Here is a 60,107-nt window from a genome sequence, read left to right on the forward strand (position 1 = left end):
GCTGCCGCCACCATGAAAAAAAGGTTGTCATAGTCATCGTAATGGTGGTGGTGATGGCTGTCAGTCGCTCCGACTATGAATGGAGGCGGGTGAAATGGAAAACACCCAAAAATACTGACTGACGGACCGACAAAACGGTTCGACTTCGAAAGCATTTAACTGAAAGCGATAACAAGGTAAAATCTAACCAGTCAGCCATACATAGAGGTGGTGCTGGGTACATACATACCAAAACAATGGGCTGATAAAGAACCTAACCTAAAAACAAATGGAAATTGCACTCCCAGACCCAAAATAGCAACAGCAAAACCAACAGCGACGAGGTAAAAAAAGAGCAACAACAACAAAAAAACCAGGCCCAGAAATTAGAAGACAAAAACAGTGACAATAAAAAACACTTTATGGTGGCTCTTTCCGAACAACAACAAAAGCAACAACAATTGAAATGAAAGGCATAAAACAAGACAGAAAGTCAACCTGTAAACAAGTGTAAATATAAGGACCAAAACAACAATTAAAACAACAATTTAGCTATCAAATAAAAGAGAGGGGATTTTTGGAGAAGATATTATGAAGGACTTGGCGAGGATTTTTAAAGGATATTTTGAGGAGGAATATCAAACACTAAGGCGTGGATTTTTAAAGGACATTTCGAGGAGGAATATCAAACAATAAGGCGTGGATTTTTAAAGGATATTTTGAGAAGGAATACGAAACACTAAGGCGTGGATTTTTAAAGGATATTTTCAGAAGGAATATCAAACACTAAGGCGTGGATTTTTAAAGGATATTTTGAGGAGGAACATCAAACACTAAGGCGTGGATTTTTAAAGGATATTTTCAGAAGGAATATCAAACACTAAGGCGTGGATATTTAAAGGATATTTTCAGAAGGAATATCAAAGGATATTTTGAGGAGGAATATCAAAGTCTAAGTCGTGGATTTTTAAAGGATATTTTCAGAAGGAATATCAAACACTAAGGCGTGGATATTTAAAGGATATTTTGAGAAGGCATATCAAAGGATATTTTGAGGAGGAATATCAAAGTCTAAGTCGTGGATTTTTAAAGGATATTTTCAGAAGGAATATCAAACACTAAGGCGTGGATATTTAAAGGATATTTTGAGAAGGCATATCAAAGGATATTTTGAGGAGGAATATCAAAGTCTAAGTCGTGGATTTTTAAAGGATATTTTGAGGAGGAATATCAAAGTCTAAGTCGTGGATTTTTAAAGGATATATTCAGAAGGAATATCAAAGTATAAGGCGTGGATTTTTAAAGGATATTTTGAGAAGGAATATCAAACACTAAGGCGTGGATTTTTAAAGGATATTTTGAGGAGGAATATCAAAGTCTAAGTCGTGGATTTTTAAAGGATATATTCAGAAGGAATATCAAAGTATAAGGCGTGGATTTTTAAAGGATATTTTGAGAAGGAATATCAAACACTAAGGCGTGGATTTTTAAAGAATATTTTAAGAAGGAATATCAAACACTAACGCGTGGATTTTAAAGGATATTTTGAGAAGGAAAATCAAAGTCCAAGGCGTGGATTTTTAAAGGATATTTTGAGAAGGAAAATCAAAGTCCAAGGCGAGGATTTTTAAAGGATATTTTGAGAAGGAAAATCAAAGTCCAAGGCGAGGATTTTTAAAGGATATTTTGAGAAGGAATATCAAACACTAAGGCGTGGATTTTTAAAGGATATTTTGAGAAGGAAAATCAAAGTCCAAGGCGAGGATTTTTAAAGGATATTTTGAGAAGGAATATCAAACACTAAGGCGTGGATTTTTAAAGGATATTTTGAGAAGGAATATCAAACACTAAGGCGTGGATTTTTAAAGGATGTTTTCAGAAGGAATATCAAACACTTTTAAAAATACACGCCTTGTTAGTAGCAGGAATTTTTTTTTAAATCCACGCCTTGTTGGAAAAAATGTCTTTTTTTAATCCACGTCTTGTTGCTAGGTGGAAAAAATTTCTTTTAAAAAGCCAGCTACTAACAAAAAGCTACTAACAAGTAGCTCGAAATTTTGTTTTTAGATCCACGCCTTGATGGTAGCTGGAAAAAAATTTTCTTTTAAAAATCCACGCCTTGTTGGTAGCTGGAAAAAAAATTTCTTTTAAAAATCCATGCCTTGTTGGTAGCTGGAAAAAAATTTTCTTTTAAAAATCCACGCCTTGTTGGTAGCTGGAAAAAAAATTTCTTTTAAAAATCCATGCCTTGTTGGTAGCTGGAAAAAAATTTTCTTTTAAAAATCCACGCCTTGTTGGTAGCTGGAAAAATTTTTCTTTTAAAAATCCACGCCTTGTTGGTAGTTGGAAAAAAAAATTCTTTTAAAAATTTAGGCCTTTTTGGTAGCTGGAAAAAATTCTTTTAAAAATCCACGCCTTGTTGGCAGCTGGAAAAAAATTCTTTTAGAATCCACGCCTTGTTGGCATCTGGAAAAAAAATTCTTTTAAAAATTCACGCCTTGTTGTTGGCTTGAAAATATATTTCTTTTAAAAATCCACGCCTTGTTGGTGGCTTGAAAAAATATTTCTTTTAAAAATCCACGCCTTTTTGGTAGTGGTTGGTTGTTGAAAAATAATTTTAAAAAATCGGCGCTTCTCCTGGATGTTGAAAAATAATTATTAAAAATATTTAAAAAAAAAAACCAAGCCTTGTTGGTTGCGGTTTATAACTATATTTCGAAGCCCCGGCAAATTCCATTGGAATGTGACATGCCCACCTCATTACACACCTGTTCCACTCTATGATTTTATTGTTAAAAGGAAACGTCTGTTGCAGAATTTCGAATTATTTACACGTAGTATAAGCCGACTTCAAATGACATTGAAGCAACACCAATAAGCTGTGCTGTTTTTTTCGATTCGCATCCCGGCTGAAAATAAAAACGGAAGTAAACTTTGCTAACATTTTTTCCGAACACACCTGAAAACGTTGAATGTCACGTCCATTTGGATTTTTTATTGGCTGCCAGGTAGGCATCCGCATAGATAGGCATTCAATATTTAATTTTAACTACTTTATCCAGTGATGCATCACAAAAAAAATAGGTGGAGATCTGCTGCCTTAGCTAAATTTTGCGCCCTTAACCAAACACAAAGCTACTAGGTTCCTACTCATCCATTTTCGCCCATTCATCAACATGGAACACCACACAGGCCCGGGTACCACCACCGGAGTTATTATCGTATATGGAATGTCATTCATTATCAATGTCAAAGCCTGTTTGTTTTTTCCTGCTCCTCTTCATCTTAGTTTTTTTGTCGTTCTCTATTTTTATTTGATAAATAATCATGGCCAAGGGTGCTGAAGGCGGGAGGGAGAACAGCGAAGTCGGCAGCTAGGGAAAATGCAAACAAGACTCTGCATATTGAATGCAAGGCAGCGAGGAAAAAGTAAAAGCTTCATTCATTTATCGTGTCGGAACGAGGGAAATGAATGGGTGAGGAATTGAATGACTGACGGCATGAATGAATATTCTAGTGTCGTCTAAATGGGAATGCCATAGATGTTAGCCGACGTGATTAATTCCAGAGGCATAATAAGTAGATTAACTATTCAAATATTTATTTATTTTATTGTTGGGTTTTATAAAAAAAATATTGAAGGTCTTGTAATTATCAAAGGGTAAGTTTCAAGGGCGTGGAATTTTTAAAAAATATTTTTGGAAGGATTGCTAAGGCGTGGAATTTTTTAAAAAAATATTTTTGGAAGGATTGCTAAAGCGTGGATTTTTTAAAAAAAAAATATTTTTTGGAAGGATTGCTAAAGCGTGGAATTTTTTAAAAAAATATTTTTGGAAGGATTGCTAAAGCGTGGATTTAAAAAAAAAATATATTTTTTCGAGCTACCAACAAGGCGTGGATTTTTTAAAGAAATATTTTTTCGAGCTACCAACAAGGCGTGGATTTTTTAAAGAAATATTTTTTCGAGCTACCAACAAGGCGTGGATTTTTTAAAGAAATATTTTTTTGAGCTACCAACAAGGCGTGGATTTTTTAAAGAAATATTTTTTCGAGCTACCAACAAGGCGTGGATTTTTTAAAGAAATATTTTTTCGAGCTACCAACAAGGCGTGGATTTTTTAAAGAAATATTTTTTCGAGCTACCAACAAGGCGTGGATTTTTTAAAGAAATATTTTTTCGAGCTACCAACAAGGCGTGGATTTTTTAAAGAAATATTTTTTCGAGCTACCAACAAGGCGTGGATTTTTTAAAGAAATATTTTTTCGAGCTACCAACAAGGCGTGGATTTTTTAAAGAAATATTTTTTCGAGCTACCAACAAGGCGTGGATTTTTTAAAGAAATATTTTTTCGAGCTACCAACAAGGCGTGGATTTTTTAAAGAAATATTTTTTCGAGCTACCAACAAGGCGTGGATTTTTTAAAGAAATATTTTTTCGAGCTACCAACAAGGCGTGGATTTTTTAAAGAAATATTTTTTCGAGCTACCAACAAGGCGTGGATTTTTTAAAGAAATATTTTTTCGAGCTACCAACAAGGCGTGGATTTTTTAAAGAAATATTTTTTCGAGCTACCAACAAGGCGTGGATTTTTTAAAGAAATATTTTTTCGAGCTACCAACAAGGCATGGATTTTTTAAAGAAATATGTTTTAAAGATGCCGATAAAAATTCTTGTTTCGGAATAATTTCATTCCCGAATCCACTTAGATAATATCCAGTCATTTGTTATTCTTATTTTTGTAGAATTTCGTTTGCGCACAAAAAAATAAACTAAAAATATATATTTAATGTCTTTTTTGCTGTTGCTGTTTCTTGAAACAACAAACAAAATAAAAATTGCTACTGGGGAAAATGTAAACACAAAAAGTTGCAAGTTTTACATTTTTTTCGGGGGGCCATAGCCAGCCATTGCAGGCGGACTGGCAGGCAGGCACAAGTCAATGTGGCGCTACAGAAAAAAAAAAAAACAAAACTTTAGCTGATACCCGGAATGTTGTTGGATGCAGCATGGGAGCGCAGGGGTAGTGCTGATGCCGATACTGGCTGTGTGGCGAATTAAATGGAGTCTTAACGATCCGAGGCAAACTGATTTATCAACAACAGACATACATTAGAAGAAGTCGTCGTCGAAGAAAACAAAAATGAAATTGCAACGCAATAATATCAACAAAACAGAAAAACTACGACGACGATGACGGGAACGAAAAATAATATTGGCTTCTGTAATTTATGCGTTGAAAAAAATGTGAAAAAATAAGAAAAACAAACTGCGCCAAAGTGGATGATGACTCTGATACTGTTTAAAGATGTAGACGATAATTATAAAGTCAAACATAAAATTATATGCAGAATCGGAAATGAAGCGGGAGAGTGAGACAGACAGACGCAGTAAAAAGAAAGGCAAATATTTACAAAAGCATAATTGCTGCAAGGTCATTAGAAATTATTGGCAGAACATTAAATTTTTGCAAACATTTATTTAATGTTAAAATACAACAAATTTTAAAAATCCACGCCATGTTAACTACTTGAAAAAATATTTTTAAAAAATCCACGCCTTGAAAAAATATTTTTAAAAAATCCACGCCTTGAAAAAATATTTTTAAAAAATCCACGCCTTGAAAAAATATTTTTAAAAAATCCACGCCTTGAAAAAATATTTTTAAAAAATCCACGCCTTGAAAAAATATTTTTAAAAAATCCACGCCTTGAAAAAATATTTTTAAAAAATCCACGCCTTGAAAAAATATTTTTAAAAAATCCACGCCTTGAAAAAATATTTTTAAAAAATCCACGCCTTGAAAAAATATTTTTAAAAAATCCACGCCTTGAAAAAATATTTTTAAAAAATCCACGCCTTGAAAAAATATTTTTAAAAAATCCACGCCTTGAAAAAATATTTTTAAAAAATCCACGCCTTGAAAAAATATTTTTAAAAAATCCACGCCATGTTAACCACTTAAAAAAATATTTTTAAAAAATCCACGCCATGTTAACCACTTAAAAAAATATTTTTAAAAAATCCACGCCTTAAAAAAATATTTTTAAAAAATCCACGCCTTAAAAAAATATTTTTAAAAAATCCACGCCTTAAAAAAATATTTTTAAAAAATCCACGCCTTAAAAAAATATTTTTAAAAAATCCACGCCTTAAAAAAATATTTTTAAAAAATCCACGCCTTAAAAAAATATTTTTAAAAAATCCACGCCTTAAAAAAATATTTTTAAAAAATCCACGCCTTAAAAAAATATTTTTAAAAAATCCACGCCTTAAAAAAATATTTTTAAAAAATCCACGCCTTAAAAAAATATTTTTAAAAAATCCACGCCTTAAAAAAATATTTTTAAAAAATCCACGCCTTAAAAAAATATTTTTAAAAAATCCACGCCTTAAAAAAATATTTTAAAAAAAAATCCACGCCTTGAAAAAATATTTTTAAAAAATCCACGCCATGTTAACTACTTAAAAAAATATTTTTAAAAAATCCACGCTTTAAAAAAATATTTTTAAAAAATCCACGCTTTAAAAAAATATTTTTAAAAAATCCACGCTTTAAAAAAATATTTTTAAAAAATCCACGCCTTAAAAAAATATTTTTAAAAAATCCACGCCTTAAAAATATTTTTAAAAAATCCACGCCTTGAAAAAATATTTAAAAAAAAATCCACGCCTTGAAAACATATTTTTAAAAACTCCACGCCTTGAACAAATATTTTTAAAAAATCCACGCCTTGAAAAATATTTTTTAAAAAATCCACGCCTCTGAACCGATTTTCACGAAACTTAGCACACATCATTGTAGGCTTAATTCAGTACGCTGTGCCAAATTTCGTGAAAATCGAAAGATATTTAGGGACTTTGGTGGACCATTTACCTTAAATCGGACGATAATATATATGGGAGTTATATCTAAATCTGAACCGATTTTCAGGAAACTTAGCACACATTATTCTAGGCTTAATTCAGTACGCTGTGCCAAATTTCGTGCAAATCGAAAGACCTTATTTTTACCTCAAAATAAGTGTATACTCCCCCCAAAAATATTTTCTCTAGTAACATGATATCATCCTCCTCTGCTCAACCATTAACAAAAAACGGGGGTAACACCCTCGCCCTCGCCAATAAGGAATTCCAAAATTGTCATTTGATAGCCCACACCGACTATCAATAACACAGATTAGAGAGAAATTGTGAGCAAAAAAAATTATAGAAACCACATTCAGGTGTTATGCCACCATAATTATGGCAGTAACACAAAAAATGACGACAACAACAAAAAACGAAAGCAACATACAAAAAAAAAAACAATTACAAAAACATTTATTGTTAAGCTACTTAGTTTACTTACCTTCAATGCAAACAACATGATCCCTTATTTGTTGAGCGATCTGGGCATCCGTTATGGGTAGCAAATCGATTAAGTCGTAGATGGCATAGATCGATGGATGAACACTTTCGAAACGTTGAATTTCTTGACGTATTGCCAAAGAGTTACTAATTAAAGGTTGTGGTGGTGGTGCTGGAACTGGCACGGATGGTGGCTGATGATGGTGCGACTGCTGCGGTTGGTGGTGATGATGCTGTGGTGTTAGATGAGTTGTTGCCACGGATGATGATGCCACTGCTGGAGGAGGATGATGCACCACTGCAGCATTAACAGGTGTGGTAAAATGATGATGCTGCTGGTGCTGTTGCACCACCACCATTGATGATGATGACGGGCCCGAACCCGATGACGCTGAGAAATGATGATTGTTGTGGTGATGTTGCTGCTGCTGTTGATTTCTCAACACCGCTGGTGGTGTTTGATTTTGATAATTATTCATGTTTGGGAAATTTTATGTGATTTGAAAAATTTTTCTCTTACAAAAAAAGACAACAAAAACGACACTTCTTCTTCTTCTTGCACAAACAAAAAGCCAACAATGCACATTCAAAAATCGGTAAAACGAAACTTTTTTCCTATAGACACTTTTTTATTGGCTTTTTTGTAACTCTTTAAAAATTAATTTAAAATTTTATTTTTTTAAGACACACACACACAAATTATTTTTTCTTAGATCTTTGGTTGGCTTTTTTTTTTTAAATATTTATTTCACATAACGACGAATCACACACAGAAACATTAATGATTGATAATTTTGGAACACCATTTCTTTGGATTTGGATTTGACACAGAAATTTTATAACGCCTACAGCAGCTTAGATTTTTTGGGTTTAAACCTGAAATGACAAAAAATAGTTATTAGAAAATATATGAAAATGAAAGGGAGACATAAAATACAAAGCAATACATGGATACTGATATAAAATTAGAAACAAATATTTTAAATTAAAAATAATTTTTGGAAAGTTTTTTTTTTTTTATAGATATTTCCTTTTAAATGTTCACAATTCAGAATAGCTCTAGTTAAATATATTTCCATCATGAACTCAAACGGATTTTTTAAATACATTTTTGGAGGCACTTCCCAAGGAACAGTCCAAAAATTAACTAGTAAGAAAAGTTCAAAATTTGGACGGGGCCGACTATATGACATACAAGAGATACTCATATGCAAATAAAACATACATAGCATATTTGGAGAACCAGTGAAATGTAATCGGACGAAATTAAATTTGTGATCTACATTGATATTTGAATCATTCTGATATCTATGAAAAATTGCATGTCAATCAGGCAGATGTGATTCTTTAGTGTATCATTTGTATGAAATCGGACGAAAATATATATGGGAAACTTCACAGACATCAAACTGGACCTAACTGAGTACTCTGTGCAAAATTTTGTCTCAATCGGACAATAGTTGAGAGTTTGGTGTTCCACTTAGATAAAATCGGACGAAGCTATATATGTAAACTATATATATATTTGATCCGATTTCAATGAAACTTAACACACTCTATCCTAGTCTCAATTCAATACGTTATGCCAAATTTCGTCTCAATCCAACAAACATTGGGATTCTAGCGCACCATTAACATAAAATCGGACGAAAATATATATGGGAGCTATATCTATATTTTAGCCGATTTCAATGAAACTTAACACACTCTATCCTAGTCTGAATACAATACGTTATGCCATGTTTCGTCTCAATCGGACAACAATTAGAAGTTTAGTGCATCCTTTACATAAAATCGGACGAAAATATATATGGGAGCTATAGCTGTTGGGTGCGAAATGTCTCCAGCAAAATTATAGGTCTATTTTTTCTGGTAGCCCCCATATAAGTGTACCTCCAATTTTCGATATTTTGGTGTTTCTGAGTTCGTTTTTTAACCGAATTCAATGTGCTTTTATTGGATACCAATTTTCTCCACTAAAAATGATAAATATCGGTCCACAATTTTCTGGAAGCCTCCATATAAGGGTACTCCCTAATTTTCAGTATTTTGAATGTTTTGAGCGCGTTTTCAACCGAATTTTGCTGAAATGTGGTACAATGTGTTCTTATTAGATATCAAATCTCTCCACTAAAAATTTTAAATATCGGTCCACACTTTCTGGAAGACCCCATAAAAAGGTAACGCCGATTTTCGGCATTTTGGGTTTCGTAATCACGTTTTTAAAGGAAATTACTGAATCTTGGTACCTTCGGTTCTTATTAGGTACCAAATGTCTCCAGTAAAAATTTTAAATATAGGTCCACTTTTCAGTATTTTGAGTTCATTTTTCAACCGAATTCGCTGTAATTTTGTAGTCGTATTTGGTAATAAAATCACTCTCAAAAAATGATATTTATATTCGCTCCCTTTGGGATTAGTCCACATATTACCCCATTTTTTTAATTAAAATAATTAACTGATTCGTTCCGCGTTTTGGGGTGTGTCAGTTTACACCATACAAATTATGGAATTCTAAGACTAACTATATTCGGAGGAACGAACTAGAACTTCTGGTTCGAGGATGAACTTGATCGGTCCGCATTTGGTATCGGTATTTTTAATAGTTAGCGTGAAGGAAGGTATTGTGATGTCAGAATTCAAAATTGAGCTACGAGTATAGCGGTCCTCAATTAGACATAGCACCTCATATAAAGATGACTCCAAGTGTTCGGTAATTCCTATGTAATAAATATTAGTCCGGCTTTAGGTATAGCCTCCAGGGACGTACCCTTACAAACAATTTTTTCTTCAATGAAATTTTTCATATTGAGCCCCACACACGGAAATAAAATCCTGTGGATGTTGATGATGGCCACATATAACTTTACCCTCATAACTACAATATTTTGAGGATTTTATAGACATGATCCGCCATACCAGCGTTTTCAATATCGTTCTACGTTTTGGGGGTTTTAAGCTTCTAGAAAAAATCTCAATTTAAAATTGTTGAAATTGGTATTTGGTATGCCATATGGCTTACAATAATCGTGTGCTAAAATTATAACGGCTTTTTTACTTTTTTGTATTAAATTAAAAAAAAAATGTTGGAAAAATGTTGGGCCAAATTCGAGTGTCGAAAACAAATATCCTTCAAAGCACCATATTATGTATAGGCATAGATGACCCAGGATCGTGGAGAAATATCCTTCTATTAACCATGTATTTTTATAAAATACCCAACAATACTCAATTCTTTTCATTCTTGAAGGAGGCTATGTTCTGGGGACTATTCTGTGATAAATAGCTTCAATTCAATTTTTTACTAGTGTTTGCACTAAGGACTCACGCGTCTCAGGTATATTTTTATGGCTTTCAAAAGTCTTCCAAAAAATAAATAAAAATTAAAACAGATCACAAATTTTTCAAAATGACAACATCATGCGTTCTGTGATCCCCCTCTGCATAACCACTTGTCATCAATTATTCCAATTAGACCAATTAATTGATCATGAAAAAAACAACAACAAACAAGTCTGCTACTATTCCCCACATAAATCAATCAAACTAATTTTGTACTTTAAAATTATTAAAAATGTCAGAAGACCACTGTGACACATCGTGCTACTTGTTGTTTTAATCTAATGGAATTTAATTACAAGTCAATTAAAAAAGAATTATGAACAAAAATATTTGCATAATAAAAGCGCATATTTTACAACAAAATACACATATTTGCACAAACTAGAAGGAAAATACTTCGTAGAGAGATGCACAATAAAAATTCATAAATAATTAGATTTTGCCCATTTGTTTGCCACAATTTTTGTTATTTCCTTTTAAACAACAAGAATTTTTTTTGATTGATAACACCGTGGGGTAACCAACGCACACGCACAAACAGACACACATATCACACAAAATATAACAACAAAAAATTTGGCACTTGTAAACACATTCAAATGAACACTACACTACTCTTTCTACCGTTCTCCCTCTCACTCGTTCACACTTGCATTACACAATGTCTCCCTCTCTCTCTGCACACAACAAACAAGAACTAACAGTTGAACTTTATTTATTTTTTTGGTGGGGGGACTTTGCTGCTTCTTCTTCGTATTTTTTGTTTATGTTTTCTCTACGTTTTGTTTATGTTTTGTAATTCTTAATTTTCTTTTCTTTTTTTATTTCGCTGGATGTTTGTTCAACATTTCATGATTTTGTTTGCTCATGACCGGCTTTTTTTTCTTGACTTGAGAGAATAATTATTTTTTTCATTGACAATGTTATGTCAAATGTAGTATTGATTTATTTTTGTTGTTGTTGTTTTTGGTTTGTTGAACTAATTTATAACATGCTTTTTTGCTTACTTTTTGTTGTTGTTGCTGCCTGCTGCTGTTGCTTATTGGTTTGGTTTTTCTCGTTTTGTTATTGTTGCCCAACTTTTTTTTTGGTTACACCAAAAACAAAATAAACACAACTACATGCATGCACGCACACTACACGAAAACACGACGAGGATGATGGAGAAGAACATTCAACGATTAAATTCGCACATTTTATTCACAATTAATTAATTATAGCACACACAAACTTGCTTGCTTATAGACTTTAAATAAAAATTTTGATTATTTTTTGTTTAATTTAATATTGTGTCTTATTTGTTGACACTGCCGCCTGCTTTGCTTGTTTGCCTTCGAACGATTACAAACAGAAAACACACAATAACGAAAAAAAATCACATATATTCCACCGTTTAACCGTTTGCTACGTTTGATGTCAAAATCGCGACTGACAGATGTGTGCTCTCTCTCGCTCGCATTGATGGTGTTTTATGTGGGTAATCGATGTTGGGTGAGCCAAGTACACAATACACTCGGTTACTTGAGCATGCTGTGTGTTGTTGTTGTTCACGGCATAAAGGTGCTTTAAACGATGTGTCATTCTAATAAGAAATTCTTTAAAATGAAAATAAATGTAATTAAATTTGGGGAAAATTAACAAAATTAAATAAATAAAGTATATATTGTATTAAATAAATAAAAAATAAATAATATTTAATAGAGGGAACAATAATATTTATATGTTTAATACAATATTTAATATTATATTATAATTAAAAAAATTATATATTATAATTATAAAAAATTAAACTTTAACAAAAATCCACGCCTTGTTTGGTCCCTAAAAAATGAATATTTAATAAATCCACGCCTTGTTTGGTCCCTAAAAAATGAATATTTAATAAATCCACGCCTTGTTTGGTCCCTAAAAAATGAATATTTAATAAATCCACGCCTTGTTTGGTCCCTAAAAAATGAATATTTAATAAATCCACGCCTTGTTTGGTCCCTAAAAAATGAATATTTAATAAATCCACGCCTTGTTTGGTCCCTAAAAAATGAATATTTAATAAATCCACGCCTTGTTTGGTCCCTAAAAAATGAATATTTAATAAATCCACGCCTTGTTTGGTCCCTAAAAAATGAATATTTAATAAATCCACGCCTTGTTTGGTCCCTAAAAAATGAATATTTAATAAATCCACGCCTTGTTTGGTCCCTAAAAAATGAATATTTAATAAATCCACGCCTTGTTTGGTCCCTCAAAAATTAATATTTAATAAATCCACGCCTTGTTTGGTCCCTAAAAAATGAATATTTAATAAATCCACGTCTTGTTTGGTCCCTAAAAAATTAATATTTAATAAATCCACGCCTTGTTTGGTCCCTAAAAAATGAATATTTAATAAATCCACGTCTTGTTTGGTCCCTAAAAAATGAATATTTAATAAATCCACGTCTTGTTTGGTCCCTAAAAAATTAATCTTTAATAAATTCACGCCTTATTTGGTCCCTAAAAAATTAAAACTTTAATAAATCCACGCCTTGTTTGGTCCCTAAAAAATTAAACTTTAATAAATCCACGCCTTGTTTGGTCCCTAAAAAATGAATATTTAATAAATCCACGCCTTGTTTGGTCCCTAAAAAATGAATATTTAATAAATCCACGCCTTGTTTGGTCCCTAAAAAATGAATATTTAATAAATCCACGCCTTGTTTGGTCCCTCAAAAATTAATATTTAATAAATCCACGCCTTGTTTGGTCCCTAAAAAATGAATATTTAATAAATCCACGTCTTGTTTGGTCCCTAAAAAATGAATATTTAATAAATCCACGTCTTGTTTGGTCCCTAAAAAATTAATCTTTAATAAATTCACGCCTTATTTGGTCCCTAAAAAATTAAAACTTTAATAAATCCACGCCTTGTTTGGTCCCTAAAAAATTAAACTTTAATAAATCCACGCCTTGTTTGGTCCCTAAAAAATTAAACTTTACTAAATCCACGCCTTGTTTGGTCCCTAAAAAATTAATCTTCAATAAATCCACGCCTTGTCTGGTCCCTAAAAAATGAATCTTTAATAAATCCACGCCTTGTCTGGTCCCTAAAAAATGAATCTTTAATAAATTCACGCCTTGTTTGGTCCCTAAAAATGGATATTTAATGAATCCACGCCTTGTTTGGTCCCTAAAAATGGATCTTTAATAAATCCACGCCTTGTTTGGCTTTAAAAAATGAATCTTTTTTAAATCCACGCCTTGTTTGGTCGGTAAAAATTCAATCTTTAATAAATCCACGCCTTGTTTGGTCGGTAAAAAATCAATCTTTAATAAATCCACGCCTTGTTTGGTCGGTAAAAAATCAATCTTTAATAAATCCACGCCTTGTTTGGTCGGTAAAAAATCAATCTTTAATAAATCCACGCCTTGTTTGGTCGGTAAAAAATCAATCTTTAATAAATCCACGCCTTGTTTGGTCGGTAAAAAATCAATCTTTAATAAATCCACGCCTTGTTTGGTCGGTAAAAAATCAATCTTTAATAAATCCACGCCTTGTTTGGTCGGTAAAAAATCAATCTTTAATAAATCCACGCCTTGTTTGGTCGGTAAAAAATCAATCTTTAATAAATCCACGCCTTGTTTGGTCGGTAAAAAATCAATCTTTAATAAATCCACGCCTTGTTTGGTCGGTAAAAAATCAATCTTTAATAAATCCACGCCTTGTTTGGTCGGTAAAAAATCAATCTTTAATAAATCCACGCCTTGTTTGGTCGGTAAAAAATCAATCTTTAATAAATCCACGCCTTGTTTGGTCGGTAAAAAAATCAATCTTTAATAAATCCACGCCTTGTTTGGTCGGTAAAAAATCAATCTTTAATAAATCCACGCCTTGTTTGGTCGGTAAAAAATCAATCTTTAATAAATCCACGCCTTGTTTGGTCGGTAAAAAATCAATCTTTAATAAATCCACGCCTTGTTTGGTCGGTAAAAAATCAATCTTTAATAAATCCACGCCTTGTTTGGTCGGTAAAAAATCAATCTTTAATAAATCCACGCCTTGTTTGGTCGGTAAAAAATCAATCTTTAATAAATCCACGCCTTGTTTGGTCGGTAAAAAATCAATCTTTAATAAATCCACGCCTTGTTTGGTCGGTAAAAAATCAATCTTTAATAAATCCACGCCTTGTTTGGTCGGTAAAAAATCAATCTTTAATAAATCCACGCCTTGTTTGGTCGGTAAAAAATCAATCTTTAATAAATCCACGCCTTGTTTGGTCGGTAAAAAATCAATCTTTAATAAATCCACGCCTTGTTTGGTCGGTAAAAAATCAATCTTTAATAAATCCACGCCTTGTTTGTTCCCTAAAAAAATAATCTTTAATAAATCCACGCCTTGTTTGGTCCCTAAAAAAATAATCTTTAATAAATCCACGCCTTGTTTGGTCCCTAAAAAAATAATCTTTAATAAATCCACGCCTTGTTTAGTCCCTAAAAAAATAATCTTTAATAAATCCACGCCTTGTTTAGTCCCTAAAAAATAATCTTTAATAAATCCACGCCTTGTTTGGTCCACGCTTTTGGCCCTTTGGGCTAGATTCTCGTTTATGAAATAAATTGAAATTGAAAATATAATCTTTAATAAATCCACCCCTTGTTTGGTCCCTAAAAAATGAATTTAAAAAATATCCAATTAAGTTTTGTTTTTATTATTTTCACATTTATCTTCTGGACAATTTTTAAATATTAAAAAATATCATCTAGTATTCGCAATTATGTTGGTTGATTTGTTGTGGCTGGTGGTGGCATGGTTGTATTACTACTACTATTACTGGCTACAACCGGAGGTGTTGGTCTCTTATAATTAGGCGGTAAATTTCCTGAATACTTTTTACGTTGCGCCTCCTCCCATTCAACAGGATGGGCTTTCTTACGATGCTGATGCATATTGCCATTCGAATTGAATTCCTTGGGACACCAGGGGCAACGATGTAAAGGCTTGCCCGTGTGTATGGCCATGTGGGACTGAAATGAGAAACCAAGAATTATTATTTAATAAAAATGTTTCCATTTATTATATACCTTAAAATTATCCGCTCGCTTGAATTCCTTTTCACAGATGGTACATTTAAAACGATAACCCATTTCATGAGTTTCGTGTATATGTTTCTTGAGTGCACGCATATTTGGTGAAACCTTCGAACAGATATGACAATTATATTCACGCCTCTCCGGTGGATGTTTCAGTTCTTTGTGTAATTTCAGCGTGTGATGACTGGTTAGTATTAGACCGCAGATATCACACTTGGCTGTTTTGACCGGTACAATGCCCTCATGTTTTTCCATATGCCGCTTAAAATTATGCGAATCGGGTAGAGTTTCACCACATATCTCACAGACTTTTGCATAGATATTCAAGTGTACCGCCTTCTGATGTTGATTAAGTATATATTCATTGGCGTAGCTGGAAAGAGGGAGGGGGAAATAGTTAATTTTTTTAGAAAAAATTAAATTTAAAAATAAATTTTAGGAATAATGCTCGTTATGAATGATAGGGATTATCACAGCCAGGGTGTATTTTGTAAGGAATATTTCTCAGGGATTATCACAGCCAGATTGAAGAACTATCACAGCTAGAGGCGTGGATTTTTAAAGGGTATTTCTTGAAGAACTATCACAGCTACAGACGTGGATTTTTAAAGGGTATCTATTGAAGAACTATCACAGCTACAGACGTGGATTTTTAAAGGGTATCTATTGAAGAACTATCGCAGGTAGAGGAGTGGATTTTTAAAGGATATTTATTGAAAAACTATCACAGCTAGAGGCCGGGGTTTTTAAAGGGTATCTTTTGAAGAACTATCACAGCTAGAGGCGTGGATTTTTAAAGGGTACTTATTGAAGAACCATCACAGCTAGGAACGTGGATTTTTAAACGGTATTTTTTGAAGAACTATTACAGCTAAGGGCGTGGATTTTTAAAGGGTAATTTTTTTGAAAAACTATCACAGCTAGAGGCGTGGATTTTTAGAGGAAATTTATTGAAGATATATTTTTGCAAAACTACCACACCTGAAGCGATTTAAAATCCCTCATTCAAAACTATATAATAATAAAAACAAAAAACCTCAACACATACAATTTACCACAATCATTGCACGGAAATTTCTTCTCCGATTCCGGTAGATGTGTCAGCTTATGTTTATCCAATTTATGTTTCAGTACAAATTTCTTATCGCATTTATCACAAGCGAATTTCTTCTCCTCATGCATTTTCATATGACCGATAAGGCAAATACGTTTCGTCAGAACTTTGCCACAAAGATTGCACTTAAAATACTCCGGATCAAGATGGAAATTTATATGATCGACGAGAAGACGACGATTAAAGAATTTCGTTGCACAACACATAACATAGCCTTGTTCATTGTGTTCCTGGCTGAAATGTTGACACAATTGGCGAAAACGTTCAAATGTTTTCGAACATTTATCACACGACATTTTGAAATGTTCCTGCAGAAATTTATCATACTCGACACGATTGATTTTCGGCAGATTTGACGTTTGGCGATTTGTTTCGCGTTTCTTGGTGGAAGAGGGTTTTCTATTTTTCTCTGAAGATTTTGTGGATTTCGTTCTTCTTTTCTTTTTTGGAATTTCTGTTGTATCATCTTCCGATTCGTCTTTATTTGTTTCTTTTGTTGCTTTATTGGCTTTTCGTGTTGATTTTTTGTTCATTTGGTGTTTCACTTTGTGTATTAATGGCAAATCATCGTCATCACTATCTGTATGAACATCATCTGGAGCATCATAATCATCATCATTGCTGTAATTGGAATCACTGCTATTATCATCATCACACTCATTGTCATTATATGCCATTGGATCCTGTTCATTTTCGAATATATCAAGTGAATTTTCGGAATTGTTGTGGTTTTTCTTGTCCACACCACCCTCATCATCCGCCTCAGCGTCAATGTTGTTGTCGCCCTTTATTACAACAGCAATGGGTTCTTCATTTTCTTGTTTAATCTCTATTGGTTCATCCAAATGTTGGCCAATAACAATCTCGGGTTCCAGTAGACTTTTCAAAAAAACATCCTTCGGTTTGGCATCTTCCTGCTGCAGAGGATCTGATTCGGCTTTTAAGATAAGTCGATGATCACTGTGTATTTGTTCCAACCGCATAGATTTATTAAAGAATAATTTTCTAAAGACCAAACAAGGCGTGGATTTATTAAAGATTAAATTTTCAAAGACCAAACAAGGCGTGGATTTATTAAAGAATAATTTTCTAAAGACCAAACAAGGCGTGGATTTATTAAAGATTATTTTTCAAGGGCCAACTGAGGCGTGGATTTATTAAAGATTATTTTTAAAGGGCCAACTGAGGCGTGGATTTATTAAAGATTAAATTTTCAAAGACCCAAAAAGGCGTGGATTTATTAAAGATTAAATTTTCAAAGATCAAAAAAGGCGTGGATTTATTAAAGATTAAATTTTCAAAGACCAAAAAAGGCGTGGATTTATTAAAGATTAAATTTTCAAAGACCAAAAAAGGCGTGGATTTATTAAAGATTAAATTTTCAAAGACCAAAAAAGGCGTGGATTTATTAAAGATTAAATTTTCAAAGACCGTGGATTTATTAAAGAAAAAAGGCGTGGATTTATTAAAGATTAAATTTTCAAAGACCAAAAAAGGCGTGGATTTATTAAAGATTAAATTTTCAAAGACCAAAAAAGGCGTGGATTTATTAAAGATTAAATTTTCAAAGACCAAAAAAGGCGTGGATTTATTAAAGATTAAATTTTCAAAGACCAAAAAAGGCGTGGATTTATTAAAGATTAAATTTTCAAAGACCAAAAAAGGCGTGGATTTATTAAAGATTAAATTTTCAAAGACCAAAAAAGGCGTGGATTTATTAAAGATTAAATTTTCAAAGACCAAAAAAGGCGTGGATTTATTAAAGATTAAATTTTCAAAGACCAAAAAAGGCGTGGATTTATTAAAGATTAAATTTTCAAAGACCAAAAAAGGCGTGGATTTATTAAAGATTAAATTTTCAAAGACCAAAAAAGACGTGGATTTATTAAAGATTAAAAAGGCGTGGATTTATTAAAGATTAAATTTTCAAAGACCAAAAAAGGCGTGGATTTATTAAAGATTAAATTTTCAAAGACCAAAAAAGGCGTGGATTTATTAAAGATTAAATTTTCAAAGACCAAAAAAGGCGTGGATTTATTAAAGATTAAATTTTCAAAGACCAAAAAAGGCGTGGATTTATTAAAGATTAAATTTTCAAAGACCAAAAAAGGCGTGGATTTATTAAAGATTAAATTTTCAAAGACCAAAAAAGGCGTGGATTTATTAAAGATTAAATTTTCAAAGACCAAAAAAGGCGTGGATTTATTAAAGATTAAATTTTCAAAGACCAAAAAAGGCGTGGATTTATTAAAGATTAAATTTTCAAAGACCAAAAAAGGCGTGGATTTATTAAAGATTTTCAAAGATTAAAGATTAAATTTTCAAAGACCAAAAAAGGCGTGGATTTATTAAAGATTAAATTTTCAAAGACCAAAAAAGGCGTGGATTTATTAAAGATTAAATTTTCAAAGACCAAAAAAGGCGTGGATTTATTAAAGATTAAATTTTCAAAGACCAAAAAAGGCGTGGATTTATTAAAGATTAAATTTTCAAAGACCAAAAAAGGCGTGGATTTATTAAAGATTAAATTTTCAAAGACCAAAAAAGGCGTGGATTTATTAAAGATTAAATTTTCAAAGACCAAAAAAGGCGTGGATTTATTAAAGATTAAATTTTCAAAGACCAAAAAAGGCGTGGATTTATTAAAAATTAAATTTTCAAAGACCAAAAAAGGCGTGGATTTATTAAAGATTAAATTTTCAAAGACCAAAAAAGGCGTGGATTTATTAAAGATTAAATTTTCAAAGACCAAAAAAGGCGTGGATTTATTAAAGATTAAATTTTCAAAGACCAAAAAAGGCGTGGATTTATTAAAGATTAAATTTTCAAAGACCAAAAAAGGCGTGGATTTATTAAAGATTAAATTTTCAAAGACCAAAAAAGGCGTGGATTTATTAAAGATTAAATTTTCAAAGACCAAAAAAGGCGTGGATTTATTAAAGATTAAATTTTCAAAGACCAAAAAAGGCGTGGATTTATTAAAGATTAAATTTTCAAAGACCAAAAAAGGCGTGGATTTATTAAAGATTAAATTTTCAAAGACCAAAAAAGGCGTGGATTTATTAAAGATTAAATTTTCAAAGACCAAAAAAGGCGTGGATTTATTAAAGATTAAATTTTCAAAGACCAAAAAAGGCGTGGATTTATTAAAGATTAAATTTTCAAAGACCAAAAAAGGCGTGGATTTATTAAAGATTAAATTTTCAAAGACCAAAAAAGGCGTGGATTTATTAAAGATTAAATTTTCAAAGACCAAAAAAGGCGTGGATTTATTAAAGATTAAATTTTCAAAGACCAAAAAAGGCGTGGATTTATTAAAGATTATTTCCCTCTGCGTGCTCCTTTTCTCACCTAGTGTACCCTTTTTTCAACCAGAGCTCATAATACACTTGCCTTCAACCGCACAAAAGTCCCGAAATCACAACAGAAGAAATGTTTTAATTGTGTATGGACAATCTGAACCAGTCCATGATTTTTTTATTAGCTTTCCATCTAATAGTACATTTAAATTGTACGGGAATTAGTAAACCCATCTGTGTTTAAAGAGATTTTTCCCACCATCCTCCACTATGGAATGTTTACTGTGCATGGAAACAAAACCGGGTGATGAGCCAACTTGTATAAAGGTGGATTCAATTGCATGGCAGGAATTGAATATAAAAACTTTAATTGATAAACATCTGTGGCCCATAGTATGTACGAAGATTTTGGTGGGGGTACGAAGAGTACGATAATTTAAAATGTCTCCTTTCTAGGAATACCCTCCAGCAACCTGCTGTGTTTGTAATGACTGCTGGTCAGAACTATATGACTTCCATAAATTCTATATGCGATTGGATCAGATACACAGTGACCATCGACTTAGTATAGTAAAAACCGAACCGGATCCTTTACAAAAGGATGATGTCAAACCTAAAGATGAGATTACGGAATGTTTACTGGAGCCAGAAATTATTCTTGATCAGCATTTGAATGAACCGCCCATAGAAATTAAACAAGAAAATGAAGAAGATGCTGAAAATGAACAAGATCCCATGGCATATAATGACGATGATGATAGTAGTAGTAGTGATTCGAATTATAGTAATGATACTGATAATGATGATGCTCCTGCTGCTAATGATGATCATTTAGATGGCAATGATTTGCTAAAAATGGACAAAGCGGATACCCAAAACAACAAAAAATCAACGCGTAAACCTAATAGAAGAAAAGAAACAAACAACGAAGAACCCGCAAATGATACAAAAGAAATTCCCAACAAGAGGAGAAGACTAAACAATTGCACAAAATCTTCACAGAATAAGGGCAATACCTCTGCCACCAAGAAGCGGATAAAAACTCGCAAAACTACAAACCTGCCAAAAGTTGATACTATCGAATATGATAAGTTTCTTCAGGAACATTTCAAAATCACTTGTGATAAATGCCTACAAACATTTGAACGTTTTCGCCAGTTGTGTCAACACTTTAGTCAGGAACACAATGAACAGGGCTATGTTGTGTGTTGTGAAACAAAATTCTTTAAACGTGCTGTTCTCGTCGATCATATAAATTTACATCTTGATCCGGAATATTTTAATTGCAAGATATGTGGTAAAGCGATGACAACACGCATTTGCCTTATTAGTCATATGAAAATGCATGATGAGAAAAAGTTTGCCTGCGATCAATGTCCAAAGAAATTTGTAGAGAAATATAAACTCACGGTACATAAGTTAACGCATCTACCGGAATCGGAGAAAAAATTTCCCTGCAATGAATGTGGTAAATTGTATGTATTGGATTTTCATGTTGATCATTTTGAAATAAATTTTCTTTAAAATTTCACGTCCCCAGCTGTGATAGTTCTTTAATAAATACCCTTTAAAAACTGTATTTTTTTTACATATAAAAATAATAAAAATATTTTTTCTTCCACATTTCCAGTTACGCCAATGAGTATTCACTTATCCAACACCAGAGAGTGGTACATCTTAATGCCTATGCCAAGGTCTGCGAGATATGTGGTGAAACCCTATCCGATTCGTTTAACTTTAAACGGCATATGGAAAAACATGACGGTATTCTACAGGTTAAAACAGCCAATTGTGATATATGTGGTCAAATACTCAGTTGTCAGCGGTCATTGAAAACACACATGGAAATGAAACATCCACCGGAGCGGCGTGAATATAATTGTCATATCTGTTCGAAGGTTTCACCAAATATGCGTTCACTCAAGAAGCACATACACGAAACCCATGAAATGGGTTATCGTTTTAAGTGTACCATCTGTGAAAAGGAGTTCAAGCGAGCGGATAATTTTAAGGTATATAAATGCATATTTTTCTTATAAGGAATCACTAATTGTGTTTTTTATTTTGCCATTTTAGTCCCACATGGCCATACATACCGGCACACCATTATACCGTTGTCCCTGGTGTCCGAAGGAATTCAATTCCAGTGGCAATATGTATCACCATCGTCAGAAAGCACATCCTATTGAATGGGAAGAAGCGCAACGTAAAAAGTATTCAGGGAATTTACCGCCTAATTATGAAAGACCAACATCTTCGGCGGTTACAGCCAGTGGTGATAATTCAACCATGTCGGCCACAACAAATATATTAAATTCCATGTTATTTTACTAATAAATTAAATATATTTTATTATATAGTTATAGTCATAATAAATATCTTATACTTATACCATGGTATAAGCTAATTTATTTTCTTTATAAGAAATTTGTTTTAACCTTTAAAAAAATTATTCTTTAATAAATCCACGCCTTGCTTGGTCTCTAAAAAATGATTTTTTTATAGAAAAAGTTCCTCAGGTCCCACTGAGGTGTCTTTTTCTATAGAAAAAGTTCCTCAGGTCCCTTTGAGGTGTCTTTTCTATAGAAAAAGTTCCTCAGGTCCCGATGAGTGTCTTTTTCTATAGAAAAAGTTCTTTAGGTACCTTTGAGGTGTCGCCTCAGTCAAGAAAGTATACTGACTCATCTGTGGGCTGACTCACCCTTGACGGGCGAGGAAGACACTAAAGATACCAAAGTGATTAACACAACGGCTATCCAAGTGTCTTATCTAAATCAAGGTGAGTCATAAAAGGCCATGGTGAGACATCGAAGGCCAAGACAACTTTGACGAGTATGGAAGTCCCATTTCCATGGCAGGCGGTAGGTGGAAATGTAAAAATTTCCGAGGCAAATGGTGGATGAAGTGAATACTTGTGTTAATAACCTTCTCACCAAAGCGATGGATAAATCATCAACACAAGCCACCACCAAACGAGACAATGCCAATGAAATCTCCTACAAAAAGATCTACTGGAGTGCGGTTAATTTCTGCAACCGGGCCATTGAACGGAATAGAGACTCGATCACCGATAAGATTTTAATTCAGGTTAACAGAAACCTTAAATGTTATCATGGAACTATCCGCATGATATTGAGGAACTTTTTAAATGACATAATTCGGACGTCGCGTGGGAAGGTGGTCCTCCAAGGGAGGAGAAAACTGCGAGCAGCCTCAACACAGTCAGAAAAGGTATGCCAGGAATATCTAAACAATCAGGACTTTCGATGGGATGTCCCATTTTCCACTGTGAAATAAATTGAGGTAATGTAGATGTCAGTTAGAAGCAGAGTTCGTAGAAAGGCGGCCAAGAAAAATGTGAAGATGATTGCAGTTAATGGAGAAGAAAACTGCGAGTAGACTGAGTGCAGCCAAGAAAATGACGCCAGGTAAATATATACAATCAGGACCTTAGAGACGGTACCTGAATGTTGAGAAGTCCTTTACACCATATTCCACTACGAATGAGGGTGAGGTAGTGTAGATGTCGACTAAAAGGAGATCCCATAGAAAGGCCTCTAGTAAGGAGGACAAGATATAACCACCTTCTGAGAAATAACCGAAAACTCCGAATCCGACTGATGTTGTATTATCAAAACCCATAGCAGTGTCATGACAATATATCAAATTCGAGTTGTTGCTGGATAAACCCAAAGTGGGGGACACGAAGCAGAGTTCGTAGAAAGGCGGCCAAGAAAAATGTGAAGATGATTGCAGTTAATGGAGAAGAAAACTGCGAGTAGACTGAGTGCAGCCAAGAAAATGACGCCAGGTAAATATATACAATCAGGACCTTAGAGACGGTACCTGAATGTTGAGAAGTCCTTTACACCATATTCCACTACGAATGAGGGTGAGGTAGTGTAGATGTCGACTAAAAGGAGATCCCATAGAAAGGCCTCTAGTAAGGAGGACAAGATATAACCACCTTCTGAGAAATAACCGATCAAATTCGAGTTGTTGCTGGATAAACCCAAAGTGGGGGACACGAAGCAGATAGTGCTCCTGATAGCTGCGGTAGCGGCAACTCTGGGGACCAAACCTCTTACACAATGCTTGGGAACGATTATTAGGCAAATTTCGGAAAATTTGTATACCCACAACCTCGAAATATTCACCGGAGACGCCTAAATGTATACTTGATAAGAATAAACCAGTAAGGAAAGTAGTAAAGTCGGACGGGCCGACTATATGATACCCTTCACCACTTTGGGTATATTCAACAGATGAATTCTAACAGACGTTGTATTTTTAAAGGACCAATAAAATAAAATTGGATCAATAAACATGTCATTCTGCAACCGATACTAAATTTTTCATTTGGTTAGATATAGAAGCTATATCTAAATCTGAACCGATTTCAGGAAATTTAACACACATCATTCTAGACCTAATTCATTACGCTGTGCCAAATTTCGTGCAAATCGAAAGATATATAAAGACATTGGTGCCAAATACATTAAATCGGACGAAAGTATATATGGGAGCTATATATAAATCTGAACCGATTTTCAGGAAACTTAACACACATCATTCTAGACCTTATTCATTACGCTGTGCCAAATTTCGTGCATATCGAAAGATATATATGGATTTTGGTGCACCATTTACATTGAATAGGACGAAAATATCTATAGGAGCTATATCTAAAACTGAACCGATTTTTAGGAAACTTAACACACATCTTTCTATACCTATTTCATTACGCTGTGCCAAATTTCGTGTAAATCGATAGATATATAGGGACTTTGGCGCACCAAATACATTAAATCGGACTAAAATATATATGGGAGCTATATATAAATCTGAACCGATTTTTCCCAATTTAAATAGGGTTCGTCCTTGGACCAAATAAGTGACCAGTGCCAAATTTCATCCAAATCGGATCATAAATGCGACCTGTATTTTGTTCACATAAATACAAGGACGGACGGACAGACGGCATGCGTAAATCGACTCAGAAAGTGATTCTATGCATATTCTCAAAAGGAGCTATGTGTCTATCTCGTTTCCTTTTGACTGTTACAAACATATGCACAAAGACATAATACCCTGTACCACAGTGTGGTGAAGGGTATAAAAATCTATCCCAATATAGCCATGCCCGTGTGTTGAAATCACGATATAACTCGCGATATTAAAAATGGACCCACGTTTTGTTTCAACCCCCATATAACGAAACCCCCTAAAAATTGTAGCAATTTGTGTATACAGTCCAAATTATTTAAACCGCTTACATATACCTTTAAAAAAGTCTTCAAATTCAACTTCAACACATCGTAATGTAATTTTATTATTCGTTTGTTTTCAAAGTTTTATAAACTTGTTAATTTTATAACTCCATACGAGTGAGCAATTAATTTTTTGTTTTCATATATTAAATGAGAGTTAGTCTTATGGATTCGAAAAAAATTCCTTTAATTATTTTTTCGTTATTAAAAGTGTGTTACGTCGACATTCAGAGAATACGTGATTGTGTGTGTTTGTGTTCAAAAATTTAACTGCGATTATGACGATTGCCATCACCACGTCTAACCACGTCCCGATATTCATCCATACGACGCATACGTGCCAAATTTTCTGGATCATCATTTTCGATTTTCTCCTCCATGGCGGCCTTTTCTTCCTCCTCTTTTTCTTCGGGATCTTGGGCGGCGGCCAATGCCTTTTCTGCATTTATACGAGCCATTTTTTCTTCATCGGGAAAAACACCCTCATCAACACGTTGCTGATAGAATTCATCAACGGACATAACCGGCAAACTGGGATAACCCATACCAAACACGGCCTTTTGTGCAGCATCTTTTGTAATAATAAATGGTTGCATGGGTTTTGGTTTAGGAGCTGCACCATGATGATGATGGTGACTGTGTCCATGACCGTGGTTATGTGAATGACCACTGGGTCCCATGCCAGCTGATACACCAGGACCTATTACACTGCCGGGTGGTAAAATATCATCCATACGTGTTGTGCCAAATTCAGCCATACGTTGTTTGCGCATTTCCACAACACCCTTTTCCAATTTTATATCCTGCAACTCTTCATTAGTTTCGATAATACTTTTTTGTATGAAGTTTAGAAAGAAATTCCGCTTAATTTCATCATCGACATTTTCACAGCGAACGGCAACACGCATTTTCTTGATTTGTTCTTCTAATTCCTTTTTTCTCCTGAACTGGGCAATTTTGTTGTTGCGTGCCACAGCGGATGCTACCAATTGTTGGGTTGTATCTATACAACCGCTTTGTTGAGAATTCTCCTCGTCATTTGACATTTTCGGACCATCACATAATTCATAATTTTGACAACGTTGTAGGAAGTCTCTGTAGGATAAAAATTAAAAGAAGAAGAAAAGAAGGTTAATATAAGGAGGATGCAAATTAAAAAAAGTAAAAAATACCGAATGAGGATTCAAAATCCGAAGTTATAGCCAATTCGTTTAAAACGTGCCCAAACTTCCAAAAATACCAAATAATGGAGGATATTGTTATATGGGGACTATCCTCAAAAGGGCTCGATATCGATAATTTTTGTTAAGGAGATTTGCTACTCAATGACAACTCAAAGTACCAAATTATAGCCAATTTGAGTAAAAAACTTGCCCAAGCACCCCAAAATACCGAATAATGTTGGGTACCGTTGTATGGGGACTATCCTCAAGTGTCCCGATATCGATAATTTTTGGTAAAGCGATTTGCGATCCAATGGAAACTCAAAGTACCAACATAAACAAATTGCCTAAACTCCTCAAAATACCGAATATTTTGGGATATCGTTATGGGGGATATCATCAAAAGTGGTCCGATTTCGAAATTTTTAGATTTGATTTAAGATAATAAATTATAGCCTTTTGGATTGATAAACGTGACAAAAATCCCTAATATGCAAAATAATAGTATGCCGTTATATGGAGCATATCCTCAAAAAGTGGTCCGATTTCGAAACTCAACTCCCCGAAATACAAAATATATGTTTGTATTGGAGGCCCATGCCTCTGGAAGAATGAGACTACATGTAGTAAAGATTTCAAAACTATCGATGGCCTGGTTCTAAACTTGACTTGTTTCTTTCTCTAATCGTGGAAGTTTGGATCCGATGATTTGCCTTAAAAATCACTCTTGTTCGGAAGTTCGTTATAGAAAATTTCATACATATCGATGTAAAATGTCATTTCCCTTGCATCATACATTTAATCCTAATTGATGACACTATCTTAAAGAGATAAGATTGATATCTAAATCTCCTTACATTTATCATGTATTTCTTTATTATCACACAACTTACTTGAAATATACCTCAGCCTTTCCCAAAACTTCACCGCGTTCCTCTTTGTAACATTTCAATGTTAACTTGCCGAGGAAAAATGGTAACAGCAAATATTGCAGTGATTCTGTTGGTACCTCATCGATAAATTCATTGGTACTAAACATATTAATTTGGCTAACAATTTTCGTAGCCAATTCGAAATTTTTAATGCCATCCTTTACTTTATTCTGCAAGTAAAACAACAACAACAACAATGAAAAATAAATATAACAATGCAAACGAAAAGAAAATTCCGGCAAAATCCCTTCTTACTTGATATTCGGCACTATTCGTATCGATGGTTGTTTCATCCAAAAACTCATATTGATTCCATGCCTCCAAGAAGATATCTTGTAATTTGCGATTTTCATCAGTCGATGTATTGTTTTCGTCACCCATTTTTTATACTATATAATTTAGTTTTATTTATTTAGTTATGTTCTTTCAATTTTGTGTATTATTGTTGTTCTATACGTTCAAACAAAAACTGACAGCTGATAAACAGTCACAGTCAGCATTATAGAGTTCAGCAGTTTGCAAATACGGTGGCGTTCAATTGTGTGATTCACAATAATGAACCAGTGCGAATTAGTTCGGAAAAGTTCGTTTGAATGAAACATGAAATCAATCCTACGACAGTGGGTTCTATCGAAAACGTTACCCACATCGTTCTTTAACCTTGGACAATGGACAGGTTAGTGCCGCTACTGAATCAAGTATTGCCAGCAATGGCGAATCTTACAGTCCGATCCCATTTTAATGGATGTAATTGTTGTCTTGAGGCATTACACCTTTCTCAGCATTAGGGAAATTATCAAGTTGGGAATCATCAGAATGGGTTCCGTAAGCACAACGGCACAACAATATGTCTACATATATAAGTCGAGGACTAAATCAGAACCGGCCATGCCAAAGGCAGTGTTGGTATCGTCTTCGATACCGTCAGTCATGCCAAGTTCTTTGAGGAAATTCCTCGGGACAAGTTCGAAACGTTGGATAATAAATTATAATTGTGGACGACATTCGTACTTAGAGTACCGGAATAAGATGTCCAAGCCACGTTGAGTGAAGTAGAAAGTTACCCACGGTGGGAAGATATCTTCTGAACTGTTTAACCTTTACGTTTCTGAAATTCAGGACCCAACTGATGGAATAAATAGCGTTACTTACACGGTTGCTCGTACGATCATAGGCCAAATATAGCAAAGTTATTTCGGGCGAGGAATGTGGAAATATCAACGGCTTCTCAATGTGCAGGTTGATGGGTCCACAATTCCGACCACTAATTACACCATGGTTATAGGGATCAGTTTCTATGACCCCTATAAGACATTAGCCATAATATTAGGAGCAGGAATAAAGTTCTCAAGACACGAGCCGGCAGAATTTTGAAATATTCTCCACAAACCAACGACCACACTATTTACCATATGAACCTCTGAATTTGCAGGTCAATGAATCCGCAATTCCGACCACTAAAGATACTTCCTATGCGTAAACATAAGATTTTGTGTATCCAATATCTTGTGGGTATCTAGATCAAGTGCGCAAATTTGAATCTAATTCACCCTGGGACAGTTGGTAGCTACTCGAGAATGCAGGGTGAATACCATGAAGAACCTGCTACTAGTTGGTCTCTTACCGACAACAGTAAATCGTTTAGATAAGGAGACGAAGATTCAATACAACAATATGGTGTCGATGTAATATATCCTAGGGTGTTAGAAAAGTACCATGATCTGGATGGAGAGAGGACTGTAACTGTGGTCCTCAAGCCTATCAAGCAGGATTGAATCGTATTCCCACTGATCCAGTTGAGAAAGTAATTCGACAATACTGGATGAATACCTGCCACCGATAGGCAGCTACAAATCCCTTCAGTCTTTTAAAGAATCCCTTCTATGGTGCAATACCATATTCCCTACACTCTCTCCATAAAAACACTCTGTCTTTAGCTCGTGTATGAAAGATTCCGTGGCTTGTGTTCGTATATCTGTCCCCTTCTCATCTGAAAAATTAAACATAACAAAGAATTATTTATAATTAGGAATACAACCGGGCCCATGATGCCTGTTCCAGAACAAGAATGTACAAGTTTTTATTATGATAACAATTTGTCCTTTATGATATCGAAAAATATAATAAAAATAAGTAGGAAACAGACAAATAATTTATCCCAAAAAAAACTATAAAAACATCTCAAAATCGTTGCCTCTCACAACACATTTTACGTACAACGCCAAACGTCGTAAATGTGCTTTATCTTGTCTGACGTCAATGATGGAATTTTCTCGATGGGTGCAAATAAAAACAAATCCCTTATTGTGAATGATCATTATTTTTGTTTAGCAGTTTACCAAGCAAAATACGTGAATAGTTTTGTTTAAAACACTAATAAAAAGTTTTTAGATTTCGATCTAAATATAGCTAACAAAAAATGGGTGACTATGACTCCGATGAAGAACAATCCCAATTGGATAAATTGAGATACGCCAAGGTGCCAAAGGGTATGCATGTCAGTGGCTGGGATGACGATGCCGATGAATTGATTGAGGAAGATAAAAATCCAGAGGGTAGGTAGTGAATGGCAATTTGAGATATGATTTCAGTCTGGAGAGGTTCAAGGATCGTTATGGAGTTTTTAAGAACTATATGGAAATGTATATTTTAGGACCTCTATAAATTGAAGTTTATGGTCTGCTGAAAGTTGACCTAAGGGCTTATTACAACGAAAGAGCGTTTGTGGAAACTCATACTTCCGGAGTTATAGAACTCCAAAGTTCCGTGGACACAATGGTATCAATTCTTCATTCCACAATATATGAAGAACAACCTACTTGGCCTCTAAAGGGCAGTAAATTCAAAGTAATGAAAGTTGGTTCTTTGACGTAGCGGGCACCTGTAGAAGGACCGGTATTCAAAAAATGTAGTATTTAAAAATTCAATAGGCGGTGCTGGTATCGAAAAATCTGAAAACTTCTATTTAAAAGAAGATTCTGTCAGCTTATATCTCGGAAGTATGGACTTCTGCAAAATACACCTTGAATCGGTGTAATCAGGTCCCCTACGACTACATAAAAATAATCCCTAAACATAACTTCACGACATTCAGAGCTTGCATGATAATTTCTAACGATTCCACAGAATCTCTTTAGTCTGCACATGCTCCAAAAGCCTTGTAACAAATACAACTAATTATTCTTTTTATTTGCCCTTTAGCCACCTTGGAACGTATGATTTTATGGGCTGTTAATGAAAAGAAACACGACGAAATACGTGAGATTTTAAGACTGGACCCGGAAACTGTTTCCGCCGTTGACGACGACGGTTATACCCCACTGCATCGGGCGGCATATAATAATTTTACAGATATAGCAAAACTATTACTGCAGTATAATGCCAATCCGAATGCCAAAACAAAATTAGGATGGACCCCTCTACATTCGGCCTGTAAATGGAGTCATGCAGAAAGTGTTGCCCTGCTACTGCAACATGGTGCTGATGTTAATGCTCAATCAGATGGTCAACAGACCCCGTTGCATGTGGCAGCCACTGTATCAAATTGTCGTAATACAGCAACGGCGTTGTTAATGGATCCTAATATCAATGCGAGATCTTTGAATAATTCCGAAGAAACAGCAGAAGAGATTGCAAGGCGAACTGGTTTGTCGGCACCCCTATTTGAAATGGGTCATTCAGCATATGATGTGGAGACAGGAATAATAGATTAATTTTGAGTTTAGTTTAAGTTGGATGGAGGAGGAGAGTTTGTGTATTTTTAATACAAATAAATTATTTAATACAAAGAAAGAAATAAAAAAAATAAATACAATTATTTAGTTTTGAGTGGAAATGTATGTGTGGGTTTATCCTGTTAACATGCAACGGGAGTTCGCACAAAATGTTCATAGAATGATTTGGTATAGTCTATCATTTGATCTTGCATGGCGGTGGGTACAAAATTCGGATTGCCTTGACCACCCTCAATGGTGCCTTTGGCAGTGAAACGCATATAACTGCCCACAGTGGTTTCGGGTGGTAGCACCGCACCATCCTCAATAATACAGCAGTCTTTGAGAACACAACGGCGGCCCTAGAGTAAAAAAGAATGGGTTTTAAATATGAACAATTAAGCTATGGGCCTACTCACAATTATGGCATTCTTTCCAATATAGACAAATGACCCTATCACGGCCGCAGATACCACCGCATCCTCCCCTATAAACACATGATCACCAATATGCATGGGAAAGAAGGCAATTCCCTTACTAAACTGTTTACATGGTGGTCGTATGACGGCATTTTTGCTTATAACACAATAACGTCCCGTCCGCACATTGGCCAAATCGCCACGTATAATGGAACCACTTTGTACGATTACCTTGCCATTGAGGACGATATTTTGGGAGCCACATAGCACTGTTTGACGGCTAACTTTGTTGCCCGATGCCTGGAAGGAAAGAATGTTTAAATAGCGGTATTTGATGAGGTCATCGGAACTACATGAAGTTGTGATGCTGCTCACTCCCTACTTACCGTCTCCACATATTCATCCTTGCTGTAATAGGTATTGGCGATTTCCATATTTTCTATTTTACCTTTCCAAGTATATTATTCCTGCTGTGTGTTGCTATTTTCCACAGTTTTTTTGCTGGAGTTTTGTATCCCCTCCCTTAGAAATGATTTTTTGTTTATAACAGCTGTTTTGGCATTAGGGATCAAAAGATCGACTTTTGGCTCTGATGATTAAGCTGCGTCATTCACAATAGCACACAGAATGTGAATGAGAACTGTAGTTTATAACTAGACACCAGGAGATGGCGCTATAAATTGATGTTGCCTCAAAAGTATCCGAGAATATTCTGAAAGGAATATTATTTGAAGAATTAAAGGCATTGATTTTTAAAATGAATATTATTTCAAGGGCCACAATGCGTGGCTTTTTTAAATGAATATAATTATTTGAAACACTATAAGGCGTGCATTTTTAAAACGAATAGTATTTGGAGGGCCACAAGGCGTGGATTTTTAAAACGAATATTATTTGGAGGGCCACAAGGCGTGGATTTTTAAAATGAATATTATTTGGAGGGCCACAAGGCGTGGATTTTTAAAACGAATATTATTTGGAGGGCCACAAGGCGCGGGTTTATAAAACGAATATTATTTGAATTAGGAAATATAAATATTGAATATTATTTCAATATTAATATTTCCTAATATTTGAAATTACATCACCTGCCAATTTACCTTTCAATTATAAAAACAGAACTTTGGTTTACCTACCAACACCATTCCAAAGAACCATCGAATTCCTCTCTAATGACCTCTAACAAATCGAATCAATAGTTCTATTCTATAAATATACATTCTAATATATATTTGTAATTTTTCGTTGGTGTTGTAATCTTCAAAATTGATCTTGTTCTAAATACTTTATATCCGATTGATTAATATTTCAAAGTTAAATAGCCAATTAAAATCAAAATAAACATTGATTACCCAGGCTACACTGCATACACGGACGGGGTTTCCGTATTGTTCCGCACATTTGGCCAACAACAACACATTTGGAATACATCAAATGTGAGTAAATACAAAACAAATAAATAAATTATTTGAGCTAAGGTTGTCGGATAAATTTAAAAATGAAACGAAGTTCGGTCATGGTAGAATTTGGAATGAGCTTCGTTGAGGGGATACATAAATGACGGAATGAGGATACAATTCGCAACTCGTGGAATTATAATATCCTCTTTGTTGGACAAAAATTCAAAAATTTGATTTGATATCGAATTTTAGTTTTCAAATTTTCTTGTGGCTCCCTATCGAAACCATACTCTTCACACTTCAAACATGTTACACCCGATACGACAAACATAGTATATGACCTAGGCATATATTCTAACATGGCTAATTGAAAATTTGTTCAACCATGAACGACAAGTACAACAACAGAACAAAAAAATACATACATATAAACATTATTACATGTGAAAATTCGCTAGACATTTGGGTCCTTGATTTTCATATTATTTTACTTGAAAACAATGCGAACAGAAAACAACAACTACAACAACAAGTGTTGAAAACTTATTACTTTGTAAATTAATATTTGAAAACAAATTTGACCTACACACAACAACTTCATGAAAGGCAGACAGCAAACAGAAGGAAAAACCTTATGGTGTAGATATGTATCAACGTGTGTGTGTTTGTTTTGAAATTGGAGAATCAAACGGTTTTCCAAAAGACTTAAATAAGTCACTAGAATTTTTTAAGGTGTGGATTTTATTAAAGATAATATTTTCAAGGACCAAAATAGGCGTGGATTTTTTAAAGATTAATTTTCAAGAACCAAAATAGGCGTGAATTTTTTAAAGATTAATTTTTCAAGGACCAAAATAGGCGTGGATTTTTTAAAGATTATTTTTTCAAGGACCAAAATAGGCATGGATTTTTTAAAGATTATTTTTTCAAGGACCAAAATAGGCGTGGATTTTTTAAAGATTAATTTTTCAAGGACCAAAATAGGCGTGGATTTTTTAAAGATTAATTTTTCAAGGACCAAAATAGGCGTGGAATTTTTAAAGATTAATTTTTCAAGGACCAAAATAGGCGTGGATTTTTTAAAGATTAATTTTTCAAGGACTTTTAAGGCTTGGATTTTTTAAAGATTAATTTTTCAAGGACCAAAATAGGCGTGGATTTTTTAAAGATTAATTTTTCAAGGACCAAAATAGGCGTGGATTTTTTAAAGATTAATTTTTCAAGGACCAAAATAGGCGTGGATTTTTTAAAGATTAATTTTTCAAGGACCAAAATAGGCGTGGATTTTTTAAAGATTAATTTTTCAAGGACCAAAATAGGCGTGGATTTTTTAAAGATTAATTTTTCAAGGACCAAAATAGGCGTGGATTTTTTAAAGATTAATTTTTCAAGGACCAAAATAGGCGTGGATTTTTTAAAGATTAATTTTTCAAGGACCAAAATAGGCGTGGATTTTTTAAAGATTAATTTTTCAAGGACCAAAATAGGCGTGGATTTTTTAAAGATTAATTTTTCAAGGACCAAAATAGGCGTGGATTTTTTAAAGATTAATTTTTCAAGGACCAAAATAGGCGTGGATTTTTTAAAGATTAATTTTTCAAGGACCAAAATAGGCGTGGATTTTTTAAAGATTAATTTTTCAAGGACCAAAATAGGCGTGGATTTTTTAAAGATTAATTTTTCAAGGACCAAAATAGGCGTGGATTTTTTAAAGATTAATTTTTCAAGGACCAAAATAGGCGTGGATTTTTTAAAGATTAATTTTTCAAGGACCAAAATAGGCGTGGATTTTTTAAAGATTAATTTTTCAAGGACCAAAATAGGCGTGGATTTTTTAAAGATTAATTTTTCAAGGACCAAAATAGGCGTGGATTTTTTAAAGATTAATTTTTCAAGGACCAAAATAGGCGTGGATTTTTTTAAAGATTAATTTTTCAAGGACCAAAATAGGCGTGGATTTTTTAAAGATTAATTTTTCAAGGACCAAAATAGGCGTGGATTTTTTAAAGATTAATTTTTCAAGGACCAAAATAGGCGTGGATTTTTTAAAGATTAATTTTTCAAGGACCAAAATAGGCGTGGATTTTTTAAAGATTAATTTTTCAAGGACCAAAATAGGCGTGGATTTTTTAAAGATTAATTTTTCAAGGACCAAAATAGGCGTGGATTTTTTAAAGATTAATTTTTCAAGGACCAAAATAGGCGTGGATTTTTTAAAGATTAATTTTTCAAGGACCAAAATAGGCGTGGATTTTTTAAAGATTAATTTTTCAAGGACCAAAATAGGCGTGGATTTTTTAAAGATTAATTTTTCAAGGACCAAAATAGGCGTGGATTTTTTAAAGATTAATTTTTCAAGGACCAAAATAGGCGTGGATTTTTTAAAGATTAATTTTTCAAGGACCAAAATAGGCGTGGATTTTTTAAAGATTAATTTTTCAAGGACCAAAATAGGCGTGGATTTTTTAAAGATTAATTTTTCAAGGACCAAAATAGGCGTGGATTTTTTAAAGATTAATTTTTCAAGGACCAAAATAGGCGTGGATTTTTTAAAGATTAATTTTTCAAGGACCAAAATAGGCGTGGATTTTTTAAAGATTAATTTTTCAAGGACCAAAATAGGCGTGGATTTTTTAAAGATTAATTTTTCAAGGACCAAAATAGGCGTGGATTTTTTAAAGATTAATTTTTCAAGGACCAAAATAGGCGTGGATTTTTTAAAGATTAATTTTTCAAGGACCAAAATAGGCGTGGATTTTTTAAAGATTAATTTTTCAAGGACCAAAATAGGCGTGGATTTTTTAAAGATTAATTTTTCAAGGACCAAAATAGGCGTGGATTTTTTAAAGATTAATTTTTCAAGGACCAAAATAGGCGTGGATTTTTTAAAGATTAATTTTTCAAGGACCAAAATAGGCGTGGATTTTTTAAAGATTAATTTTTCAAGGACCAAAATAGGCGTGGATTTTTTAAAGATTAATTTTTCAAGGACCAAAATAGGCGTGGATTTTTTAAAGATTAATTTTTCAAGGACCAAAATAGGCGTGGATTTTTTAAAGATTAATTTTTCAAGGACCAAAATAGGCGTGGATTTTTTAAAGATTAATTTTTCAAGGACCAAAATAGGCGTGGATTTTTTAAAGATTAATTTTTCAAGGACCAAAATAGGCGTGGATTTTTTAAAGATTAATTTTTCAAGGACCAAAATAGGCGTGGATTTTTTAAAGATTAATTTTTCAAGGACCAAAATAGGCGTGGATTTTTTAAAGATTAATTTTTCAAGGACCAAAATAGGCGTGGATTTTTTAAAGATTAATTTTTCAAGGACCAAAATAGGCGTGGATTTTTTAAAGATTATATTATTATTTAATAAAATGGTTTCAAAAATATTAACATAAATTATTAAACTCTAATTTTGTACATTTGCTATGTGCATTTCATTCACTTTTATTAAAATACTACGAGGTTAAATTTTTTAGCCACCAAGTCTTCGGTTTTAATAAAATTAAATTGGCATACGAAAACAATTACTTTGATTTGGTAAAGGCTTCAATGTTGTTGTTATTTTTGTTCACTGTATGCGAATTTGGCATAAAATAGAAGTGAATAGGTGAACGTCTTTTTTCAATATTAAAACAATTTAGCATAAGACGCGAACAAAATTTATGTTTTTTTCTTTGCTTTTAATTATAAGTAGTTTTAAGCAAACATTGTTAGCACTTTAACCGGTAGTGGTAAGAGATTGTTTTTTTGTGGTTTCTACGAAAAACCAATTATTTTTTGTTTGTCAAATCAACACCCAGATAAGTGGCTCTGAATTACGCACCTACAACTATGACAAACAAAATTGTTTTTTGACAGCAATTCATCATCAGCAGAATCATTATGATTCACCTAAAGAGGTGCAAAACATTCAAATGTGGAAATTTGCAATTTAAGTTTTTTATAGTGATAAGATTTTTAATTATTTTTTTCTGAGACTGAAAACAGAAAAATTCAACTTGAAAAATTAATCTTTATCCACGTCTTTGTTCGAACTTGAAAAATTAATCTTTAAAAAATTCACGCCTTTGTTCGAACTTGAAAAATTAATCTTTAAAAAATCCACACCTATGGAAGCTTTGAAAAATTAATCTTTGTTCGAACTTGAAAAATTTTTTTAGAAAAATCCACGCCTTTGGTCGAACCTGAAAAAGAATTTTTAGAAAACTCCACGCCTTTGGTCGAACCTGAAAAAATATTTTTAGAAAAATCCACGCCTATGGAAGCTTTGAAAAATTAATCTTGAAAAAATCCAGGCTTTATAAAACATTTAAAAACCAATAAGGAAAGTAGTAAAGTCGGACGGGTCCGACTATATGATACCCTTCACCACTTTGAGTGTATTCAACAGATGAGTCCTAACAGACGTCGCCTTTTTAAAGGACCAGTAAAATGAAATTGGAACCATAAACACTTGTTCATTTGGTCAGATGAAGAAGCTACATCTAAATCTGAACCGATTTCAGGAAACTTAACACACATCTAGACCTAATTCATTACGTTGTGCCAAATTTCGTGCAAATGGAAAGATATATAGGGACTTTGGTGCACCATTTACATGAAATCGGACGAAACTATATATGGGAGCTATATCTAAATCTGGACCGATTTTCACGAAACTTGGCAGACTTCATTCTGGACCTACTTCAGTACTCTTTGCCAAATTTCATGCAAATCGAAAGATATGGAGGGACTTTGCTGCCCCATTTACCTTAAATCGGACGAAACTATATATGGGAGCTATATCTAAATCTGGACCGATTTTCACGAAACTTGGCAGTCTTCATTCTGGACCTACTTCAGTACTATTTGCCAAATTTCATGCAAATCGAAAGATATAGAGGGACTTTGGTGCCCCATTTACCTTAAATCGGACGAAACTATATATAGGAGCTATATCTAAATCTGAACCGATTTTTTCGAAACTTGGCACAACATCATTCTGGACCTAATTTAGTACTCTGTGCCAAATTTCATGCAAATCGAAAGATATAGAGGGAATTTGGTGCCCCATTTACCTTAAATCGGACGAAAATATATATGGAAGCTATATCTAAATCTGAACCGATTTTCTCGAAACTTGGCACACATCATTCTGGACCTACTCCAGTACTCTTTGCCAAATTTCGTGCAAATGGAAAGATATATAGGGACTTTGGTGCCCCATTTACCTTAAATCGGACGAAAATATATATGGAAGCTATATCTAAATCTGAATCGATTTTCACGAAACATGGCAGACATCATTCTAGACTTAATTCAGTACGTTATGCCAAACTTTGTAAAAATCGAATGATATATAGGGACTTTGGTGCACCATTTACATGAAATCGGACGAAACTATATATGGGAGCTATATCTAAATCTGGACCGATTTTCACGAACCTTGGCAGACTTCATTCTGGACCTACTTCAGTACTCTTTGCCAAATTTCATGCAAATCGAAAGATATGGAGGGACTTTGGTGCCCCATTTACCTTAAATCGGATGAAACTATATATGGGAGCTATATCTAAATCTGAACCGATTTTCTCGAAACTTGGCACAACATCATTCTGGACTTAATTTAGTACTCTGTGCCAAATTTCATGCAAATCGAAAGATATAGAGGGACTTTGGTGCCCCATTTACCTTAAATCGGACGAAAATATATATGGGAGCTATATCTAAATCGGAACCGATTTTTCCCAATTTCAATAGGGTTCGTCCTTGGGCCAAATAAGTGACTTGTGCCAAATTTTATCCAAATCGAATTATAAATGCGACCTGTATTTTGTTTACAATTTAACATCTACAGACGGACGGACGGACATGCATACATCGACTCAGAAAGTGATTCTATGCATACTCTCAAAAGGAACCATGTGTCTATCTCGTTTCCTTTTGCCTGTTACAAACATATGCACAAAGACATAATACCCTGTACCACAGTGTGGTGAAGGCTATAAACAAATCTAAGCCTTTGATAGACTATGAAGAATACTTTTTACATAATCCACGCCTTTGGTAGACCTTGAAAATATTTTTTTTTAAAAAAATTTTGAACCACTGAAAATATTTTTTAAAATATCCACGCCTGTAGTAGCTTTGAAAAATTAGTCTTTTAAAAATCTACGCCTATGGTAGCTTTGAAAAAATATTTTAAAAAGTCTAGGCCTTTGGTACTCATATATTTTTGAACGAAATATATGAAAGAAATCCAGACCATTGGTAGGTAGACCTTAAAAAAATAGGGTAACTTTGAAAAAATATTAAAAAATCCACGCCTATGATAGCTTTGAAAAAATATTTAAAATATCTAGGTCTAATAAAAAACTGAAAAAATATTCTCTAAAAAATTTGCTCTTATTTTGTGGGTTGTCGTGTTCGTTTCTTAAGTCTTTTGTTTTATTGGATCCATTTGCAAGTTTGTGTCTTAAATCTTTAGTATTAATATTCTATCCAAATATCCCTTCTAAATCTAATTTCAATATTTTTTTCAATAATTTCCCCTTTTAATATTCCAATCCGTTTCCACTTCAATAACCTTAGAATAAAATTTCGTGCCAATAAATGTCACACCTAACCTTCGCACCTGTCCGTAGCTGTCCAAACAAATTCCTTGTTCGACACATTATTGGTGGTCAAGTTCATCGAACATTCATTCGTATTGACATTGTTTTGACTTGCATTACAACAAGAAACCTGGCTTCGACGACGGCGGCTTAGGCCTCCTTTACATTACAAACTTCATATTTTCTGCTCAAATGACAACAGCAGCAACAACAACAACAATATCGACAACATATACGCACATAAAAACCAACCTGAAACACTTAACAAATTCCAATAATTGTTTATTTACAAATTTCACTTATTCAACATTAAACATTAGTATTCACCTTGACAATGAAATCGGTGTAGAGCAGATGTGTTGTGGTGGTATGATACAGTTGTTGCTACCGACGGGTTGGTTGCGTTTCAGGTGCGTTGGGCACATTGGGGGATTCTTGGAAACCTCTAAAGGATTTCAGGGTCTAACGAACACGTGCATCTTTTAAAGAAATATATTTTTTTCAGGGTATACAAAGGCGTGGATATTTAAAAAAATATTTTTTCAGAGCTCCCCTGAAAATTCCCTCCAATATCCCCCACTGTTGTTGGTGGCATTAATGACTGTTATGGTTCTAAATGTTATGAATAACGATGCATGGCATGACAACAACAACAACAAAATAGAAACTCACATAACAGAATGTCAAGCACGCACTAATAACGTTGCCATACGAATCAATTGAACACACTTCGAACAAAATAAAAAAAATACGGATTTCAAGGTCAAGTTTAAAACTAAAAGTAACGAGTTTTGTCAAGTGAACTCGAAGTGACACTTGTCTAATGATTTATTTTTTATTTTTGTTACATTAATGACATATTTTCAATTGAATTTCCGCACAAATTAATATTGAGAATTATTCGAAATAAAAACAGAAAATAAGAAAGAATGTGTTATAGCTCTAGGACAGGGTTAGCTGATATGTGACGTGTTCGTATTAAGTGTTCGCACTGAAGTGTGTATTCGGAAGGCAAGCCATTGTAATAGAAGTGGTAATTTGGGTGATAATATTTAAATAGAAGGTCTATAGATGGTCTGTAGAAGGCATTTCCTTCAATAGAAGACCTGAGGAAGGTATTATATTTCTAGAAGGCTTGTAGAATTTGTTTTATATCTGGAAAATATGTATAACGTTTTCTATCAATAGATAACCTATTGAAGATTTTCTATTTCCAGAAAATCTATAGAAGGTCTTCCATTAAGAAAATCTGTTTAATGTTTTAAACATCAGGAAATCCTGTGTAAGGTCCAATATACATAATGAACCTGTAGAAGGTCTTCTATACATAAATGCCCTGTAGAAGGCCCTCTATTCATAGAGCATTTGTATAGAAAAACCTCTCTCAATACCCTATAAAAGGCCCTCTCTATTTTCAAATAACTCATTTATTTTTCACTAGCATATACCCGCTACTTCGTCAGCGAATGTGGGAAGTATTTAAAACTCAATACCAACCAATATTAACACTTTTAAAACCGTTTAGTACCAATGTTCTCTTATAGTACTCAACCCTACACACAAATTCTGACCGCAAAATAAATCAAGCACTATACAAAATTTGGTGTCATTTAGTTAAATTTCCAAATTTCAAATATAGCTTCACCCAAATCCAAATTAAGTACCAGTTAGTAAACATAAATATATAAATTGTCATAACTTCCTACATTAACATACGAATTTCCAACACTTCCCACATACCCCAATCTTAATTTCAAATTTCAGGATTCCATCGGTTCACCTAAATCCAATTTGTTTCAAATTTAGTGCCATTTAATACACATAGGTTCAAATTTGCATTGCTACCTACATCATGCAATCCAATGAAAATCTTATTACTCAATTTCAAGATTTCAGCTCTATCGGTTAACTTTTAATTCAAACTGTGCCAAATCTAATGCCATTTAGTAGACATTTCCAAAACTTCCTACATACCCCATTCGAACCCCCCAACAGTGATCCTAACCACCATTTGGTACCATTTAGTAAACATTATTACGAATGTCCAAAACTTTCTACATAGCCCAATACTACACCCCGACAGTGATCCTAACTTCAAATTTCAAGATTCTAGCTCTATCGATTTACTCAAATCCACATTTGGTACTATTTTGAAACTGTAACCCAAACTGTAATACTAACTCTAAATTTCAGTATTCCAGCTGTATTGGTGCACCAAAAATTTAAATTGTACAAAATTTAGTACACATTTGTACGAATTTGTAAAACTTCCTACATACCCCAATCCTACACCCCCACAGTGCTCTAAACTCTAAATTTCAGGATTCCAATTCCATCGGTTCACCCACAATTCAAATTGTACCAAATTTAGTACCATTTAGTACGAATTTCAAAAACTTCCTACTTAACTCAAACCAACACCCCCACAGTGATCCTAAATCCAAGTTTCAGGATTCCAATTCCATCGGTTCACCCACAATTAAAATTGTACCAAATTTAGTACACATTAGTAAAAATTTTTAAAACTCCCTACATATCTCAATCTTACACCTCAACAATGATGCTGTCTCCAAATTTCATGATTCTAGCTCAATTTGTTCACCTAAAATTCAAATTGTACCAAATTTAGTACCATTTAGTACCCATAAGTAATAATGTCTTAAACTGAGTCCTGACCCCAATCCTACACCCCAACAGTGATCCTGACTCCCAAATCCAAATTGGGTGAAATCCCAATCCTATACTCCGACAGTAATGTTAATATCAATTTTCGGGATTCCAGCTCGATTTGTACCTCTAAATTAAATTTGTACTAAATATAGTACCATATAGTACTTTTCGTACACATGAGTACATGGTTTCAAAACCATCTCCTTATATCGACCCTACTTCCCAACTCTAATTCGCATTTCAAATTCCAAGTTTTTAGCTCTATCCGTTCACATGCTACATAATTGTACCAAATTTAGTACATTTACGTACTTTTCGGATAGTTATAGTTCGAATTTCCAAAAACCCTTTGGTACATCTATTCTACACTCCATCATCGACCACCAAACCAAATTTCAGAGTTCTAGCTCCACCGGTTCGCCAAATACAAATGGCATCACATTTAGCACGTTTTAGTACTTTTCGTGCCGTTCTAGTTCGAATTTCCAAAAACCCAGCCTTATCTGTCACATTTGGACCAAGAGTGACCCTCATCCAAAATTTCAAGATTCTAGCTTCAGCCGTTTCGTCTCGGCGTTGAAGAATCGTTAAATCAGCCAGTCAGTCAGTCAATCACTTTACTCTTTTATTAGTATAGATAATTAGAAAAAATATTTTCATAATTTTTTTTTCATCCAAAAGTTCAACAAGCAAGGCCTGGCCTGTAACTAAGTGAAGTATGCAGTGAAGCGTAATATTATTTATGCGCTACTAGGGTCTGTCGGACCAAATGCAACCAAAAACATCGACAACAACAGCAACAGAAACTATGTCAGTGAGTCAGTTTGTTAGTAGCTGCGATTAGCTAAATCACTGAATGCAACAACAGCTGACAGTGCCGCTCACTACAAGGTGTTCGTTTAAACATACGCTGTTATATATTTGTGGTATTTCGCTGAAATTGGAAACCTTTAAAACTACAACAACAAAAATTAGAAGAAAACCAGAAAGGAAAGTTCAAAAGTCGGACTGGGCCGACTATATGATACCCTTGACCACTTTGGGTACATACAAGAGGTGTTAATATCTACAATATCCTGTAGAGAGTACAGACATATACTATTTGGAGGACCATTGAGATTGAATCGGGCGAAATTAAATGTACTATCTAAATAGATATTTGAACCAATTGAAAACCAGTAAGGAAAGTAGTAAAGTCGGACGGGGCCGACTATATGATACCCTTCACCACTTTGGGTATATTCAACAGATGAATCATAACTGACGTCGAATTTTTGAAGGACCACATGAAAATGGATCCATAAACATGGCATTCTGCAACCTACACTAAATTTTTCATTTGATCAGATATAGGGTTGCCTCTTACGAGGGGACAAAATTATATAAAGCAATGTAAAGGATATATATATATATATACTTAAAATCTGACGAAACGATATATAGGAGCTATATCTAAACCGATTTCAACTAAACTTGCCACAAGTTATGTTATAGTAACTTAAGTACGTAGTGTACTTATACTAACAGTACGTTGTGCAAAATTTGTGTCAATTATGTGTAAAATCGGACGAAAATATACTTGTAGAAGCTATATCAAAATCTGAACCGATTTCAAAAAAACTTGTCAGAGATTAACTTATATTAAATACAGTTTATTGTACAAAATCGTGTGACAATCAGACAAACTTTGGGTCTTTAGTGCACAATTTACATACACTCGGAAGAAAAGTATATATATAGGAGCTATATCTAAATCTGAACCGATTTTCACGAAACTTAACACACATCATTCTAGACCTAATTCATTACGCTATACCAAATTCCGTGCAAATCGAAAGATATATGGGAACTTTGGTGCAACATTTACATTAAATCGGACGAAATTATATATGGGAGCTATATCTAAATCTGGACCGATTTTCGCGAAACTTGTCAGATATCACTTTAGACTCAGTTCAGTACGTTATGCCAAATTTCGTGCAAATCGAAAGATATATAGGGACTTTGGTGCACCAATAACATTAAATCGGACGAAACCAAATCTGGACCGATTTCCATGAAATTTGGCAGACATCACTCTAGGCTCAATTCAGTACGTTATGCCAAACTTTGTGAAAATCGAACGATATATAGGGACTTTGGTGCACCATTTACATGAAATCGGTCGAAACTATATATAGGAGCTATATCTAAATCTGAACCGATTTTCACGAAACTTGGCAGACATCACTCTAGGCTCAATTTAGTACCTTATACAAAATTTCGTTCAAATCAAAGTATATATAGGGACTTTGGTGCACCATTTACATGAAATCGGACGAAAATATATATGGGAGCTATATCTAAATCTGAACCGATTTTTCCCAATTTCAATAGGGGTCGTCCTTGGGCCAAACAAATGAGCTGTGCCAAATTTCATCCAAATCGGATTATAAATGCGACCTGTACTTTTTTTACAATTTAACACCAACAGACGGACGGACATGCATAAATCGACTCAGAAAGTGATTCTATGCATATTCTCAAAAGGAACTATGGGTCTATCTCATTTCTTTTTGCCTGTTACAAACATATGCAAAAAGTCATAATACCCTGTACCACAGGGTGGTGAAGGGTATAAAAAACCCATACACATACCATTCTGAAATCAATGAAAAATTGCATGTCAAACGGGAAGCCTTGGATTCTAAATCTGAACCGATTTTAGCAAAACTTCAGAGACATCAGTCTGGACCTAATTCAGTACTTTGTACAAAATTTTGTCCCAATCGGACAAATATAGGGAGTTTGGTGTGTCATTCACACAAAATCGGACGAAACTATATATGGGAGCTATATCTAAATCTGAACCGATTTTAACAAAACTTCGCAGACATCAATCTGGACCTAATTCAGTACTCTGTGCAGAATTTTGTCCCAATCAAACAAATATTCGGAGTTTGGTGTATTATTCACACAAAATCGGACGAAACTATATATGGGAGCTATATCTAAATCTGAACCGAGTTTTGGTGGACCATTCACAAAAAAATCGGACGAAACTTTATATGGGAGTTATATCTAAATCTGAACCGATTTTAGCAGAACAACACAGACATCAGTCTGGACCTAATTCAGTACTCTGTGTAAAATTTTGTCCCAATCGGACAAATATTGGGAGTTTGGTGAATCATTCACAAAAAATCATACAAATCTATATATGGGAGCTATATCTAAATCTGAACCAATTTTAACAAAGCTTCGCATACATAAGTATGGACCTGTTTCAGTGCGCTGTGCAAAATTTTGCCCCAATCGGAAAAATATTGGAAGTTTTGTGGACCATCCACAAAAAAAAAAAAAAAAAAAAACGGACGAAACTATATATGGGAGTTATATCTAAATCTGAACCGATTTTAGCAGAACTACACTGACATCAATCTGGACCCACTTCAGAACCCTGTGCAAAATTGTATCTCAATCGGACAAATATTTGGAGATTGGTGGATCATTCACAAAAAATCGGACGAAACTATATATGGGAGCTATATCTAAATCTGAACCGATACATAATTATGGACCTGATTCAGTGTGATGTGCAAAATATTGGCCCAATCGGACAAATATTGGAAGTTTGGTGGATCATTTACATAAAATCGGACGAAACTATATATGGGAGCTATATCTAAATCTGATCCGATTTTCTCCAATTAGGGTTATCCTTGGGCCATATAAGTGAACTGTGCCAAATTTCATCCAAATCGGATCATAAATGCGACCTGTACATTATTCACAAAAATACATGGACGGACGGACATGCGTAAATCGACTCCGAAAGTCATTCTATGCATATTCTCAATAGGAACCATGGATCTATCTCGTTTCCTTTGCCTGTTACAAACATATGCACACATAATACCCTGTACCACAGTGTGGTGAAATATATTGAAAAAATATTCTTTAAAAAATCCACGCCTATTGGACCATTGAAAAAATATTCTGTGATAAAACTACTCCTTTTTTATCATTGGAAAATTCCTTCTACATATCTTCTTATTAGAGATCGTCCTCCCCAGATTATTAACAAATTATTAATTAAATTTAAATATTTCCAATATATAAATATATTTTTTATTTTTATTAAAAATAATAAAACAATTTTTTTGTTCGCTCACAAATAATGTTTGACATATTTTTGTGGCCAGGTTCTGCAATATCACTTTGATCCGAGTGGTATCTGTAGGATCAGCTGTTCTTCTTTTACTCCTTCTCCTTCATACGTTCTTTGCCCTTACAGTGTAAGCAGCCTCATTGCTTTTTCCAAAAGCTTATTTTCCGATTTCGAAGAAGAGGGTTTTGTTTTCGATTTCTTCGTCTTCTTGTTGGCCTTTTGGGGAACATCACTGGCCACCGAAAGTTCTCCAATTGCGGTAGATGATAAAATATCTCGCGATGGTAGGGCGGCCTTGGCATCATGTCTACGTTTGATCAAAGACATTAGACGCATTTTTAGCGACTTACTTTTGGAGTAGGAGACCATTTTGGATTTTGGCTGCAGGGGTGGAATGTTTTCATAGAGATGACTCTCGTTACTGGTGCTGATACTGCGATTGATAACGAAAACACCTGAATCTTCGGAGTCGGAATTTATGCTACTATCCACAGCGGAATTACTGTACAGGGCGGTACTTTGTTTTTGGCCATGTAGAGCAGCAAAATATTTATCATCATATAGATCCGCACCCTCATCATCATCGTCGTGGGAGGAAAATTCCTCATCACTGCTGCTTAGCAGATCCTCTTCGTGAATACTGCTACAGGTTGAAGAATCCAAACAGGTTACTTGTCTCTTCCTTTGAGATCTCTTCTGTTTACGTCTGAGTTTTCGATTATGCTTCGAACGTTCCAGTCGGGCAATCGTTTCCAGACTATCCACAAAGGTTTGCAGATCATTGGGTGAAAATTGCGAAGTATTTATTTCCGTTTCCGATTGTAGAGTATCATCTTCGAAGTTGATGGTACTGGCTGTTTCGTTGGTGTTGATATAGGTTTCATGCTCCTTGCGGCAATGGTGGTGACTATTGGAGCAGGCCATTGAATGGGCATAAACATAATCGTATATATCACTCATCGTGTTCTTGTTCCGGAATTTCTATTGTTATTTCGTTTGATCGTTTAATGTCGTTCTTATCCTTAGAGGAGTTCAAACAAGACTGATATTGATTTCAATATTTTGCCTACATTAAATACTCGAATTGTGTAAAGGTCCAACCTACTTTCACCAATTTTATTGGGCAGACGCCAAGAGCATTTGATTGCCGTCATATAAGAATTAATAAACAGCTTAAACCTTTACCTAGCATCACCTGAGATGACAGTTATCGAGCTACCTACCTGCCTACCCGACGGTCGGCCAGCCGTCCGGCTAGCCTTATTGCCCAGTATTTGCGACAGTTAGAATATTTGTTCGAATCGGCCGCCTGGGCCGGACCGTTAGCAGGTACTCGACCACATTTTATAACGACGTTATTTCCCACCTGTGGTTTGCAACAGACTAGCTGAACAACTTCCAGGAAATTTTGTCAGCTCTCTGCTTCTCTAAGGACCGAAAACAAAACTGTGAAGGATAATCATATTAGACTTGGCTAAGGCGACAAATATGCGGTGATTGTGCAAACGATGCGGCAGCATAAAGGAAGAATAAAAACAACAAACACGACAGGCCAAAAACAAACAGGCAGACAGACACCTATACACACACACTCACTCACACGCATACACTGACATTGCATTATAAAAATTGGAATTTTTCCCATCCCATCTACACGACACGTGTCACTTTAGGTGTGATTTCGTACATAGAGGCAGACAGACATACAGGGCCGACGTGACTCAAAGACAATTTTCAAATGTTTTTCCAACGCCAAGTATCCTAGTCAAATGGATGACTGGCTGGTTGTTTGGCTGCAGGTTAAATAAACCATAGTCGGTGTCTCTCTTTTTCACTTGACTTGGCAGGTTTGTTCGGCTCGGTCGGTATGTCTGTCACATCTGTTCCAAATTTTATCATAAATTTTACAATTGTCGCACTGTCCACATCTATGATTTTCCAATTTGTCTGTCCATTAGTCTACCCAGCCGGTAGATGATAGTGTAATACACATGCGCCGCCGCCGTCGCTGCCAGCATAATTCCCCTAAATATGTGCGACACATGAGTGTATATAAGGTGGAATTTTTCCTAGACGTGACTATCCGTGATTTATTTCAAATTGTCCCGTTTTTCCTTTTGGCTGTACAACATATGTAATTGATTAACGCTATGGAAAATGATCACCTTATCCTTAGGGATAATCCGAAATGGAGGAAGGTGAAATATGACATTTGGACAATGTTAATCATCTGATTTGAGAGGATTTTCATAGTCGTAATGAGTTCAAGGCTGTAAAATCAAGTGGAGAGGAGTATAAGTCGCAAAAATAATGATGTTCTAATTCTCGTTGAGTCCAAGTGAACTTAATTTGAGATAATATCCTTTAAAAACATATCATTAAAAGGAGTTGAAGTGGACTTCAAGAAATTATTGCCACAATACTGAAAGATGTAATTAACTCATCTACTATAAGGTGGAGACTATTTTCGTTCCCTTTGTAAAACCTCGAAATATTCAACAGGGCCCCATAACGTATATGTATTCGATTTGTATATGCTCATCTGTTGAAATCACGATATAGCTTGGCATATTTAAAATTTAGGCTGTTCTGTAATTTAAATGTCCAATCCTTCTACCAAAAATTTGTAGTATTGGTCGACGATTTGGTATAGCTTCCATATAAAGGCACAATTTAAGGTATTTTGAAGGTGCAAACCACATTTTCTTATTAAAGTGGATGTAATTTGGCATTCTGACCGATTGGATGCACATTATCCAGTGGCTGGTTATTGGCTTATGGTGGACGAAAAACCTCTTATAAATGCGCCGCTAATATTTTGTTATTTTGATTTAGCTGTACATTGGCAATTCCGGTTCGTGGAGGGTATAAGACCGGATACCGAATTATTTTCATCCCAAAAATGTTGTTCAACCTAATAACACGCAATTTTTTTTCTCAATTTAAAGATCTTGAACGATTTGTGAAATTTTGGAATCGCCACAAGATGAAGGAAATGAAAAGTTCGGCCCAAACTTAACGACTTTTCCCTAACCTTCAAACATTTATTTGAAAGTTTAAGAAGTGAAAATATTCGTTTGAAAATAACATGGCGCGGAAGCAATTCGAACCTCAATCATTTTCATTGATTTGTATCATGATCTAACATCTTTGAGCGAAATTTATGTTTATGAGTTTTATATGCGAAATTTTTATTATTATCTTCAAGTTTGCTGATAATTTTCATTTTCATTATAATCATCAGTTCCTTCTGTTCTGTAATTGTCCGTCATTTAATGTTAATATTTTGACGCATGTCAATGTTATATAAAATTTTTTTTAAATATAAATTATATTGACAAAAATGTGAAATTTTGACTTTGACCTCATGTCATTTGTAAACCGTGACCCAGAATATTATAAAATTTTACAGGTGTAAAGCTCAAAGTAGATTTCAAATATAAAACGTTTTATCGGATCTACATGATATGGACTTTTTGCAAAAAAAAAAAATTGGATTCCTGGCCCATCTGGACAGGGGATTGGACTGATCCATAATATTGATAAAATTATGGAACGTTTCATTATGTATTAAAAGATGCTTCCTTATGCTGAGATAGATAAACTTCTCAGATAAACGACAACAAATATTCATAAAAATATAAGTGCTTAAGGAGTGGTTTCCCCAACAATGCGATTAAAGTTCTCCCTTGGCCTTGGCTTGTTGAACAATAACTCAAAAAATCAAAATTTGTCAAACCAAAGAAGATTTATTTGATGCCGGAAAATAACCTTGGAAGGAATATGGCCTGAAATAATTAATATTATAATATCAACTATGCGCAAAGGATGTCGAGGATACACAACAAAATATTGATTTTAGTATTTTTTCAGTTGAAATCATACTATTTAAGATAGAGCCCTGAAATTTTGCACTGACATTGCTAGTACTCGTAGGATGGTTGGTATTGCAAATGGGATATATCGGTCCGCGTTTTGGTGTATCCTCCATATAACGGCTCCCCTAATATTCGATATTTTTGACACTTTTTTAACAGAATTGGCTGTAACATAGTATTGTACCAAAAATAATTATTAAATTGACCCAAGTTATAGGTTAGCCCCCACACAACGATACCCTCCAATATTCGGTATTAAGAGCATTTGGACACGTTTTTCAAATGAATTGGCTGTATTAGTATTTTGTACAGCACATGCCCGAACCAAACATTATTATACCCTTCACCACACTGTGGTACAGGGTATTATGTCTCTGTACATATGTTTGTAACAGGCAAAAGGAAACGAGATAGACATATGGTATCTTTTAAGAATATGCATAGAATCACTTTCTGAGTCGATTTAGGCATGTCCGTCTGTCCATGTTAAATTGTAAACAAAGTACAAGTCGCATTTATGATCCAAATTGGATGAAATTTGGCATAGGTCACTTATTTGGCCCAGAGACGAACCCTATTGAAATTGGGAAAAATCGGTTCAGATTTAGATATAACTCCCATATATATTTTCGACCGATTTAATGTAAATGGTCCCTATATACCTTTAGATTTGTACGAAATTTGACACAGCCTAACAATTTAGGTCTAGAATGATGTGTGTTAATTTTCCCGAAAATCGGTTCAGATTTAGATATAGCTCTCATTCTCTCTCATATATAGCTCTCATTCACCGATTTAAGGTGAATGGGGTACCAAAGTCCCTATATATCTTTCGATTTGCACGAAATTTTGCACAGCGAACTGAATTAAGACTGGAATGATGTGTGTTAAGTTTCCTGAAAATCGCTCCAGATGTAGATATAGCTCCCATATACATTTTCGTCCACATATATCTTTCGTAATGAACTTAGTATAACCTATAAGTTAGATATAAATGCTGCACCGAATTCCCCTAGTGGGTCCGATTGGCAAAAAATTTTTCACAACTTATTGAAGTTATTATGAGATAACGTGTGGTAAGTTTTATTGAAATTGGTTCAGATTTAGATATAGTTCATATATATAGTTTCGTCAGATTTTAAGTAAAATGTGCACCAAAGACCCAAAGTTATATAGTTTATATAACATAGCATGTGGAAAGTTTTATTTAATCGGTTCAAATTTGGATAGAGCTACCATATTTTCTCCCCATTTTAACTAAATGATGCACCAAGAATTTAAAATATGGCCGATATTCTGTGACAAGTTTCGATGAAATCGACTTAGATTTCGATATAGCTTTTATACATATTTTCGTCCGATTTGAAGTAAATGGCGCACCAAACTCCTCATGTTTATCTGATATGTATCCAAATAATCAACGGGTATCCGATTGATATATCCTTTAAATTGATTTACATAATTTTGTCCCATTGAAAAGAATCAACTCTATATCTGAACAAATGAAACATTTAGTATAGGTTGCAGAAAGACATGTTTATGGGCCCAATTTCATTTTACTGGTTCTTCAAAAATGCGACGTCTGTTAATTCATCTGTTGAATATACCCAAAGTGGTGAAGGGTATCATATAGTCGGCCCCGTCCGACTTTACTACTTTCCTTACTGGTTTATATTAAAATCGTTATCTGATTTGTTCTGTGTTTTGGGTTTGGTTCTATGACTCTGTTGTAATCTTTTCACCTGCGGAGGACATCGAGATAAAAAACTAGAACGTAAGGTTCGATAATGAACTATAACCCGCATTTAGACCTAGCCCTTGTGTGGGAGGTACCAGAAGGAGCGGACCGATATTCCCCATCTTCAAAATTGAACTAAATTGGGAAGAAATAGTAAGATGGGCAAAGTTTGGATGAAATCTAAATTTTCTGAAACGGATTTTATCCAAAGAAACATGAGGTCTAAAAGAAATATATTTCGATGAGGCACATTTTCACCGTGTCAAAGTGTATACACCCTCATTAGCCATAAGGCTGAGGGTATAATTATCCATTTTGAAATTTGTATTATGGTTTACATAATAGGTTTGTAGAAATGTCGGTATATGTGCACTTTTTGGTATTTTCCCTATATTTTCATTTCAAGTACCTGTCAGTATATCTATGGTGGAGGGTATCCAAAGTTCGGCCCGGCCGAACTTAAAGCTTGTTTTTGTTATTTTTACATCGACATATGCTTTTGAAAAACTAAGCCCAGATTTTTATATAAATAGTACTTTAATAAATAATTTTTTAGGAATATTTTCAATTGTTCTAATATTCTAAGTAAAGTGATTATTAAATATACGAATAAATATAAATTTATTTAGAAAATTTCAACCTGACCTTCAAAATGCAATATGAAAATTATTTGGTCACTGGCCGCAATTAGAATAACCCCCTTTTTTAAATACATATGAATTATTTAATGAAACTCCAATTTTTGTTCACGGTTAAAATAGAACTTCTTTAGAACTGGAAATAGAAAATAGAATAGAAATAGAAACGCCACTACTAAGAAAAAAAAAACAACAACAAAAAAGCACAACACAATTGAAGGTCAACGCTGGGGTTAATGCAAAGGTTAACAAACTTTTAACCAGTGCTAAGAAAAACCGATGAAAAAAGTACAAACAAATGAGTTTCTCCAAATGTTAATTAAATCGAAACAGAAACAACAAAACTTTAAACATATATTAAGTGACCAACCAAAATTATAGGGGTTTGAGTCTTATTTTTTTGTATTTTGTTACTGCCACTGTATAAAGCAAATAGCCTCGTTATGAATAATGTTCTAGGCGGAGAAACTATGGAACAAAAAACAAATTATTCAATGGATTTCAATGTTGTTTTTTTTTCTTTGTAATAAAACAAAAAGAAGAATTACTGTGAAAAGCTACGCTTTTAATTAGATATTAAAGGTGAGGAGGGTATAATAAATATGGGAAGTTGTGATTTTTTTTTAAAACTTCAAACGAGATTTTTTTTTTAAGTATGGCCTCTAATAATTTTATTTTTAAAATCGGAAAATAAAATTTTGTCTTTGCCCCCTTTACCACCCCTCTTCATAATTATAGCCACATTTGCCGCTACATACATCATAATATTCGACACACATCAGCGCAGCGAATGTTTGTAATTTGTTACATGGATAAATGCCTATGGTTTTTTCTGTTTTCATTTTTTAAAGGTCATGTGCACTATCGCATTTTCAAACACTCTCAGAAACACACAATCACACACACAACCATTGATATATAACCATACTTATTAACGTTAAAGATGAGCATTGACACCCAAAGCGGTAATCATATAATTCTTTACGTCAGCCACTCAATAATTACCGACAAACTGACAATATGATAGACGGCCGGGCTGAGCAACCAACTGACAGACGGAGCGACCGACTAACCAAAACAATCACAGAAACAAATAATAATAAAAAAATTATAATTGTTTTGTAGATTTACATAAATGTCCATATTTTTTTAAGCTTTTCTGTACGTGTCTGCAACGTTGTTGTTTGTATAGATTTTTATGTGCTTATATGTTTCGAATATGGATAATTTATGTATGTTCTGTTAAAACTAACAATCATTATAATATACATAATTAATTAGATGCAATAATCGTTAAAAAATGCGCAGAAAAAAAACTAAGTAAGTACGTAATAAGAAGTGTGTGTAATTATTGCTAACATTTTAATTGTGTGGTAGTTATAATATAGCTGCATGAAACAAAAGACTTAAGAAACAAACTTTAGTTGTCTGGCGATGTAAGATATCATTGAGTTATACGACCTCTATTGTAAGATATATTACCCTTTGGGCTTAAAAATATTTGTGGTCCCCTGAGTTTTCCATAGGAAGACATCTAAGTCAAGAACAGTATAATCGAAAATCTTCCAGTGGAACAACTCTAGGTCGATTTCGATATAATTATTTTCAGTTCTTGTCTCATTTATACTATATATGTGTAGATGGCGCTGAAAACACCATCCTTATTTTTGATGGCGGGCATGATAACTCCTCCCTAGAACATCGGAATCCGAAAATTCCAACGGTGTTAGAAAGAGTACATGTCTGGCGGAGCAATATAGTCGGACGGGCCGACCATATGATACCCTACACAACTTCCATGAAAATTTAATTTTCTGTGGTTCTATATTCTGAGATTGGGCAATATTTCGCGATATTTGCACACTTTATTACTATTAATCAGTACAGCCCCTCTAATTACTTGTCCAGATTCCCTTCACCGTGGGTTGGGTTGTGATGTTCGTCTTTCGACTCGAAAAGTACAAATAATTAAGTTGTCGGTCCACTTCATTCGTTGTCCTTGACCATAACTGCAACCTCATGGAACATTTCAAAGCGATCAGGCTATATATCCGCCCTAAAGTGTGGTAATAGGTTACTAAATAATATATGAATACGTAAGCGCCTGTAAATATTTAAGTGCAACTTCCGCATCCGAGTACCTAGGACAATATGATTGGTATCAATTTAAAGGTCAATCACTCATCTTGGATATACTATCAACTTCTCGGGTCTATGTCCTTCAGGAGTAAATATATAAGCCATAGAATACAAATTTTGTAATTTTTCACACAAAAATCGGGGTCCATTTGACCCGCTAAATATTGACCGATTATAAAAACAGGCATGCTTATTCATTGGCCCAACCCCCTTCTCCATGTGAAAATTGGACACAAATAAAGGTTTTGGTCCATTTCATCCCCTAAATATTAACCGATCTTTATCAAAAACAATAGGGGTCTTCATTGGCCAGAACCCATCCTACATGCCAAATTTCGTGAAGTTTGGTTCATTTGGTTCGGACGGACGGCGTTACAAACTTTTGGGGCTGCACAACGCTATAACACCCTGACAACATGGTTGTGTAGGGTATAATAAGGAAGATCTTCACCGATTGGCTTTATCCTAGTTCATACAATAGCTGCACATTCACAGAGACACGTCCTAAAATTTGAAATCGATTGCGTTATTAGTTTTTGAGTTATCGTACCCGCCATTCGCAAAAATTCTGTTTGGAGAAAAATGCGTTTAAAGTTTGAGAAGCCCTATTGCTGTCACTTGATGCTAACACAATAAATCGGCTATATCTTCAAAAATTGTTCAGGTTTTCACTTGAACATTCTTGAATTAGTGTAGGTTCGAATTAAATCAGAATACAAGATTAAATTTTGTGAAACCGGGAATGGGGGTCGCCTTAAATTGAATTTAAAAAGTTTTCTTCACAAAAATCTTAAATTTTCTGGTATGAGTCAAATTGGCTCACTTCCGTAAAAGTAGGTGTATACTCAACATACGTAAATCTAGTGTTAAAGTTTTATGGCGAACATTTTTGTACAACATGCTGGCTTGCTATAAAAAAGTTTTAAATGAGTTTTCAATCATTTCTGGAAAATGTCATCGAAAAGGCCTCTTCAGGTGTTAACAAACAAACGGTAAGAACAGTTTAAATATCGGATGGGCCGACTATATGATGTACAATATCCTGTATATAGAAGAAACATAACATCTTTAACAAATTTAAATCAACCCATAAATACACCATTCTGAAATCTATGATAAATTGCATGCAATCCAATACGCTATGATGTGTGCATGTAAACCGAACCAACTTAGACTTGTCGGTGCATCACTATATGATAACATGAAATAGGATGAAATAAAATATGTGATATTTATCTAAATGTGAATCTACCTAGATCTATCCATAAACATGTCATTCGTTTGTTACAATGGGAAAAAGTATGTAAATCGACTTCAAACAAATATAAATAGGTCATCCTGTACTTCTAGAAAACGCAACTACGTAATTCGATGGTCAATTTTGTACTTTGTGCAAAATTTGATGTCAATCTGACTAACATGAGGAGTTTGATGTCCAATTTACTTAAAATCGGGCGAAAATATATATGGAAGCTTGTAACAGGTTAGGTTATACTACTTTCAGTACGTTTTGCTCCTATCAGCCTATTGGTTCTTTGGTGCGTCAATTACTTAAAATCAATCTATAATAAAAGTTAGATATATGTAAATTTCAACCGATTTTCACGAAACTTGAACGACATCACTCTAGGCGCAATTCAGTACGTTATGCCAAATTTCGTGCAAATCGAAGGATATATAGGGACTTTGTTGCACCACTTACATGAAATCGGAGGAAACTATATATGGGAGCTATATCTAAATCTGGACCGATTTTCTCGAAACTTGGCCAACATCATTCTAGGCTGAATTCAGTACGCTGTGCCAAATTTCGTACAAATCAAAAGATATATAGGGACTTTGGTGGACCATTCACATTAAATCGGACGAGAATATATATGGGAGCTATATTTAAATCTGGACCGATTTTCATGAAACATGGCAGACATCACTCTAGGCTCAATTCAGTACGTTATGCCGAATTTCGGGCAAATCGAAAGATATATAGGGACTTTGGTGCACCGATTTTTCCCAATTTCAATAGGGTTCGTTCTTGGACCAAACAAATGAGCTGTGCCAAATTTCATCCAAATCGGATTATAAATGCGACCTGTACTTTGATTACAATTTAACACCAACAGACGGACGGACGGACATGCATAAATCGACTCAGAAAGTGATTCTATGCATATTCTCAAAAGGAACTATGGGTCTATCTCGTTTCCTTTTGCCTGTTACAAACATATGCACAAAGACATAATACCCTGTACCACAGTGTGGTGAAGGGTATAAAAATTGTTGTGCAAATCGAACATGATCTATTCAAACAAAATCAGTCGAAAGTATATAGAACTGTATATACATCAGATTTAGGAGCACCATTTATTTGAAGTCGGTCGTAACTATATATGGGAGCCATATCAAAATATGATTTGATATAGCTACTACGGATTTTTAATTCGTTATTGTAGAAAACTAAATACTGGATTTCACTATACAATGTGATGCTTAAAATGTGTTAAGAGTTTTATTTCGACGCTGATGCTGCATTCTAATTTAAAATCTTATGGACCCATATAGGATATAAAAGATGTATGGAACTTCCTAATATAAATACATATTTGGGATATATACTCAAAAATGAATACTTTTTTGTTCACTGTATTTCAAAATTATAATAAATAATGAAATAAATAATTTTTAATTAACTGTAATTCAAAATTGTACATGTCACAAAATGTGCATTGTCCTTTAATTTTCATTTGTTGATGGTACAGATGGTGTTGATAATTGTGTTATATTCATGTTTGCTTTCATACCAAATATGTCGTTATATTCGACGTTCAATTGATACAATTTCCTCAATATTTATCCTAACATATGTATGTCTCTTTGTATATTTATAAAACATATTTTTAGATTTACAAAACTTAATGATAATTATACGTCAATTATAAGGTGCAGTGTATGTTCAATATAGATCCATGATTTGACAAAGCCGCCGTATAAAGACAAGGTTCTATCCTGATTTCCCCAATCTAATTGTCTGTAATTTGATATTTCGTTTTTTCCTAGGGGGTTATGCCTTGGCATAACCCCATATGTCCATAAGGGCACACGAAAATTAATTTGCACCATACGTTGTAGTACGACATTTTTAGTTCCATGTGGAATAGGGAACTGTAAAAATTCTATTAGATCATCTGGCCGACATAGCGACATATTTACTTGTCAGTTTTCGGTCCGTCCTAGGCGATATGCCCTTAACCTTATTTTCCAAGCTATATGACCATAAATCGACTATTAAGGGTTTTTTAACATAAATTACCGCTTTGCGGAACATTTATAATATAGTACAACTGACATATGTGGGTGTTTTGAGTATTCACATGGTGAGGGGATTCAATTAGGTCGAAGCGAGCAATTTTAACGTCTTTTTGCGGCTTTAGTGTGGGAAAAGCGCTTTCTCCGTCATTAGTACTTACCATGAATCGGCTATAGCTTTAAATGGGTTTGAAATTTTAAATTGATATTCAGCAATTGTTAGAGATTTCAGTAGAAATTTTATACCCTCCACCATACGGTGGTGAAAGGTATCAAAAGTCGGACTGGGCCGACTATATGATACCATTCACCACTTTGGGTACATACAAGAGATGTTAACATCTACAATATCCTGTAGATAGATCAGACATAGAATCTTTGGAGGACCATTGAGATGGAATCGGGCGAAGTTAAATGTGTTATCTAGAGAGATATTTGAACCATTTGAAAAACCCCATACACATACCATTCTGAAATCGAGTAAAATTATGTATGGGAGCTATATATAAGCACATGGACCTAATTGAGCAACCGTTGCATCGAATATTTGTTTTTTGTTATCACTCTATATTCAATTTAATACCCTATTTCGTGTAAATCAAACAGACCTAAATCAAAATCTGAACCGATTTCAACAAACCTTATCGCATATCATTTTATCCTCAATTGAATTCGCTATGCAAAATTTTGCTCAATTGTGGAAATATTGGGAGTTTGGTGTATCATTCACAAAAAATCGGACGAAACTATATATGGGAGCTATGTCTAAATCTGAACCGATTTTAACAAAACTTCGTAGACATCAGTCTGCAACTAATTCAGTACTCTGTGTAGAATTTTGTCCCAAACGGACAAATATTGGGAGTTTGGTGCATCATTCACATAAAATCGGACGAAACTATATATGAGGGCTATATCTAAATCTGAACCGATTTTAACAAAACTTCGCAGACATCAATCTGAACCTGATTTAGTACTCTGTGCAAAATTTTGTCTCAACTGGGCATATATTGGGAGTTTGGTGCATCATTCACAAAAAGTCGGACGAAACTATATATGGGAGGTATATCTGAATCTGAACCGATTTCCACAAAACTACGCAGACATCAGTCTGAACATAATTCAGTACGATGTGCAAAATTTTGTCCCAATCGGACAAATATTGGGAGTTTGGTGTATCATTCACATAAAATCGGACGAAACTATATATGGAAGCTATATCTAAATCTGAACACATATTAACAAAACTTCGCAGAGATCAGTATGGATCTAAATCAGAACTCTGTGCTAAATTTTGTCCCAATCGGACAAATATTGGGAGTTTGGTGTATTATTCACCAAAAATCGGACGAAACTATATGTAGGAGGTATATCTAAATCTGAACCGATTTTAACATAAGCATGGATCAATTCAGTGCGCTGTACAAAATTTTGTCCCAATCGGACAAATATTGGGAGTTTGGTGCATCATTTACTATATATGGGAGCTATATCTAAATCTGAACACATTTTAACAAAACTTCGCAGAGATCAGTATGGACCTAAATCAGTACTCTGTACTAAATTTGGGACCAAATTTAGTACAGAGTACTGATTTAGGTCCATACTGATCTCTGCGAAGTTCGGACAAATATTGTGAGTTTGATGTATCATTCACCAAAAATCGGACGAAACTATATATGGGAGCTATATCTAAATCTGAACCGATTTTAACAAAACTTCGCATACATTAGTCTGGATCTAATTCAGTACTCTCTACAAAATTTTGTGCCAATCGGACAAATATTGGGAGTTTGGTGCATCATTTACATAAAATCGGACGAAACTATAAATGGGAGCTATATCTAAATCTGAACCGATTTTCTCCAATTTTAATAGGGCCAAATAAGTGAACTGTGCCAAATTTCATCCAAATCAGATCATAAATGCGACGTGTAATTTGTTAAGAA

The 60,107-nt window shown here is 34.1% G+C and overlaps 6 protein-coding genes across 6 annotated transcripts; 2 read left to right on the forward strand and 4 right to left on the reverse strand.

The window, feature by feature from the left end:
* Positions 1-15,418: 15,418 nt before the first annotated feature.
* On the reverse strand, positions 15,419-17,833 carry LOC133331770 (zinc finger protein 184-like). Its single transcript, XM_061540145.1, has 3 exons — positions 16,785-17,833; positions 15,728-16,109; positions 15,419-15,670 (listed from the first exon to the last, which is right to left on the reverse strand). The coding sequence occupies exons 1-3, from the start codon at positions 17,831-17,833 to the stop codon at positions 15,419-15,421; spliced, it is 1,683 nt and encodes a 560-aa protein (XP_061396129.1).
* A 2,586-nt stretch (positions 17,834-20,419) lies between these two features.
* LOC133331771 (transcription factor grauzone-like) lies at positions 20,420-22,483 on the forward strand. Its single transcript, XM_061540146.1, has 4 exons — positions 20,420-20,542; positions 20,606-21,624; positions 21,780-22,161; positions 22,226-22,483. Exons 1-4 carry the CDS (start codon positions 20,420-20,422, stop codon positions 22,481-22,483), a joined length of 1,782 nt encoding a protein of 593 aa, XP_061396130.1.
* Positions 22,484-25,680: 3,197 nt separating this feature from the next.
* Positions 25,681-27,895, reverse strand: LOC133331769 (immunoglobulin-binding protein 1). Its single transcript, XM_061540144.1, has 3 exons — positions 27,770-27,895; positions 27,476-27,684; positions 25,681-26,514 (listed from the first exon to the last, which is right to left on the reverse strand). Exons 1-3 carry the CDS (start codon positions 27,893-27,895, stop codon positions 25,686-25,688), a joined length of 1,164 nt encoding a protein of 387 aa, XP_061396128.1. The 3' UTR covers positions 25,681-25,685.
* Positions 27,896-29,933: 2,038 nt separating this feature from the next.
* On the forward strand, positions 29,934-31,231 carry LOC133331768 (ankyrin repeat domain-containing protein 49). The gene is made up of 2 exons (XM_061540143.1): positions 29,934-30,069; positions 30,716-31,231. Exons 1-2 carry the CDS (start codon positions 29,934-29,936, stop codon positions 31,225-31,227), a joined length of 648 nt encoding a protein of 215 aa, XP_061396127.1. The 3' UTR covers positions 31,228-31,231.
* A 137-nt stretch (positions 31,232-31,368) lies between these two features.
* LOC133331767 (dynactin subunit 5) lies at positions 31,369-32,080 on the reverse strand. The gene is made up of 3 exons (XM_061540142.1): positions 32,033-32,080; positions 31,647-31,946; positions 31,369-31,589 (listed from the first exon to the last, which is right to left on the reverse strand). Exons 1-3 carry the CDS (start codon positions 32,078-32,080, stop codon positions 31,371-31,373), a joined length of 567 nt encoding a protein of 188 aa, XP_061396126.1. The 3' UTR covers positions 31,369-31,370.
* A 14,502-nt stretch (positions 32,081-46,582) lies between these two features.
* LOC133331773 (uncharacterized) lies at positions 46,583-47,422 on the reverse strand. The gene has a single exon (XM_061540147.1). The coding sequence runs from the start codon at positions 47,420-47,422 to the stop codon at positions 46,583-46,585; it is 840 nt and encodes a 279-aa protein (XP_061396131.1).
* Between the last annotated feature and the right edge of the window lie 12,685 nt (positions 47,423-60,107).

The sequence above is a fragment of the Musca vetustissima genome, unplaced genomic scaffold, assembly GCF_032173495.1.
Source record: "Musca vetustissima isolate MV318-11 ecotype Yass unplaced genomic scaffold, APGP_CSIRO_Mvet_v1 utg21597, whole genome shotgun sequence".
In the NCBI taxonomy this organism is placed as follows: domain Eukaryota; kingdom Metazoa; phylum Arthropoda; class Insecta; order Diptera; family Muscidae; genus Musca; species Musca vetustissima.

Excerpts from the sequence above, each read along its gene's own strand:
- LOC133331767 (XM_061540142.1), bottom strand. The coding sequence starts at position 32,080 with ATGGAAATCGCCAATACCTATTACAGCAAGGATGAATATGTGGAGACG. Across the intron at positions 31,947-32,032 it reads AGGATGAATATGTGGAGACG|GCATCGGGCAACAAAGTTAG; the intron begins GTAAGTAGGGAG and ends CTTTCCTTCCAG. Across the intron at positions 31,590-31,646 it reads TTGGAAAGAATGCCATAATT|GGCCGCCGTTGTGTTCTCAA; the intron begins GTGAGTAGGCCC and ends TTTTTACTCTAG.
- LOC133331771 (XM_061540146.1), top strand. The coding sequence starts at position 20,420 with ATGGAATGTTTACTGTGCATGGAAACAAAACCGGGTGATGAGCCAACT. Across the intron at positions 20,543-20,605 it reads ATAAACATCTGTGGCCCATA|GAATACCCTCCAGCAACCTG; the intron begins GTATGTACGAAG and ends TCTCCTTTCTAG. Across the intron at positions 22,162-22,225 it reads AGCGAGCGGATAATTTTAAG|TCCCACATGGCCATACATAC; the intron begins GTATATAAATGC and ends TTGCCATTTTAG.
- LOC133331769 (XM_061540144.1), bottom strand. The coding sequence starts at position 27,895 with ATGGGTGACGAAAACAATACATCGACTGATGAAAATCGCAAATTACAA. Across the intron at positions 27,685-27,769 it reads CGAATAGTGCCGAATATCAA|AATAAAGTAAAGGATGGCAT; the intron begins GTAAGAAGGGAT and ends TTTTACTTGCAG. Across the intron at positions 26,515-27,475 it reads AAGGCTGAGGTATATTTCAA|AGACTTCCTACAACGTTGTC; the intron begins GTAAGTTGTGTG and ends TTTATCCTACAG.
- LOC133331768 (XM_061540143.1), top strand. The coding sequence starts at position 29,934 with ATGGGTGACTATGACTCCGATGAAGAACAATCCCAATTGGATAAATTG. Across the intron at positions 30,070-30,715 it reads GGAAGATAAAAATCCAGAGG|CCACCTTGGAACGTATGATT; the intron begins GTAGGTAGTGAA and ends TTTGCCCTTTAG.
- LOC133331773 (XM_061540147.1), bottom strand. The coding sequence starts at position 47,422 with ATGAGTGATATATACGATTATGTTTATGCCCATTCAATGGCCTGCTCC.
- LOC133331770 (XM_061540145.1), bottom strand. The coding sequence starts at position 17,833 with ATGCGGTTGGAACAAATACACAGTGATCATCGACTTATCTTAAAAGCC. Across the intron at positions 16,110-16,784 it reads TGCAATGATTGTGGTAAATT|CTACGCCAATGAATATATAC; the intron begins GTATGTGTTGAG and ends CCCTCTTTCCAG. Across the intron at positions 15,671-15,727 it reads AGCGAGCGGATAATTTTAAG|TCCCACATGGCCATACACAC; the intron begins GTATATAATAAA and ends TTCTCATTTCAG.